The sequence below is a fragment of the Nomascus leucogenys genome, chromosome 13, assembly GCF_006542625.1.
Source record: "Nomascus leucogenys isolate Asia chromosome 13, Asia_NLE_v1, whole genome shotgun sequence".
NCBI lineage: Eukaryota > Metazoa > Chordata > Mammalia > Primates > Hylobatidae > Nomascus > Nomascus leucogenys.
This window is the reverse complement of record NC_044393.1, coordinates 13,057,462-13,118,409: the sequence shown is the minus strand read 5'-3', so window position 1 is coordinate 13,118,409 and position 60,948 is coordinate 13,057,462. Positions and strand designations below refer to the sequence as shown.

Genomic DNA, 60,948 nt, shown 5'->3' with positions numbered 1-60,948 from the left:
AGATCCAGCAATCACATCTACGTTCCAGTAACAGGAAGAAAAAAAAGGGCCGTCTCCTCTCTTTTAAGTAGGCTTCTCAAAGCTCCCTACGAGACTTTGCTTACAAATTCCTGGCCAGGACTTATTCATCTGTCCCACACCTTGTTGTAAAGGAGACTGGAAAGTACAGTCTTTATTCCCAGTGGCAGTGTGCCTGGATAAAACCGGGGCTCTGTTACTAAGGAGGAAGGGGAAAGTGGATGGTTGGATGGGCCACTGGAGTTTCCGTCACAGTGGCCATCACCAGATACTCAGGGAATGGACGCTGGGGAGAGCAATTACAGCACCCACTAAAGTTGGTAGTCAGTGTTGTGCCTGGGCCTAATAGCTCCTCCTTCATGAAATGAGTGTTGTGCAAAGAGCCCTGGATTGGTCAAAAGATTGGATTATGAATTCCAGCCTCTAACTGGCTATGTAGTTGCATAACAACACTTTGCTTCTTTTTTTTTTTTTTTTTTTTTTTTGAGACAGTGTCTCACTCTTGCCCAGGCTAGAGTGCAGTGGTGCAATAAGGCTCACTGCAGCCTCGACCTCCCTGGGCTCAGGTGATCCTCCCGCCTCAGCCTCCCCAAGAGCTGGGACTACAGGTGCGCACCACCACACCTGGCTCCTTTTTATATTTTTTGTAGAGACAGGGTTTTGCCTTGTTGCCCAGGCTGGTCTCAAACTCCAGGCCACAAGCGATCCGCCTGCCTCCACCTCCTAAAGTGCTGGGATTATGGGTGGGAGCCACCGCAATCCTTGGTGCTCAGCTCACTTGGCTTTTTGTGTCTGCCTTTCTCCAGCTATAAAATGGGGGTCATACTCACATCATCTGGCGCCTCTGGCTACAAGCAGAGAATGCCTGACTATCAGTAGGGTGAGCAACTCATCCTGGTTTTCCTATGCCTTTTCTAATTTTCGCGTGAAATATTAAATGTGAGATGAAGCATCCTGGGAAACTCTCTTAGTCCTGGGCAAACTAAGATAGTTGGTCTCCCTCATTAGCAGTAGCTGAAATCCTAGAGACAAGCATTGTCTGGAGGTGGGCAGTATCTAGGTGAGTTCAGCAGCTCAACGCTATCTTCATGGACCCAGTAGGCTCTTTGCATCCTCAGATCCACCACCCTTAGCAGGTTAGGTTTCCTTCCTCCCACTGGCTGTCTCCAGTCACAAGTGTGACTATCCAGATACAGCTCCTGTCATCTTGGGTGAGACTCTCTGCAAATCCCCTAGTTGGGGATTTGGGTGGGGTGGGGTTTCATGTGCATGTTAGGTGAGGATTCAAGTGAATGCTATGAATTGAGGGAGTGCTCTTAGGAGAATCCTGTAAACAAGGAGGGAGGCAGGATGGGGCAGGGAAAGAAGTTAAGTAAAGATGTGGTCTCAGAGGGAGCTTCGCTGCAGCCTGATCCCCAGGGAGCGCTGAGTGTCAACAGACTTGCAGACTAAGCTCCACCTTGAGGCGGGGTCTGAAGACTTGCCCCGCTGTGGCCATCAGTCATTGCCATGAGCTGCCCTGGTGGGGTGGGGGCGTGACTTCCCAGGCATCTCTGCATGCTTTGGTTCCTGTCAGAGAAGAGGCTGCTGGGAGTTATGACAACACAGAAGGGGGCTGCTGGGTGCACTGGGCAGGGTCCCCATAGCTTCTTCAACCCTGTCCTCTCTCAACAGCACCCAAGGCAGAAAGGGGTGCAAAGGCTTGCTCTTTACAGAGGGAAAGTTTCCTCAGCACCTAGTGATCTCAGGGCAACTTCGTCTAAGGTCTTACTGGCCAAGACTGGGTCACTTCTCATCCCTGATGACTCACTGGTAAAGGGAATGGGATTACCTTGGTTGGCATAAACGCTGGGACTGGGCACACTGAAACCTGGGACAAACGAAGGGCCTGTTGGTGGAGAAGAAGGGTGAACAACTTTCTTGCAGTCAGCCAGCAGAGTCTGCCCTCCAAACACCAGGGTTATCTAGAAGTCCCAGTGCAGATAACAATTCTGCGGACACAGGGGTTTTACTCGTTTCCCCTCTAGATCTTGCCCTGGTCCCTGCAGGTGAGTATGTGAGAAATGCGTAGGAGAGATTGGGCGGGTCCTCCTGCAAAGACACTCTCATCGCTCTCCCAGATCCTGCCCCGAGATTCTGGGCAAACACCAGCTGTTGCTTTGGGCTTGTGGAGGAGGCTGATAGGTCTACTCCAAGTCTTTCCTGGAAGACTATCAATCAGAGATTTGCTTTCAGCTGAACCTCCCAATTTAGTCTCTGTTGAAAACCAACCACAGCCCAGCAGCTTAGATGGGATGAGATTCAACAGCAGAGGGCAACAGAACAAAGGTGTCGCTTTATTTCCACTGCTTCCCCTCCCTTCCCCACGGCAGTCTCCAGACAGGTTGGTTGAGTGCCACTGCTGAGTAATTTTTATGGCAATTGCAAAAGACCCCTGAGCTTCTAAGGTGAGGCATTTCCCATTTAATCATCTTGATGGAGAAGCAGCCTCTGTACATTTAGCAGCCATTCTGGCCCCCTGTTAAATGGACTTGTTACTACTTTGTTGAGTCTCAAGCCTATACAATTACAAATGTGGTAGAATAACGACAGCTACACAATAACACAGACCTAGGAGATAGTCCTGCCATTTTTGCTTTTTTTTTTTTTTTAAACAAGACCAGTTGGTGGTTTTACATTTATTTCAACAAATTGAGCTTGGACTTTTATAGGTCATTTGGGTGAACGGCACACTCCTTTCTGAAAAGAAATAAAAAATCTTTCAGGCTGTGTTTTGTGGTTGCAAACACAAGTCCCACTGTGTCTTTTCATACATTTGATTCAAAATACAAGGATGTTGATGGAGGACTAACCTCACACGTTGGAGGCTGTTTCCCAGCAGAAATCATTAGGTGATCTGTTGGGGGAGGAGTTGTTTGCCTGCCATAATTGTAGCGTCTGTAAATAGGCATGGATCTTAATAAAATTCATGCCACCGTATATGTGAACAAATATGGCTGACGCATGTAAGTATTTTGGAGTGCTCTGGACAGAAGTAAGGGATTCACAGAGTCATTTATCCTGCAAATATTTATTGAGCACCTACTATGTGCCGCCCATGGAGCTGATCATCAATTGAGGAGAGGAAACCAAGAACAAACAGGTATTTATTTATTTATTTTATGTATTTAATTTTTGAGATAGAGTCTCGCTCTGTCACCCAGGCTGGAGTGTAGTGGTGCAATCTCTGCTCACTACAACCTCTGCCTCCCAGGTTCAAGCAATTCTCCTGCCTCCGCCTCCCGAGTAGCTGGGACTACAGATGTGCCTCACCATGCCGGCTAATTTTTGTATTTTTAGTAGAGATGGGGTTTCACCATATTGGCCAGGCTGGTCTTGAACTCCTGGCTTCAAGTGATCTGCCCACCTTGGACTCCCAAAGTGCTGGGATTACAGGCGTGAGCCACTGACCCTGGTCGCAAATATGTATTTAATGTGTCAGTTGATAATACAGATTTTAGAAATGGATAAAGTAGGGTAAGGGGGCTGGGTGTTTTAAAATATAGGTTTGATTTTATTCAGGTTTGGTGAGGCTAACATATCTGGTGAGGACTGCTATTGAAAAGATAGTTTGCTACTCACAGTTCCCAAGAGGAGGGTGGCATGCCACACCATGAAGCCAAGACACACAGGGACACACCCAGGCCAGTTAGGAGTTGGGGAGAGTATGGGCAAGAGTGTTTACAGTGGTTTCTGTGGAGAGGAATGGGCATGGGACAGGGTGAGCAGGTTTAGGGTTGGCTGATTTGACTAATTTCAGCAGGTTCTGGGCATGAGGTCTTCCTTTAGCTGTCTGGTACCTGGCCCTGGAGTGCTTAGGTCAGGTGGACAGTGGCCTGGAGTCTGAGAGCTCAGTAAAGGGTAAAGGAGGTTGGCTGGGGTGTGCGGCTTGCATAGGAAAGGTGCATTCCAGGTGAGTTGTTTACTATCTCTAGGAATTGGCCAACTCTGGGAGGGGCAGTCCCTCCAGGGTCAGCAAGGTCCCAGATGACAGAGCATGAGAATACAGAAAAAAAGACATGTTTAATACACTGGGGACATGGTGGGAGTGTGGCCTTTTATACAGAGCTGGGAGAAGGAGCCAGATAAGGCCTCACTGTTTAGGTGACATTGGCGCAGAGACCTGAGTGAGGAGAGTGAGTGAGTGATGCATGTCTATCTTTGGGAAGGGTCCTCCAGACAGAGGGAACAGCAAGTGCAAAGGCCTCGAGGCAGGATAGTGCTTGGTTTGTTCAATGCATAGAGAAGAGGTCAGTGTAGCCAGAAAGGAGAGGCGAAGGGGAGGCAAGGAGACCAGGTCGGGGGCTGGGGCTGAGAGAGACTCTGGCTTGGACTGTGAGCAAGATAGACTGTCTGGGTTGGGGTTGGGGAGGCGCAGGGGTGGGACTCTGAGCAGAGGTGGAGTGTGATCAGACTGGGGTTCTAACAGGGTCCTCCTGCTGCTGTAGGGGAGAGGCAGGGGAGCAGGGAGACCAGGAGGTGCTCCTGCCACCATCCAGGAGGGAGAGGACAGGAGGAGGAGAGCGGTTAGGATTCCGGATATAGGCTAACAGGACTGGATGGGGAGGGGGTGAGGGAAGAGAGTGAGAGAGAAGTATTAGTGGGAATCCTATTTCTTTTTTCAGAATGAAAACAGATGTGAGGCCATTTTAGCAAATGGTAGAATCTGAGTGAAAATCCTGCTTTCTTTAGCTGATGTCTTTCTAGGCTTCTGTGGCCTCATCCCTCTGTCATCCCACATGTGCGGAAATATTTTATTCACTCAGTTTTCTCCCTCCACCAAATTACCAGCAACTCCAGGGCAGGGACTGAGTCCAGTTCTGGCTCCAGAACTGGAGTCCAGTTTTGTCCCGGCTGCTGTGACAGGGCCTGGTTCACAGTAGGGACTCTGGAAATGCACCTCTGAGACCTCTCCCTGGGCGCGTCCCAGCAGGCTGCTGTGTCTCTGCCCACGTGTTCCCTCGACAGCTGGTGGAATGTCCCGGTCTTCTCCACCTCTGGGCCTTTGCACTGTCTGTCTCCTCTGCCTGGACTGCTGCCTCTCCCTCTCCTCCAGGTCTCCATTTAAATGCCACCTCCTCAGCAGGTCCTTCCCTCATTGCACCATCTGAAGTGGCTGTGCCCCACCTGGTTACTCTTTGCCAGGTCACCCTTGTGTTCACCAACATCAGAAATTGTTTTCTTCTGGTCACAGGTTCACTGTCTCTCTCTCTCGTCACCCCTGTGTAGACCCCATGAAGGCAAGGGCCTGGTCTCCAATGCAGCATTGGAGGGGGTGTCACCGGTACCCACCCTGATGCCTATCAATGGGATGAGACGCCTGTGCCCCAGCAGCTGTGGTATTCAGCGCCAAAGACCCCCACCTGTACTTCTTTGGAGACCGGCTGATTAGAGCTGTCTTGCTAGAACATACGAAGGGTGTCAGGACAAGACCAGAACAAAGGTAAGTGGAAAGACAGATCCTTTGCAATTTTGAAATGTTATGCATTGTGAATTTTTTGGCAGTAATTTTGATTTTTAAAAATATTACATTGAAGTATGATTGATCTCCACTACTGATTTCTTGGGCTTTCCCTTGCATTTTGGGGCAAAGGCAAGCACCTCACTATTCCCGGCCCTGCTCAGAGGTGGGACCTGAGAATCTGTATTGTTAAATCAGCCTTTCCGACCTCAACTGTGAGTCCCAGAGAAGCACTGAGCTAATCAGACATGGGGGATAAACCATATGACCTACAAAATAAAACACATTTAGAAAGGTCTGTTTTGCTGTTTCCCCCAGAGGAGTGATGGTCCCCTGCGTGTATGGAATTAGTTGTCTGTACCAGGGTCAAAAGGGAGTCCCATTAGGGACCTCCCATAAGGAACTGTGTCCCCACACTTTGATCAGAACTGCTCTCATTCCGTATGATTTATATCTGGGCTTTCTGCATCAGATTCCATGCAAAAGATAGGTTCCATTGCTAAAAAGAGGTAGAAAAGTCACAATCTTAGAGTCGCAGTGCTGGAAGCAGATTGTTAGGTGTCCAGAAGCCTCCTAGCTTCGGATTTAGGGCCGAGAGCCTCTAAAAGCCACGCTCCAGGCATGAGGGTCAGGATCGGGAGTACCTTTGTCCCTCTCTCAAGTGAGGTCTTGAGAGGTGCCTAAGTCCGTGCCTCTGCCTCAGCCACCAGGACAGGTCAGAACCTCCAGGATGATGCCACAAACCTTGAACACTCAGGGGCCCCGGCTTCCCTGCACAACCCCAGCCTCTGTTCCTCCTCCCTCCCAGTGCTGTTCCGTTCAGGGATCCCTCCCCGACCCCACATGACTTTACTTCCCCGCTCCCCTGAATTTTAAAGGGCTCCGTTTTATACTTCTTTCGGTACCATATTTCTGTCTGTTTAGCATTTTCAGTGGCCTCCTGCCTCTCATAGCCCCTTTCGAGGGGAAAAAAAGGTCATTCCATAAATCTCAGGCATTATTAAAGATGACGGCAATGCACGATTGCTTGACACCCACCGGGCTGGGGAAGGTAGCGCTAATTAGTCAGAAAACTTACTTTTCAGGCGTGAGTCATTGGAAGCAGGTGTCAAGGGGGCCTTTAACGAGGCCCTCGTGACTCAGTTGATATTTCCACTCTGCATCACCGCGTGTATATTGTACTGAGATCGCGGTGGCCTCGCCACCAGAGACAGAGGGCAGAGGAGAGAGAGAGGGGGAGAGAGAGGAGAGGAGAAAGAGAGGGAGAGAGAGGAGAAGAGAAAGAGAGGGAGGAGAGGAGAGAGAAAGAGAGGGAGAGAGAGGAGGAGAAGAGAAAGAGAGGGAGAGAGAGGAGGACGAAGAGGAGTGAGAGGGGAGAGAAAGAGAGAGAGAGAGAGAGAGGTGCTTGGAGAACCCAGTATCCAATGTTAAAAATAAATGCCTTCTGCTTTTTGGCCCTCTTTCCTATTTCCCTTCATTCTTTTTTTAATTAACTTACTTACTTTACTTAAAGTCAGGGTCTTGCTCTGTCGCTGAGGCTGGAATGTAGTGGCTATTCTCAGGTGCAATCGTGGCTCACTGCAGCCTCCAACTCCTGGATTCAAGGGATTCTCCTGGCTCAGCCTCCCAAGTAGCTGGGACTACACCGCACCTGGCTAACATTCCGCCAATAAATGTTTATTGAGCACCTACTACGTGCAGGCCCTGTGCGAGGTGCTGGGAGTCAATGGTGAGCCATGTTGCTGAGTCCTGTAGCTAAGAAGAGGAATAAATGAGTCAATTTCAGAGGTTGATGACTGGATATAGAAGACCAAGCTGGCTAAGAGGAGAGTGGTGGTGGTGGTGCTGATGTGGATTCTTTGAGAGGTGGTCAGGGAAGGCCCCTCTGGGAAGGAGCCAGCCATGCAGTGTTCTGCAGGAAGGGCATCCCTGGCAGAGGGATGGGTGGGTGTGAAGGTGGTGGGATGGGAATGATGTGGCTGTGTCCTCGAGGGTTAGGACAAGCTTGTGACTGTGACCTGAGTGGGAAGCCCCCTCCCCACGCCTGGCACTGAGGGGCTCTATGTCCTGCCAGCTGGAGTAGAATCTGCTCGACTGGCCTGGGCGCTCTCTCTACTGTGGGTCACATATGCTATATGAAGTCGGGGACCTGTTGCAGGTGGGGTGTGTACTCTGCAGGTCGCAGGTTGGGTGGGTGCTCTGCAGGTCTTTGGGGGCACAGGGAGGCCTGTGGGGGCTGCAGATTGTGCTTCTCAGTCTGCCCAGGGAACTGTAAATCCCCTTTCAAAAACATCTGTCCCCACTCTAGGTTTAGATTTATATGCAGGTATATGATGTAAAGTATTTTTTTTTCACAGATTAAAATAAATGCAGAGTAGAATAAAAACCCCACATGATTTTTTAAAGATAAAATGAACTGATTTCACCTCATAGTCAACAACGCTGACAGGCCCCCTGATGACCTGTCAACTGTCAGGGGTGCCTTTGTGTGAAAGTTTGAAAAACCAGCCCTAAGGGGTGAAAGAGGTGAACAGAGGATGGAAGAGAAGGAAAAAAGGATAAAAGGGAAAAGGGAGAAAGAAAGGCGCGGAGGTGGGGAGAGTCAAAGAGAAACGAGAGAGGGAGTACAGTATTCACAGGTCATTTTCCTAAAAGTGGCTGTTCTCTTTTTCTACAACCCCAGTAGGCCCCCACTGGGCCTGAACAACCCAAGCACACAGGGCCCTTTACTTCCAGTCCCCACACGCTGGCTTTGCTGGGAAACCCAGCTCCCTCTTTTAAGAGAGCCCCATGGAAGGCATTCTCTCTTTTTCATCAATTTCTTTTCCCTGGACATGATCCACATTAGAGATAGACATGCTGTTGCTGCTGTTTGTATTTTTTTTTTTCTCCAGGCAGACCCATAAAGCAAGTTTTTGCTGGGCATGTTATTTGCATGGTGAAAAGAACAAGGCATCTCCTTATTGAGGGAAACACACATAGGGGCTGGGGTGGGCGGGGCTGGGCTGATGACCCAGCTTCCTTTCACGGCTGCAGGCAGAGGGGCAGGGCCCCTCTGCTGATGTGCGGGTGTCCTTCCCGGGGTGTGGGAGTGAGGGTGTCCTTCCCCGGGTGCGTGGGAGTCGGTGCTGCGCCAGGACTGCACTCAGAAGCGGCCTGTCCCTCTCCAGGCGTCTGCAGTGGATGGCAATGGCTTCGGGCCACAGATGGCAGGCAGGGCAGGCGTGTCCTCCGCGCTCAGTTATTGTCTCTGGTGTCCGAGGAGGCACTTCCGAACAAGATGTCACTGTCCTGGGACACGCTCAGCTGCGACTTGGTTTTGATGAGGAACTGCGCCCTCCGGAACATCACCCTCTCCTGCTCCTGCTTGAGCTCCAGGTAGGAGCGGGAGAAGGTGTGGAAGATGGAGGTGACGGGGAAGGCCATGAGCAGGATGCCGCTCAGGATGCTGCTCAGGGCCACTACCTGGCCCGGGGTGCTCCTGGGGACCATGTCGCCATAGCCCACCGTCGTCATGGTGATGACGGCCCACCAGTAGCAGGCAGGGATGCTGGTGAACTCGGGGCTGTCGGCCATCTCGTTCTCGATGACGTAGAGCAGGGGCGCGAAGAGGGCGATGGCCACGCAGAGGAACAGCAGCAGGAGCCCGAACTCGCGGGTGCAGCGGCGGGCGGTGAGCCCCAGGGTCTGCAGCCCCAGGGAGTGGCGCGCCAGGCGCATCACGTACAGGATGCGCAGCGCCCGCAGCACGCGCAGCACCAGCCCCACCTTGTCCAGGTAGCTGTTGCCGGCGCCGGGCTTGCGGCGGCCCGCGGCGGCGCCGTCCACCAGCAGCGTGATGTAGTAGGGCAGGATGGCCACCAGGTCGATCAGCGTCAGCGGGCTCCGCAGGAAGGCGAACTTGCTGGGCGCCTGAATGAGCCGCAGGAGGAACTCCAGGGAGAACCAGCCCACGCACACCGACTCCACGATGAAGACGTTGTGGCACATCTGGGAACAGTGGCCCTGGGAGAGAGGGGAAGGGACGCCGGAGGGGTCAGCGGGCCCACCAGGGAAGGAGCGCAGAAGCTCTGCCCTGTGCCCTGCTAGGCTTCCCAGGCGGAAGGTGACCTCTCCAGGTTGAGTGGCCCCGGGTCCTCTCCCTAGTTGTGCCCACTCTGAGGCCTGGGGCACTAAGCACCATCTCTGCACTGGCCGCTTCTCATCTCTCTCTGCAGCCCCCACCTCGGCCCTGAACTCCAGACCCCCAATAGGCTGCCTCCCTGACGCTCCCACCTGGGTGTCTGAGGGGCATCTCGAATTCGCCACGGGATCCTGGTTTCCTCTGCCCACTGGTGGTTTCCCTCCCTGGCTTTCAGCAATTCCATCTTTCCAATGGCTCAGCACAGGAGACCTGGCGTCATCCTTACCGCCTTGTGTATAACCCCCAGGAAGTCTCTTCATTTAAAACAGCATGAGAATCAAACCCACTGCCCACTGCTCCCACCTGGTCTGGCCACCATCCTTTCTAGCCTGGACGGTTGCAGTCACCTCCCCCCTGGGCTCCCTCATCCCTGCAGTCCATTTTCCACACATAGCCAGAGGGATCCTGTTCCTCCTCTGCTTAGCACCCCCCATGGCTCCCGATGGACTCTGAGGAATAGTCTTGTTCAGTGCCCCCATCACTGCCCCGGGCAAATTTAGGCTAAGGCTGCCTCACCGAAGCTTTCAAAAGAGGCTGGAAATGTGCAGTTTTACATGAACTCTCCTGGTGACACATGTTGGTGATAATGTTGGTTAAATAGATAAAATGTCGATTTAAGTCCTGGTGATAATTCAGTGCAAAGAAATACTCTATGGGTCACTAAAACACATATTTTTGTTGGGTTTGGCATGCGAGCTGCCAGCTTGCCTCTCTGGTCTGGAATATAACTGGGTGGTAAACAGTCCTTTAGTGGATTTGGGCCTCATCCTTGAAGGGGCCTTTGGCAGAGAGGAGAGGCCAGCGTGGTTCCAGCCTGGGGCATCTTGGAGGTTCTGGGGCACAGCTGAGTTCTACAAGTCCCACTTGAACAATTCTGTCTCTAGGAATATGTTAGAGGCTGGAGATATGAGCTAATACCTGGTGGGGCTTTAAGGTCTTAGACCTCTGGGATGGGAAGCCCCTTCCTCTGGGAAGCCTTCCTGGAGCGTGCCCCACTAAGCTCCAGCAGTGTCAGTGGGCCTCCCACACAGAGCCTCCTTGGCTTGTGTCTCACGCTTATGGTGATGCGGGGGGGGGTGGGTGGTGCCACTACTCCATCCCAACCCCAATAGACTTGAAGCTTCTTGAGGTCGGAAGACTTGTCCTGGTCACCCTGTCTCCCCTGTAGTGCCTGCATACAGTAGGCACTCAAATGTGTGCACAAGGAGCATGTGAAGCAGTGAATCCCACTGCACCCCAAAATGAAGTTGAAGAACAGCATTTTCACTGAATCCTTAAAAAGGCAAAGGTATTATTATTTTTTTTTCAAAAAGCAAGTATCAGAAGTTGAACAAAACAGTGGCTTTATTAGTATTTTCCTGATAAAATCACGATCAAAGATGTTGGAGCTGAGAAGAAATTTATACTAAGTACAGCAATTTCCAGACAGGTCTCAAATGGTGAGCATTTTCCCTTTCCTTTCTTTTTCTTCTTGACCCTAATCCTTAAGAGAGGACTTTCTGCACATTCACTATGCATCACTTCTAATCCCTTTATGCGGTGTGGACTCAGTCAGCCCAATCACTTCTTTTTTTTTGCTCTTGTTGCCCAGGCTGGAGTGCAATGGCGCAATCTCGGCTCACTGCAACCTCCACTTCCCAGGTTCAAGCGATTCTCCTGCCTCAGGTCCCGAGTAGCTGGGATTACAGGCATGTGCTACCATGTCCGGCTAATTTTGTATTTTTAGTAGAGATGGGGGTTTCTCCATGTTGGTCACGCTGGTCTCGAACTCCCGACCTCAAGTGATCTGCCTGCCTCGGCCTCCCAAAGTTCTGGGATTACAGGCGTGAGCCACCGCACCCGGCCCCAATCACTTCTAATCACTTCATGTGAACTCACTGAATCCTTAACACTGTGAAGTGGGCCTGTTCATACCCGCCCTGGACAGGTGAGAAATCAGAGGCTCAAGAGTTTAAATAGCTTGCCCACAGCTACTACACAGCTAGAGAGGAGAAAGCAGGATTTGAATTCAGGCCATCTGGCTCTAGCCCTGACCTCTTCATCACTACCCTTCATGCTTATTGAAAGTTAATTTTACCAGCTGGGTATGATGGCATGTGCCTTTAGTCCCAGCTATTCAGGAGGCTGAGGCAGGAGGAATGCTTGAGTCCAAGAGTTCGAGTCCAACCTGGGCAACATAGCAACACCCCATCTCTAAATATTTTTTTTTTTTGAGACAAGGTCTCACTCTGTTGCCCAGACTCGAGTACAGTGGTGTGATCTTGGCTCACTGCAACCTCTGCCTCCCAGATTGAAGAAATTCTCATGTCTCAGCCTCCCAAGTAGCTAGGATTACAAGCGAGTGCCAACACGCCCAGCTAATTTTTGTATTTTTAGCAGAGATGGGGTTTTGCCATGTTGGCCAGGCTAGTCTTGAACTCCTGACCTGAAGTGATCCACCTGCCTCAGCCTCCCAAAGTGCTGGGATTACAGGCGTGAGCCACCACACGTGGCCTAAAATTGTTTTTTTAATTTAAAAAAGTTTAAAAAGTTAACCTTACTAGTTGAATGCTATTTTCTTAATACCCATTTGAAAATTCAACTTATAAGCCAGGCATGGGGGCCCACTTCCTCCACATACATAAGTGGAAAAATCCTGACACGGTGAGTACTTCTAATGTTAAATTTGAGAGTGCATGTACATGAGACATAAGAATCGCTTCAATCTGGGAGGTGGAGGTTGCAGTGAGCCAATATCGCACCACTGTACTCCAGTACAGTGTAATCTTAGCACTTTGGGAGGCAGAGGTGGGAGGATCGCTTGAAGCCAGGACTTTGAGGCCAGCCTGGGCAGCAAAGCAAGACCCCATCTCTTAAAAAGAAATAAATAAATTCAATGTGTACAAAAAGTACCTGCAAGCCTCTGTGGATTATTAACGCAACAGCTATTGCTACTTCCTCCACATACATAAGTGGAAAAATCCTGACATGGTGAGTACTTCTAATGTTAAATTCAAGAGTGCACATAAAGCACTTAGCACATGCAGGGTATACAGTCAGTGCTCAATAAATATTGGCTGGCATGATATTTACGTTCAGTTCACACCGCCATACCTATTTCTCCACTGCCTATACAATTTGTACCTCTGAGACCTTTTGGTCTTTCTTGAAGCTTCCAGAATCCCCATATATAGGGAAGGAGTCACCAACTCAAAGGCCCATGGTCTCATACACAAGGAGACTGAACTGGGCCCCTGTGGACTTGGCTCTCCCCAGGAGCTGCCGTGTAGGGCTGCAGGCTGGTGTGTATGTTGGTGGCGGGGCAGGGGGAGGGGAGGAACCCAACCTTACAATTTTTTTAAAAATTTTGTTTTTTAGAGATGGAGTCTCACTCTGTTGCCCAGACAGGACTGCAGTGGCGTGATCATGGCTCACTGCAGCCTCACTTCCGAGGCTCAAGCAATCCTCCTGCCTCAGCCTCCCAAGTAGCTAGGACTACAGGTGCAAGCCACCACACCTGGCTAATTAAATTTTTTTTTTTTTTCCGTAAAGACAGGGTCTCATTACATTGCCCAGGCTGATTTTGAACTCCTGGGCTCAAGCGATCCTTCTGCCTCCAGCTCCCAGTGTTGGAATTATAGGCGTGAGCCACCACACCTGGCCTGATCTTATGAATTTTTAAAAGAAGCTGAGATTTTGAATTTTTATATGAAAAAACTTCACTTTTAATGTTGGCAACCAAGTCAAATTTTTGGGAAACCTTGGGAAACTCCTCAATCTTCTGCAGGTAGCGGCGCTTGCAGCAGGGGCTATATTAGGTCCCCAAGCTGCCACGTGGGAACCATCTTTCCATGCTTACAAACACAGACTAGACTTAGACCTGGGGTTGGGCAGTGTCCTCAAATACTGAGTGGGTGTGAAAACACTTCCCCCACAGGGTTGCTGGAGCATTCCCTGGGGAGATAAGACGTAGGTGGCACATGCAGCCCAGCTCCGGTTCCTGTGAACTCCCAGATGAGTGAGAGCCCTTCGACTGTAGCACACACCCCGTGTCAGGCCCTGGAGTAAATAAACTTTCCATTCATTCTCTTATGTAACAAAAAGAAATGCTCACCATTTGTAGACACACATGTACCCATCAATAAAAATTATCTTCAGGACCCAGAAAATGTGTCTGGGCTACTATGATGCAAATGATTAGGAAGGTTGAGAAAGGGCCGAGTGGTTGAGATAAATTTGATGATATATGTAATGTGCTTCGCTCAGGGCCAGGCACGTCAAAAATCACACCATCCATTTATTCACTCATTTGTTCATTCAACAAATAGTGGTTGAGTGCCTGTTTGTGCTGGACCCTGTTCCAGACACCGGCAAGGGGGAGGGCAGTGGCGGGCACAGTGGAGGCCAGGACAGGCACAGGCGTGGACCCCCATGATGCTCACATATTAACAGGGAGGCAGACCATGCACACAAACATTCCTGATGTCAGGAGGGACCAGAGATGCTATTCAGCCAGTGGAGGAGGTGACAATGCTCAGAGTCCCTTCCCTCGTGGTGGCACGTTTCCCCGCGGGGCGTGGGCTCTTACCTGCTCCTCCTCCTCCCTCAGGCTGGGCAAGGTGCTGACGGAGAGGTTGACGGCGGTGACGGTCACGAAGAGCACCGACAGGCAGGCGAACACCTTGCCAGGCAGCCCCGAGTGCGGCCTCTCCACCATGTCGCGCAGTCGCCGCATGCAGCGCCCCAGGCGGCCCTCCCCCTCGGCCGGGCCCTCGCTGTCGCGGCCCTCGCTGTCCAGCGCGTCGTCCTCTTCCTCCCGCTCCACCATCTCCGCGAACTCCTCAATCTTCTGCAGGTAGCGGCGCTTGCAGCAGCCGTCCAGGTGGTCCTCCGCGATGCCCCAGTACAGCAGCTCCTCCTGGAAGGACAGCGCGCACATCTCGCGCAGCAGCCGCAGCTTCCCCGCGCGCAGGAAGGTCAGGATAGTGCCGAAGGCCCCCGGGTTGCGGTCGAAGAAGAACTCGTTGCAGGTGACGTCGTAGTCATCGCACACGTTGAGGATGTCGTCGAAGTTGGTGCAGGCCTTGAGCTGGCCCAGGCGCGTCAGCGGGAACTCGTCCAGCGTGGTCCAGGGCAGCGAGTACTTGATGCCGCCCACGTTGATGATGATCCGACGGCGGCGGTCCTCGGGCTGACAGCCCTGGCGGGGCTCATCCTGCGGCCGCAGCCGCTGCGCCCGGCGGTAGAACGCGCCCTTGATGGCCTGGCGCTGCGGAAGGAAGGCCGGGTGGAAGGAGGCGTCAGAGGTGCAGCTCAGCGCGCTGTAGTCGTAGTCAGAATTGTCTCCCGGTAAGAGGGTCATTTTGGGCCTTCACATCCCTCTCGGGCCTGTGGGGAGAAGGGAGGAAAGACCCTCAGTGACCACCCCTAGCTTCACCTTGCTGAGAATGCAGATTCTGCAGATATGCACCGTTAGGGATGGAATCTTTACCCCCACACCCATAGGGTGCAGGCCCTAGCCCTCAATGGGATGGTATTAGGAGGTGGGGCCTTTGAGATGTGATTTGGTTCAGATGTGGTTATAAGAGCAAAGCCCCCACGATGGGATTCGTGTTCTTATAAGAGGAGGAAGACAGGCTGGGCGCAGTGGCTCACGCCTGTAATCCCAGCACTTTGGGAGGCCGAGGTGGGTGCATCACCTGAGGTCAGGAGTTTGAGACCCGCCTGGCCAACATGGTGAAACCCTGTCTGTCTCTACTAAAAATACAAAAACTAGCCGGGCATGGTGGCGTGCACCTGTAATCCTAGCTACTAGGGAGGCTGAGGCGCAAGAATCACTTGAACGTGGGACGTGAAGGTTGCAGTGAGCCGAGATCGTGCCACTGCACTCCATCCTGGGTGACAGAGTAAGACTCCATCTCAAAAAATAAAAACAAAACAAAACAAAAAAAAAAAAAAAAGAAGAGGAAGAGACACTAGGGCTATCTCTCTGCCATGTGAGCACTCAGGGAGGCATCTAAGTGTGAAACCCGGAGAAGAGTGCTGCTGGCGCCCTACTCTCAGACTTGCAGCTGACAGAACTGGGAGAAATAAGTGTTGCTGAAGCCACCCAGTCTGTGGTATTAATATTTGGTTACATCAGCCTGAGATGACAAAGACATTCACCTAATAGTGAAATAGCAACAACATTGTTCAGCATCTCCCAGCCTTCACAATTCTCCCATATCCATCTATGCACTGGGGATGCAGCCGTGCGCAGAATGTGAAGGGGTCTCTGATCCCAGGCGGCTGACATCCTAGTGGATTTTCAGGTGACACATGTACTGTTATTTACTTAACATTTTATTTTAAATTAACCTTTTTTTTGGTATTTATTTGGCTTGGAAAAACAATTTGGTGTAGACCTACAGTTCTCATAGGGCTGATTTAGTCTCCCAAAAGACACGTGGCAATGCCTGGAAGCATTTTTGCTGGTCATGACTGGGGTTGCTATTGGCATTTAGTAGGTAGAGGCCAGGGAATACTGTCGCATGTCCTACAATGCACAGGACAGTCCCCACAACAGACACCTATCTGGTCCCAAGTGTCCTTAATGCTGAGGTGGAGAGGCTTGGTTAATGGTTATGAACGCAGACTTCGGAGCCACACAGCCTGGGCAAGTGACTCAACCTTGATGTGTCTTAATTTCCTTGTCTGTAAAATGGGTACAGCCATGTGACCTATTTGATAAGATTACTGGGAGGCCTAAGTGAATTATGTACATAAGAGCATTTAATGCAGTACCTGGCACATAGTAGGTATTCAGTAATTATTGTCTATTATTATTATTATTATTATTATTTTTGAGACAGAGTCTCGCTCTTTTGCCTAGGCTGGAGTGCAGTGGCATGATCTTGTCTCATTGCAACCTCCGCGCCGTGGGTTCAAGCAATTCTTGTGCCTCAGCCTCCCGAATAGCTGGGACTACAGGTGTGCCACCACACCTGGTTAATTTTTTGTATTTTTAGTAGACGTGGTTTTGCCATGTTGGCCAGGCTGGTCTTGAACTCTTGATCTCAGGTGATCTGCCCACCTTGGCCTCCCAAAGTGCTGGGATTACAGGTGTGAGCTGCCACGCCCGGCCTATTATTATTTATCTTAAAGGGACAACTTATATTGTTTCCATTAATGGAAAACAGATACCATTGCCATAAATCAGAAGCAATGGACAAAGAAATGCACAACTATGAAAGCAATGCCATGTTTGCTCAGGGGTCGGCAAACATCACCTTGAGGATGCAGGGGTGAACTGGACAGCCATGTTCATCCAGGAAGCCTTCCTTGGCTCTTCCAGCTAAATTGAGCACCCCTCCCCTTACAACTGGTGCATCCGTCTTCACAGCACTTACCACCAGTTCTAGAATTGTCTGTGCACAAGCCTGGCTCCTTCATTAGGCAGCCTGCTCCCTGGGGGAAGAAACGTGCTTTAGTCATCTCTGAATCCCTATGCTCAGCACTGTAAAGGCTCAAAGAAGTGCTTGCTAAATGAGTACATTTCCTGTTGATGAGACCAACATGATAAGGTGACTTCTGGGGAACTGAGGTCAAAATATCAACTTGCATGGACTCCTTCCTTCCCAACCCTCAAAGCTAAGGGTTTGTGCTACTGGAACAAGATTGCTTATTCATTACTAGCTCATGGGCTGAATTTGGTTCACAAATATTTTACTTGGCTTGGAGAGGTTTTTGAAAGTTGAGAAATTTCATGTAAAAATCCATATCCTTGGCTTCTCTTAAAAAATCAGGATATCTGGCAACACTTGGCCCAAACACCAACTGAGAAATGGCTACCCCTTTAGGCAGCACATGCTCCAATCCACCACAGTCCCCACCCCCAACTATTGTCTTCCTAACACCCACTGTATTCCACTCAAATGTGTTTCCTTCCCGGCCCTATAGGCATTTGAGTTTGAGACCCTTAGATTATAGCTATAGAGCTCTCTGGAATTAAGCCGATGCATAGAAAAGTTAGTAGGAGTCAAATAGTCTGCTTTTAAAAATCACCAGCCCTCAGCCAGGTGCGGTGGCTCAGGCCTGTAATCCCAGCACTTTGGGAGGCCGAGATGGGTGCATCATGAGGTCATAAGATCGAGATCATCCTGGCCAACAAGGTGAAACCCCATCTCTACTAAAAATACAAAAATTAGCCAGGTGTGGTGGCACGTGCCTGAAATCCCAGCTACTCGGGAGGCTGAGGCAGGAGAATCCCTTGAACCTGAGAGGTGGAGGTTGCAGTGAGCTGAGATGGTGCCACTGCACTCCAGCCTGGTGACAGAGCAAGCCTCTGTCTAAAACAAAAACAAAAACAAAACAAAACAAAACAAAACAAACCAAAAAAAACAAAATCACCAGCCCTCTCCCTAGACAAATCCCCGATGGAATCGAGTGGTAAAAGTCTATCAGTTCCAAATGGAAACCCATTTCCAATACTTAAATATGGGTCAGTGCTGTGGGACATGTTCAGGGAAACACCCACTCACGAACACACACATACACAAACACATGTACGTATGAATGAGAAAGTGTTTTAACAGGTGCTGGAAGGGGAGGGAGGGTGTTTCACACTTAAAAGGGGCTCCTTCCTAAGAGGAATTGCTTTACAAAAGCAGATCATCCCTCTACTACTCACTGATCTTTGGGGAAGGCTACAATTGCATAGATCAGGGTTTGGAAAACTAGGGTACACCTGTGTTTGAAAGAAAAATGATTTGATTTTAGACGGTTAGAGTGTTTTTAACTTCACCTAAAATTGGAACCCATCTCCTCAGGCACAGCCTGCCAGGATCCTTTGGAGGCGTGGGAATAATCCCTTTCAGGCACTTTCCTTGGTGATCTCTCTTTTCAGCTCTGCTGTTTCATCTTTGCTACCACAGAAAAGAGAAAAAGTGACATTCTGTTTGGCAAGAATGGTGATGGAGGTAAAGGGAAAATGCTTCACACAAGCCCTGGAGGGCTCTTGTGAATCCCCATGGCTGTAATCACCTCTTCTTTTTAGGAATTTCTTCTTTCAACCCTCCCAGCTTTCCCTCCAGCAGAAAACTCCCCCAATTAGTGATTTATTTCCTTCACACCCTGCCCCCACGTGAGTTTCTTGTGTGGAAAGTGATCCTGTCTCGGCAGCACGGTGAGTATGGAGAGGCTGATGCTACTCGGAGGGTAATAAACACAGTAACGACCTTGTTCTCAAAGCCAGAGTCCCCTGGGGAAATGCTGAGGCCAGAACTTGCTAAAGGAAGAACAGGCATATTTCTCCATGGCCTTTGGTCTTGCGGATACCCGATCTGATGTGAGATGGACGGCTCAGCACCTCTAGACCCTACACTAAAGTTCATAAATCAAAGAAGCCCCAAAGCCTGGGCTTCTGAAAAATAATACTGCTTTTCACGCAGCCTGATATCCTCACAAGAAATTTTTTATTTCTCCATGGTGTTAGTTCTGTTAGTTCTACAGCATGGTGGGTTTAAGTGATTTTGCCTCCGAGGGTCTATGGATGCTTGGGGAGAGGAAGCTGTTTGAGGCAGAGGCTGCGATGGGGGAGATGAGGTGAAGTCCGGAGGCAGGTGTCATTCATTCATTTATTTGTTCGTTTATTCAGTAGTTACTGAACACTCACCATGTGTCAGACTCTGTATTAGAGCTGGAGACATGGCAGAGAACAAGACAGACCCAGTCCCTGTCCTCATGGAGGTGACCTTCTGGTGGGGAAGACTGTTTCCAAATGAGCACACAAATCATTTCAGGCTGCAGTGACTGCAGTGTTGTTGACAGAGCAAGGTGAGAGATGGAGAATGACTATTGTGGGGTGTGGGGCAACACTGGCTGGAGGGGTGAAGGAGGGCTTCTTAGAGGAAGGGACATAGGGTTGAGCCGCACGGATGGATCCAGCCCTGTGAGGACCTGGCAGAGGGAGTGGCAAGAATTTGCTCCCTGACTTGGGGGTGGGCTTGGATGATCAAAGACCAGAGAATGCCGAGCACAGAGCGAGGGGAAACTGGGAGAAGAGGAGGGGGGCAGGGGGCAGGTGCAGCAGGGCCCAGGGGCTGACAATAAGGAGCTGGGGCTTATTCTGCAAAGGACAAGGAGTCCATGTGTGCCTGCCAGGTCAGTGGACAGCGGGTGGGCTGGGGAGCCCAGGCTGGAGGCTATGGAAGTCATTCTGGAAATGACTAAGGTTTGCAGCGGTGGAAGTCCTGGAGAACAGGAGGGATTTGGGATGAACTTTGGAGGAAGAGCCCTCAGGACTGGCTGAGGAATGGGGCCTGGGGGAGGGGGAAAGAGAAGAACCAGGTTTCCAGGGGTGCCATTTACCGAGGCGACGGATAGGTGGCGCTATGGTGAGCTGAGCCAGACGAAGCCGTTCCTGGCTGTGGGATTAGGGACAGAAGAAGATGCCGGCAAAATCAAGGAGAGAGGGCGGAGATGGGTGTCTCCCAAGGATGGTGCCAGACCATCAATGCTGAGCTGATGGGTGTGTGTTTGCAGGGGGTGAGGGTGTCACCTGGCAGCTTTGACCTGGCTAGGCTGGCAAGGGCAGGAGGGCCAGGGTAGTAGAGCTATGGTGAAGCCAGAGGCAGGGGCCTCACCTGTGCCCTGTGCCCGGTACCCACTGAAGCTGCATCACATCAGGCCAGAGTGGTCAGTGTAGGGCATATGGTAGGCAGAAAAATGTCCCCACATTCCCCTAGATGCCCATGTCCTAATCCTAATCACTGGAACCTGTGACTATGTTAGACTGCATGGCAAGGAGGAATGAAGGTTACAGATGGAATTAAGGCTGCTACAGCTGACCTGAGATAGGAAATTACCTTGGATGATCTGGGTGGGCCCAATGTAATCAACGGGGTCCTTATTTGTGGAAAAAGAAAGCAGCAGATGGAGCGGTAGAGGGCTGTGGCATGAGAATGACTCCACTGGCCACTGCTGGCTGTGAAGATGGAGGAAGGGGCCATGAGTCAAGGAATGCAGGTGGCCTCCAAAGGCTGGAGACCAGGAAATGAGCTCCCTGGAGCCTGCAGAAAGGAGCACAGCCCTGCTAACACTCGATATTAGCCCAGCCAGACCCATTTCCAACCTCTGACCTCCAGACCTGTAAGATAATACAATTGGGCTGTCTTAAGCCACTCAGTTTGTGGTAATTTGTGACAGTTGCAATAGGAAATGGGATGCTGAGGCCGGGCATGGTGGCTCACGCCTGTAATCCCAGCACTTTGGGAGGCCGAGGCGGGTGGATCACCTGAGGCCAGGAGTTTGAGTCCAGCCTGGCCAACATGGTGAAACTCCATCTCTACTAAAAATACAAAATTAAGCCGGGCATGGTGGTGGGTGCCTGTAATCCCAGCTACTGGGAAGATTGAGGCAGGAGAATCACTTGAACCTGGGAGGCAGAGGTTGCAGTGAGCGGAGGTGGTGCCACTGCGCTCCAGCCTGGGTGACAGAGTGAGATTCTGTCTTGAAAAAAAAAAGGAGATGTTCAAAAAAAGCTGGTGCTGGTTCTGGTTCTGGTTCTCCTCCAGCTTGGGGGACAATGTGCCAACCACCCTAAGCTGAGGAGGCAGAAGGGGACACAGGCTTTAAAATCAGGAGACCTGGGTTCAAGGCCAGTTGCTCTGTGACTTTAGGCAAGTCGTGCCCTACCCCTGAGACTCAGTTTCTTTATCTGTGTAATGAGGCTACAAACAACTCCTGCCCCCTTGAGTTATGGTGAGGACAAAAGCAGATGGCATAGGTGATGCACTTGGCTCCACGCCTGACGCTCAGTGAACCCTCAATGGTCGTCTTGGAATTTTCACAAGCTATGATTAGAGTCGGCTGCCCCCCTCCCTGCTTCCCAAGAGAATCTTCTTTTCTGACCTGACCCACTGGGATTTGGATCCAGCATCATCTGACCCCTGGATCCAATTGCTGGAGGGTATGTGGGCTGGCCTAACACTGGGAAAGCCACTGGGCAGTAATGAGGGAAATGAAGATGCTGCTGCCCTGTGACCCAGGAAACCCACTTCTGGGTATATTTCCCAGACCTGGGACCACGAAGGGTTGTGGCAGACATTGTCAGTAATAAATTATTTGCACTCAAATCCTTCACTCAGGGTTTGCTTCTGGGGAACCAGATGGAAGAGAGTAACAAACAAGGTATAAGAATGCATGTTCTGTGTTGTTTACGGTACCAGGAGGTCCCCTAGCATCCATCCCCAGGGGAGTGGACAGGCAAGTCTTCATAAAGGCAGATTTTGGAATCCTGCAGATTGCCCAGGAATCAGAAGCAATGGACTGGGTGGAGACTTAGCAACACATTTAGGTTTTAAAAACAGTGTGCCGAGTGGAAAAAGAAACAGAAGTTTCTAGCACTGTGCTATTTATGTAAATGAACACACACACATTACATATTTTACAAGGTCTCAAGCACATGCGAGGATCTATATCAACCACATGGAGGGTGCCTGGAAGGGCAAAGGAAGAGGAAGAAGCACGGGGATTGGAACAAAGAAAAATGAGTAAGATGAGACAGCCTGGCACAGGCCAATGAGGAGGCGTGCTGGGAAGCGGTGTGGTTTGTACAACTCCGGGTTTTAACCCAGGTTTAAAAAGACAAATGAAGAGCACAAGAACAACAGAACCTTCTGAATTGCTCGGGGTGCTCGGTGGAGATACAGATTCCCGGCACCCTCCCTTCCCAGTCGGAATGCCTGAAGGGGAGGCCCAGCAATGAGCATTTTCACAGGCTCTCCGGGAGATTGTGTGCGAGGGAGGGGACCAGGAATGCCTGGAGTTCTCCCAGGGGCTGGAGGCACAGGAGCTGCTCTGGGCTTTCACCGGGACTGCCCTGCCCAATGTGTCAATCTCCTAGAGGCTCTGGAAAGCTCTGTGAGTCCCGCTTCATTGGAGAAATGGAATCCCTTCTGGTTTGTGAGAAAAATCTTCTGCATTGGGGCTGCCTTGATCAAATTTCCATTCAGGAGCCCAGAGATCCACTGACACTCTCCTTGCAATTTTTCTATCCTTCCTTTGAGGAAAAAGGTGATGCTTATAAGCTATGGCTGAGGGCTGAGAACATAATTCCAAAGATAAATGATCATTGAGACCATAAGGCGTTCTGAGTGGCAGTTCTCATGTGACCACCCTGAGGTCAGCACATGACTGAGGGTACAGGTGCAGGACCTGTGGGGTGGGACTTGGGAGGGCAGAATGGGATGGAATGAAGGTCCAAGCCAGGTGTGACTAGTCGTCCCTGCTGCTCCTGCTAATAACCCTGTGGCCTGAGCAGGCCATCACACCCACTGAGCCGCTGGCCTCTCTGAGCCTGCCTCCTCCCCTAGAAGATGGGGATAAGATTGCCGACCTCACAGGGCTATTATGGGGATCTGGTGAACGGCGGTTTGCTGCAGGGATGAGCAGTGTCACCGGGCCTCCTGTGCCCATGGCTACATTCTATCAGGGGCACTAAATGGTTCTACAAATGGTCCTGGGCTGACCCCAACTTCTTTCAGGTCTCTCTCCAGGGTTCCAACAAGCTGCAGGCCTCTCTGGACCCTGTTCTTTCTGTCTTATGCTCTCCATCCCTCTTCCGAGTGGCAGCGGGGAATGCAGAGAGAGTGCTAACTGCACAAAGTGTTATAAATAGCAGCAACCACAGCCTCCCTCCACTGCAAACTCACTAAGTGCCAGGTGCTGTGCTAGGAGCCTTAATTGCCTGAGTCTCCATCCTTTCCTAAAAAGGCAGGTATTATCACTAATACCCCCATTTTACAAATGAAGAAACTGAGGCCCTGAGAAGTGAAAACTTATGTCTGGCAATAAGTGATTAAGCCAGAATTAAGCTAGATCTGTGGGACTCCAGGCCAAACCTCTTTGACCCCTGCCTTTTACTGCCTCCTTGAACCACTTGTTCCTTTCGGGGAGCTGGTGTGGTGTCTCCACCCCTTGCAGTGAGTCAGGGATTGGGTTTCTAGTCTCTATTTCATATGGACAAGATTTTGGAATGTTTCTGAGGATGGGGAGAAGCAGGCAATTGTCCATGGCTGGGGAAACATATTTATCACTATTTTATATTTGCAAGAGAGCAGAGTTAAAAAAAATCGACAAAACCCCTAGTTTTGCCAAACTCAGCATTGCCATTTTGGCCTCTGGGAAGGAGATGTTGACGATGGAGGCAGAGGGTGGAGTCATCTCCATAAGCCCTGCTGATACCTTGATTTTGGCCCAATGAGTCTCATTTGGTCTTCTAATCTCCAAAAACTATGAGATAATAAATTCAGGCTGGGCGCAGTGGCTTACGCCTGGAATCCTAGCACTTTGGGAGGCCAAGGTGAGAGAACTGCTTGAGTTCCAGAGTTCAAGGCCAGCCTGGGCAACATAGTGAGACCCTGTTTCTATGATTAAAAAAAAAATCAGCTGAGCATGGTGGTGTGTACCTCTAGTCCCAGTGACTCAGGAGGCTGAGGTGGGAGGATCACTTGAGCCCAGGAGGTCAAGGCTGTGGTGGGCCATGATAGTGACACTACACTCCAGCTGGGTGATAGAGCAAGACTCTGTCTTTAATAATAATAATAATAATAATAATAATAATACAAAATTTATATTGCTTTAAGCCACTAAATGTGTGCAAGTATGTGAAAGGAGGAAATTAACACAGCTTCCACGGCAACTTTCCAGAAGGAAAGCATTTCTCTCCTGCACTCTGCAGGCTTTGGTTTCTCTGTCTCGTACCATGTCTCTCAACCTGTGCCATTCCCTCACTCCCAGTGGATGTCTCGAGGACCCGTCCATCTCTCTCCATGCCACTCTTTCCCAGGCCCTGCGGCATTTCATGCCAGTATAGCTTCATCTGTCAGGATTAGGGCTCCTGGCCGAGCTGACTCAGAGGCGGGTCAGGCTGCATTAATCCCCAATTAAAACGTTAATCAAAATGGATCCAACCATTAGCCTGGCCCGGGTCCTGGCATGTTAGATTTCCAAGAGCTGCTGTGCCCTGGTGGAGAATATATCTTTCTTAGCCACCTGCCGTCTGTTCTCGCCACAGTCCCACCACCCTGGGCCTTGGCCCAGCCTCCTGAAAGCTGGGGCCCAAGTTCCTGGGGATATTATGCGCTGGGAGCTGGGCTTTCCCCTCCATCCCTCACTTGCCCCCAAATGAGAAAAAGTGCCAGTGTCCTTCCCCGCTATAAAAAAGACAGGCTGCCTCCGGAGCCTCCCTGCTGTGCTGCAGGCAAGCAAAATAACACCAAATGCACGTTTGCGTTTGCCTTCTTCTACGGGGAGGTGTTTGGGGACTTGAGCCAGAAGATCCTTTTTTCTTTGCCTCCTTGTAGCTCAAAATTAAGCAGAGAAGCAGGCTTGGGGGAGCAGTGGGGACCTCGGGACGGCAGGAAGGGAGACACCTGCTTACCAGAGTCCTCTGGAGGGAGAGCATGATCAGACTTGCCCGGGGAGGTGTGGGTGTGAGACTGAAGACTCACCTCAGGGCAAGGGACAGTCTTAGGCACAATTCAGATCCTATTTGTAGCAAAGTCACTTCATTTCTGATTTTGTTAATCAAATACAGTCTGCTGGATGATAAAAATGGTCCACAGCGATGGAGTGCTTCAGCTAGGTTCTTCGCCTCTCCCTTTTTATTAATTCTATTTAGAGGGGCTTTACCAGCTGCCATTTTTCACCCACGGGCTCCATTTCTGGGCTTAATGCATCAACCAAGAGTAGATTCCTGTACCCCTAGACCTCTGGCAACAGGCAATGTTGACTCTTCAGCAACATTGGAAAGCAGGGTGGAGAAAGGACAGCCGAGCCAAGGTACCTACTGAGGCTCCAGGAGGTGAGTTCCTTGGAGCTGGTTTGCGTCACTTAGCCCTGTACCCAGCACACATCTCTTTGTTCTTCTGTTTCCTGAGGCATCTCCCTCACCTCTTGCCAGAGCCCAGCTGTGCATCTGGTGCAGAGAATTCAAAGTGGTGCTCAGATCTGCCCCAATCAGGCTCCAGGACAAGCTTCAGGAAAGTCTTTGGGGATGGGGAGAAGCAAGTAACCTCTGCCTCCACTGTCACATCTCCCTCCCAGTGGCCAAAAAGGCAACCCAGAGTTTGGCAAAACTAGGGGTTTTGTTGATTTTTTTACTCCCAAGGCTTGAGAACCCAGGCTGTAGGCTGTGGGCCTGGGCTCTCAAGTCTCAGGAGAAGAACCTAGGTTGCCTCGTTTCCAGTGCGCTTGCAGTTCCCTGCAGGTCAGGAGTGTGTCCCACGACAGATATCTTTCCACTGGAACGGGCTGGCTTCGAGAATGACTGAGGAGGGTGATCCCCAGGGGCCAGCACTTGCCTGTTTTTCAAACACACCTTCCCTCCTTCCCCTCCTATCAGGCGACTCTGCAGGGCTCCCAAAGCCGGGGGAGGCACAAGTAGAGCTCAGGTCTGGCAGAGCCTGAAAAATCCCCCAAGGAAGGACAGCATGCCCTAGCCACAGTGCCCACCACATGGCCCCAATCAGCAGTGCCAAACTTTTCTTGGAGATGTGCTGCCGGTGAGGCTCTCCATAGGAACTCTGCCGTCATGGGTGTGGGGGTATCAAACACACACTAATGAATAAACCTCTGCTCAGATTCATAGGGCAGGAACTTCCCCCACCCCACAATCAATCAGACCAGTTCCTGCTCCCTCCTCTCACTTCCCCCTGTACTTATCTCAGGGAGTCAGCAAAGGGGGTGGGGGCGTATGTGTCTGTCTCCCTCTTCTATGTGTCTGTCATTTACCTGGGTAACTGTGGTGCCTGGCACCCTTTAAGTGCTTAATAACAGCAAGTGTTAAGAAAATGCCTGCTGAATGGACAACTTAACTCATAAACCCCATTGGTGGGAACCTGCATTCCTCAGTAATGTCAGATCAGTGTTTCTCAACTCCTCCCCACCCTACCCAATCACCCGCCCCTAAGGAGCTTTGAAAAGATCTTTTCTTCCTATTCTAGAACCAATTCCAGCTTCCACGCCTCCCACCTTGAGAAGGAATGCATTAGATGAACGAAGACTTCTGCCTATATACATGGGCTGCTATAGTTGGCCCCCCCGGGGCAGTCTGCGGCCTCCCAAGGGGGGGCCTGGATCTTAATCCTTACTTCTCTCTAAGCTGCATGAAGGGTGCCCCCATTCTATCCCGCCCCCATCCCATCCCTCTTCACTTCTCCCCAGCATAGGGCCTCCATAAATGTTTGTGAACTGGATGAATGACTGTTGAGCGCTTGGTATGATGAGCTGCGTATAACAGGTGCTCAACCAATCTTTGTCCAATCTATGAATGAATGAATGAACTTCACCCTTTTCCTTCCATACCTCCAGGCCGAGCCTCTCTCCCACATGGAAACCCTAAGGCTGAGACTACCACTTTCCTACCAGTTCCTGGGGTGCCCAGTGAACTGTCTCAGTATCCCCAGCGCCTAGCACACAGTAGGCGCTCAATAAACGCTTGCTGTGTTCATAACGAATGACTCAATCATGCTCACGGTGGGGGTGAAGGGGGGCTCCATACTGTGCCTAAGGATACAGTGAATGAGCAAGTGACACACACTCCCCCACCCCAATCCCTAACTCTCCTTCCTCCCCGGGATCCGGGGAGAAACCTCGGCCCACAGCCGGGATGCGCCCCCGCCGGGGTCACCGCGGCGGCGAACGTCCCGGACTTCGCATCCCGGGGACCCCTTGGGATGAACCGAAGCTGGACCCGCACCTTGGCCGTAGCAAGCGCGCTCCACGCCGCCACGCACCAGCGGTGGCTCCCGAGTTCTCTGTCGCCCTGGCCTCCCCGCAGGCGGGTTTCGAGGCCCCCGCAGGGAGTTCAGGGCCACGGCCACGTGCAGCCGCCCCCGAGCCCGAGTTTGCAGGCTCGGGGTCCGGTTCGCGCTTCGGTGGGGCCCGGCGAGGCTGCAGCGCGCAAAGTTCCCACCTCAAGTTCCCGTCGCGGCGTCCCCGCCTCGGAGTTGGCCCGGCCGCGGCTTCCGCCCCCCCGGCTGCCCACAGGTCCGGGGCGAGGACGCGAGAGGGGCCTGGAAGCCGCCCGGGGCGCCCGCTCTGCCTCCTGGAGCCGCCGCCAAACTTCGGTCCCGGGGCCCGGCTCAGCTCCCGCCCTCGGAGCCACGGCCGCCCCGTCTCTGCCTCCCGGTCCCCGCCGGGCTCCGAGTGCGCCGGGAGCGCGGCGCAGCAGCCGCCGAGGGAGGGAGCGAGGCAGGAGGCGGGACGGAGGGAGGGGACTGAGCGCGGGGCGGGGAGAAGGGACGGGCAGCCGAGAGCGCAGCGCTTGGCCTCGCCCCGCTTCGGGACAGTGGCAGCGGCGCCACCGTCACGGGGCGTCCAGGCGCCCAATCGGGACCCCGCACCTTGGATCCGGGGGCCCTGGCGCGCCTGCTGGATTGCGCTCCTCGCTGCCAGTTCCTGAGCCCGCGTCCGGGACTGCTCGCGCTACGCCCTCCCTCCCGTTGCCTTCTTCCCCGTCTGCTCTCCCAGGAGCGACCACCCTGCGGCCCCTTCGCCTGCACGCGCCAGCCTTCAAGGTCCCCGCGCTCCGCTGCCCTGGAGCTTCACGCACTAGGCGGCGCGGCAGCCTCCTAGGGTCGCGCTCCCTGTCAGCTTTCCCCGCGGTCCAAGTGCGCCGGTGGTCCCGAGTCCGGGCCCCTAGCAACACCGCCCCAGGGTCTACATGTGCCAGATATTAAAACCCCACTCTCCGCTGCCCCGGGGCCGCGCTCCACGCGTTTCCACATCCTGGGAACCACACGTGCCATGTCTCCTGCCTTTCCCTGGAAGTCCAAGTGCACCGCTGCCTCTGGGTCCCTCGCCCCCTACCCCGGGCAAGTACTGCATCCTTAAGGCCCTCCACGCGCTGCTGCCCTGGAGCCGCAAGCTTCCACATCCGGGGGGCCACATATCGCGCGCCTTTTCTCTACCTCCTAGACCAATGTTGCCCTTGGGCCCTTCCTGCCACCGCCACCCAGGGACTGCCAGCACCTTGCTGTGCCAACTTCCTAGGGCCAGTATGTACCGTGCCAGGTGTTTTCCCTTCCAGTCCCGCGGGGCCACGGCCCCAGAGCCCTCCTGGGCGAGCAGACCGGCACTTCGTCGTCCACTCCCCTGGCCGGTGCAGGGCACTTGGACCAGGTCCTGGGGTCTTGGGGTCTTGGGGTCTTGCGCCCAGTGTGGCCGCCTAGCCTCGCAGTTGGTAGGATGCTGCACAGATGCTGGAGGTTGGATTGGAGGGAGCTCTTGGGTTGGAGGGATCTCTTGGGTTGGAGGGATCTCTTGGGTTGGAGGGATCTACTGGGTTGGAGGGATCTATGGGGTTGGAGGGATCTACGGGGTTGGAGGGATCTGTGCTGCTGGCAGGGCTGGCCTCTTAGGGTCGCTTCCTTGCACTCCGTTCCTCTATTCCTTTCTGTCTCTACTGCCTTTGCCTATCATCAGAGAACCAAGAAAGGACACGAAGAAACCCTGCTGCCGACCAGCCTGAGGCCTTCTGCTTAAGAGTGGGGCGCGGGTTGGGGAGTCGTGGCTGCTCATTAAGTGGGTTAGGGTTAACCCTAAGAAATGAGCGCAGGGAATACTAGCCCGCGCGGCAGTCCCAGCCACTTGGGAGGCTGAGGTGGGAGGAGCATAGGAGTTGCAGGTTATAGTGCGCTGTGATGGCACCACTGCACTCCAGCCTGAGTGACTGAGCGAGATATAGCCTCTAAAACAACAAGAATAAAAACACTGGCTTATTGGTGAGGTGGAGGCCTGGACAGACGAGGATTTGCCTAAGGACCTGTTTCCAAGAGCTCACCTTCTACTCGGGGCTTGGCAGAACTGGGAAACTGCTGAAATACGTGATTGCAGAATGAAGCCAGAGAGGCCACTTTAGATAGAATAATGGGTGAGGGCTCCTGTGGAGGTGATGGTTACATGGAGCCCTGAGCCAGGAGAAGGAGCCCATCTCGAAAGATGGGAAAAGAGCTTTCTAGGTGGACAGAACATCAAAGGCACTGGCCTTCAAGCAGGAGAGAGGGAGGCATGTCTGAGAAACAGCAAAGAGGCCAACCAGCAGTGTGGGGGAAGGGCCCGAGTAGGGTGGGGTGGGCTTTTGTGGTCAGAGGGTCCCTGGATTACATATTGAGAAACACTCCTCTTGTGGTGGATCAGGTTTCTGCCTTCCTTTCCCATCTGAAAATTGTCTTTTTTTTTTTTTTTTTTGAGACATAGTCTCTCTCTGTCTCCCCGGCTGGAGTGCAGTGGCGTGATCTCAGCTCACTGCAACTTCCATCCCCCTGGGTTCAAGCGATTCTCCTGCCTCAGCCTCCTGAGTAGCTGGGACTATAGGTGTGTGCCACCATGCCCAGTTAATTTTTGTATTTTTAGTAGAGACGGAGTTTCACCATGTTAGCCAGGCTAGTTTTGAACTCGCAACCTCAAGTGGTCCGCCAACCTCAGCCTCCCAAAATGCTGGAATTACAGGCGTGAGCCATTGCACCCAGCCAGAAAATTGCTGTCTATCTTGTTTTTGAGACAGGGTCTGGCTCTGTCACCCGCTGGAATGCAGTGGTGCAATCATAGCTCACTGTAACCTCTAACTCCTGGGCTCTAGGGATCCTCCTGCCTCAGACTTCCGAGTAGCTGGGACTACCACGCACCACCATGCACCACTAATTTAAAACAAAATATATTTTTTGCAGAGACAGGCTGGTCTGGAACTCCTAGGCTCAAGACATCCACCCACCTCGGCCTCCAAAAGTGCTGAGATTACCGATGTGAGCCACTGCACCTGGCCATGTTTCTATCTTTTTTACTTGCGTATTATCTGTGTCCCCACTGGGGATCAAGCTCCATCAGGGCAAGGACTGTGTGCTGTCTCTCCCCTCTCCAGCAGCTCCCACTCTGCTAGGCACATACAGAGCAGGCTTCTTAAATGATTCCTGGAAATGATTCCTGGGGGAATTCAGGACAGTTTTCTGGAATAGATGTGACTGCCTCAGAGAGTCAGACTCCTCACTGATGATCACAGGGTAAGGATGCAGAGCAGGGGCTCTCAGACTTTACTGTGCATCTGAATCCCCCTGAGGGCTTGTTAAAACCCAGACAGCTGGCCCCCACCCTGGAGTGGCTGATTCAGTGGATCTGGCATAGGGTCCTTCTGAGGAGTTCCCTGCTGATGCTCATGCATCAGGTCTGGGGATCCCACTTTGAGAACCACTGATATTGAAGACTTGAACCCCTGCCCAGCTGGGTCTGATTTCAGAGCCCTCATGAGGTCCCGGGACAGACTCAAGCCAGCTTCTTCTTATGTAGGATCCATAGGAACTAATGGCCACCTCTAGAGATGGGGCTGGGCTTATTAGAACACTATGCACCTGAGTCAAATTTCCCAGTGACCTGCAGACAGAAGACCTGGTACATTGTGTGGAGACAGTCAGTGAGAACAATGACTTCCGCCTGGTCCTGCCTACCCGCAACATACACACTCACTTGCTGTACCCAGGAGTTAAAGTACTGCCTGATCTTATCCCTGACTGTGCTAAACAATGTCCAATAAAATCCTTTTAAGTCCTTTTAAGGAATTCCCTCTTTGCAGTTCCTCCCTCCCTTAGAGCCTTCCAGATTTTTCACTCTTCTCCTCATATCTTCATTTTCCTCTTGAAAAGCATCCTTCCTCAAGCTGTTGTGTGGAAAGAGATGTTGATGATGCCCATGGAAGCTTCCTGAGAAGATGGGAACCGTCAATGCTTGCTGGGCACCTACGAGGTGCCAGGTGGTTGCTGGGTGATTTGAAGACATCAGAGCTACAACTGGGCCAGGAGGTGGACTCTGGCATGCAGACGTGTTTTATTTGTCCCTACTGAGTTAAAATTTTTAAAAATTAATTTAAAATTAGTTGCTGACCTTTAAAAACTGGGAGATTTCATGTAAAATTTTTTCTTTTGAAACACTGGGAGATCTGGCCAACATCCTTTACCCACGCAGTGTGCTGGCGCTGGGCAGTGGCTTCTGCTCCCTGCGGTGTGCCCCTCTACCCACATCATGCCATCTCGGTTACTGCCAGGCCCCTGGAAGAAAGAGTTGGTGACTTTTCATCTTGGCAGATTGTCTAGGGTTGCGCGGTAAATGGCAGAGTCAGATCCGAACCCAGGCCTGCCTAACCCAAAAGCCCAAGCTTGTCACTGAAATAAAAACTGCTGTTAATTTTTTGGGCAGGAGGAGAATGTGACATTGCTGGCCCTGAGGAAATACCTTAAAAGGGAGTTACTGTCAGCAGTTTAAGAATATGCCTTCCTTCCCATTCATAACTAGCTGTCAGTAAGCCATAAAGTTCTGGGCTGTTTTTCCAAGGCAGGAAAAGTTATCCAGAGCTGTCCTTTTTTTTTTTTTTTAACCCATCTCTTCCTTGAGATGAAAAGGCTTGGATTTGGTTGGAGTTGGGAGGAATCTGTTGAGAGTGGTGGATGGGGTGGGGTTTTCTTGGTTTGGAGTTAGCTCTTCGGACAGGGGATCCCACTGGGTGTCTGTGGGGTGAAGGCTGGTCTTTGAGTCAAGGCAGGGATTGGGATGGGGGCATTCTCCTGCTCTCTCTCCACAGACAGTCTGCCGCAGGCACTTTCCCTTTCTGTTCCTCTGATTCCCCAAATCTCATCACCTTCCCGCAGATTTCCATATAGCCACTTCCTGCAGGTCTCAGCCCATTGTCACCTTGGGATTCCTGGTCTGGGCTGGGGTTAGGTTGCAGCAGGTGAGGTTGAGGCATGCAAGGGCATGACTTTATTGAAATCCTTCTTTTAAAATGTGATATTTTGCTTCTTGTGGATTTTTGTGGACTAATTTTGATTTTTAAAAAATATTGTTTCAAAATGTTATTTACCTTGATGACTGAGCTTTTGGGCGCCCCCTTACTTTTTTTTTCTTTTCTTTTTTTATTTTTTTTGAGATGGAGTTTCGCTCTTGTTGCCCAGGCTGAAGTGCAGTGGCACGATCTTGGCTCACTGCAACCTCTGCCTCCCGGGTTCAAGTGATTCTCTTGCCTCAGCCTCCTGAGTAGCTGGGATTACCAGCACCCTGCCACCTCACCTGGCTGATTTTTCTATTTTTAGTAGAGACGAGATTTGACCATGTTGGCCAGGCTGGTCTTGAACTCCTGACCTCAGGTGATCTGCCCTCCTCAGCCTCCCAAAGTGCTGGGATTACAGGTGTGAGCCACCACATCTGGCTCCCTCTTACATTTTGCACCCTGCCTGCCTCATCCCAGCTCCTGCCCTGCTCCTAGTCTAGGGTTCTTTGGCAAAAGCCCTGGGCTGAGAGTCAGGGGACCTGGGTTCTGGTCCAGCTTGTGTCACTAGACTAGCGGTGTGGTTGGACACAATCCCCTGCATCCTGAGCCTCAGCTGTACCATCTATTCAGGGAAAGGGTTGCACCTAACTCTATTCCAGAATGATCTAAGACATCTGCTAGAACTCTGACTGGTGGTACATTGTGTCTGTCTCCTGGGGGCTTTGGAGCCATTTGAGACCTTGCTGACCCTGGCCATTATGGGGTGTCACTCACTGTTTCTTTCTTGGCTCTACACTCGAGGTGTTCCTCTGTGCAAACACAAAATCTTCACAGCAGCTGTATGCAATGAGCCTCAGTGCCTTCATGCCTTTTTCCCATCCTGGAGGAAATTTCTGTTCTGGAAATGTGGTTCTGTACCTTATTCTTTGATGTCCTGCTTTTTTGTTTTTTGGTTTCATTCCCCGGATCATTGGATAAACATTGTTTAAGGAACTTCTATATGCCAAGCACTGAGCAAGCACTTGGGATGCAAAAGACACATTTGCAGCCCTGGGGAGCTTACCTTCCACTGCAGAAGACTGCCCATGAGCAGATCCGGGGCCGCGAGAAGCCTGCAGCGGTGGAGGACTTCCAGGGAGAATGAGGCCACTTCAAGGGAACTGTGCACCGTCTTTTCTCCTGGGAGGAGGCCTGCATCCTCGGTGCTGTCTCCAGATGCCATCAGCCCCGAGCAGCGTATAGCACCTTCCTAATAGAATCCTCCTCAAGAGAGTGCTGCAGTGTTACATTTTGGATCCACACTCGAAGGGATGAAGCTCCAAGTTAAAGCTTCCAGTTGTCTCTAACCCCATCTCCCTCCATCCCTCCTCTGGGTTGTGGTTTGTCCCTCAGTTTTTCCGCCTCTTGATAACTTTCAAAGCCCATTTCCAAGTCCACCTCCTGCGTTCAGCTTTCCTCCACTGCTCCAGCCCTCAGGAGACTCTTCCCCCTACGCTCATCCTAAGCCTTTATCAACTAATAGGCACTCTCCCTGGCACTTAATTAAGATCTGTCTAGAGTTCAGCCCAGCCACGAGATTATGGTTCTTGCAGGGAGAGGGCACTGCCTGATAGTTGGTAATAGCTGGAGGGCTCATTCCCCTCTACTCAGAGGGTGCAAACTGATGTATCTTCCCAGGACTTCCATGTTTTAAAAATAATGCAGTATGTGCCAATATTTGAAAATTAGGAGATTTTCACATACGAATCCAGATTTCTGGCTTCCCTTGAAAACTTAGAAGATGTGCCAATTCTGAACCTGCTTTCCTGCCTGGCAAAAATTGACTAGAGCTGGTAGCAACATTTTCCTTTAGCTGGGGCATGGGTTCTCCAGTTTGTCACACTCCTCACCACTTCTTAAAGTCTAGAACCCTTTACCTGTCTACCTGTCCGGTCCCCATAGGCATCTGAGATTTTAAGTCCTGGTTCAACTTTTCTCTTTCTTAGGAAGAGAGACAGCTCATCAGAGCACTGCACACTGGCAGATGCTTAGATAGCTCAAAGGGAGGGTGGGCGTGGAAAAGGGGGTGTGTGAGCACCCGAGACTGTTGAGTGGTTGGGGGTTGGGGCGAGTCAGGCAGGAGGGTGCTTACTATGAATCCAGTCCATGGATATTTAGTATCAATGAACTCAGATGGGTGTTTGAACCTGGCTGGTATGATGTGGGTTATGTGTACAGGTAGAGTATATTTCATGTGAATACAAAACAATAGTTATAAAAACCAAAATGAATCTAACTTCTTAAGAGCATGTGCCATGTGCCAGATACTATTCTAAAGTTTTTGTATTTCGTTCTCACAATAACCCCACATAGTGGGTAACATGATTTGCCTTGTTTCTGGGATGGGGGAAATGAGACACGGGTGAATAACTTGCTCAGGATTACACAGCCAGAACACGAGAAGCTGTGATGGCCACACACAGAAAGACCCTGAGGCTGGATTTTATAGCGGGATCCGAGGTGCTGGTAGATGCTGGATTTTGTTGTTGTTGTCATCTTTCCTCCCCCAGATTAGAGAGCTATTGCTGTGTTGTCCCATCTCTTGGGATTGTAATTTGTCTGCCTGCTGCTAGGAGTCTGTCAGGCTTGAGGCTTTCTTCCTTAGCAGGGGGTTGAAGCTAGCCAGCCCTTCAGGTGTATTACTAGGCTGTTTGATCTGGACACATGCAGAAGTACGTGGCTTTCGCAAGAGGAGGGAAGAGTGGGGGTGGGGAAGAGAAGAAAGCAGTGGTCCTGCCAGCCAGAACCAGGTCTCCTCAGACAGACCCTGGATCCCAGAAGCACAGGGCCCACCAGCCAGGTCCCCCAGGATGAGCTCATTCCCCATGTCCCTGGATCTGAGGTCAGCGTCCCATTGCACCATTCTAGTGTCCGTCTTGCTGCAGTGGAAGATTTTTCGTCCCCTTGCCGTTACTTTGCATTGCTTCTGGGCTGTGTTCCCTCTTATTTCATTTTCATCTGAAATCCTGAGCTCACCCTCCCTAGCAGCTGACGGGACCATTTATTTCCACGGCTGCAGGCAGTCGCAGGGCTGCCGACAGCTGAGTGGAATGCTCTGGGATTTTGCCACCCTGTTTCGTTCCTGCAGACAGGAAGGGAGACAGGAGAACATCTTCATTTTGCAGCAGCAAAGGCTGTCAGAGCCTTGGAGCCTCAGCTGTCATCCCCTTTGGCCTGAGATGCAATTTGTTTTGTCCAGAACACTGCTTGGGTGGACTTGGTCCATCGGTCATTTGTCCTTTTGTTCTCAAAACCTTGAGAGACTGTGGTCTGTGCTTTGCAATTGTCTTGTCATGTGCCCCTGGATCATCATAGCTGGAACAGCTCCTAGAGGTTGTTTGGTCAGAGGTTCTCTGTGTTCAGAGAGGGTGAGGAACCTGTGGGGGTTGCACAGCAAGTGACTGGAAGAGGCAGTACTGACAGGTTCCTGGGTCCTAGGCCCATCCCTTTTGCGTTATATTAGGTTGCCTCTTTAGAATCTCAGAAGGCCAAGCCTCAGGGGACCCTCCCTATGCCCCAACTTCCTGGAATGCTCTTCCTCTAGCCCTTTTCAGGGTTCCTCCTTTCCCTCCTTTGGGGCTCAGCTCAAGTGTTGCTTCCTCAGAGAACACGTGGGCAAGTGCACTCATTTCCCTTGGATAAATTCTTAGGAGTGAATTCACTGGGTGAAAATCACATGTCGGCTGGGCACAGTGGCTCACGCCTGCAATCCCCACAGTCACTCATGCCTGTAATCCTAACAGTGGTTCATGCCTGTAATCCCAACAGTGGTTCATGCCTGTAATCCCAACAGTGGTTCACGCCTGCAATCCCAACAGTCACTCACACCTGTAATCCCAACAGTGGCTCATGCCTGTAATCCCAACAGTGGTTCACGCCTGCAATCCCAACAGTCACTCACACCTGTAATCCCAACAGTGGCTCATGCCTGTAATCCCAAGAGTGGCTCACGCCTGCAATCCCAACAGTGGCTCACACCTGTAATCCCAACAGTGGTTCATGCCTGCAATCCCAACAGTCACTCACACCTGTAATCCCAACAGTGGCTCATGCCTGTAATCCCAACAGTGGCTCACTCTTGTAATCCCAACAGTGGCTCATGCCTGTAATCCCAACAGTGGCTCACACCTGTAATCCCAACAGTGGCTCATGCCTGTAATCCCAACAGTGGCTCACACCTGTAATCCCAACAGTGGTTCATGCCTGCAATCCCAACAGTCACTCACGCTTCAATCCCAACAGTGGCTCACACCTGTTAATCCCAACAGTCACTCACGCCTGTAATCCCAAGGTGGCTCACGCCTGCAATCCCAACGTGGCTCACACCTGCAATCCCAACAGTGGCTCACTCCTGTAATCCCAACAGTGGCTCACACCTGTAATCCCAACAGTGGCTCACTCCTGTAATCCCAACAGTGGCTCATGCCTGTAATCCCAACAGTGGCTCACGCCTGTAATCCCAACAGTGGCTCAGCCTGTAATCCCAACAGTGGCTCACCTGTATCCAACAGTGGCTCATGCCTGTAATCCCAACAGTGGCTCACGCCTGTAATCCCAACAGTGGTTCACGCCTGCAATCCCAACAGTGGCTCACCCTGAATCCCAACAGTGGCTCACCCTGTAATGTAATCCCAACAGTGGCTCACTCTTGTAATCCCAACAGTGGCTCATGCCTGTAATCCCAACAGTGGCTCACACCTGTAATCCCAACAGTGGCTCATGCCTGTAATCCCAAGAGTGGCTCACGCCTGTAATCCCAACAGTGGTTCACGCCTGCAATCCCAACAGTCACTCACACCTGTAATCCCAACAGTGGCTCGTGCCTGTAATCCCAACAGTGGTTCACGCCTGCAATCCCAACAGTGGCTCACACCTGTAATCCCAACAGTGTCACGCCTGCATCCCACAGTCACTCACACCTGTAATCCCAACAGTGGCTCATGCCTGTAATCCCAACAGTGGCTCACTCTTGTAATCCCAACAGTGGCTCACGCCTGTAATCCCAACAGTGGCTCACACCTGTAATCCCAACAGTGGCTCACGCCTGTAATCCCAACAGTGGCTCACACCTGTAATCCCAACAGTGGTTCATGCCTGCAATCCCAACAGTCACTCACGCCTTCAATCCCAACAGTGGCTCACACCTGTTAATCCCAACAGTCACTCACGCCTGTAATCCCAACGGTGGCTCACGCCTGCAATCCCAACGGTGGCTCACGCCTGTAATCCCAACGGTGGCTCACGCCTGCAATCCCACGGTGGCTCACACCTGTAATCCCAATGGTGGCTCACACCTGTAATCCCAACGGTGGCTCACTCCTGTAATCCCAACGTGGCTCACGCCTGTAATCCCAACAGTGGCTCACGCCTGTAATCCCAACAGTGGCTCACGCCTGTAATCCCAACAGTGGCTCATGCCTGTAATCCCAACAGTGGCTCACTCTTGTAATCCCAACAGTGGCTCACGCCTGTAATCCCAACAGTGGTTCACGCCTGCAATCCCAACAGTGGCTCACGCCTGCAATCCCAACAGTGGCTCACGCCTGTAATCCCAACAGTGGCTCAAGCCTGAAATCCCAACAGTGGCTCACGCCTGTAATCCCAACAGTGGCTCATGCCTGCAACCCCAACAGTCACTCACGCCTGTAATCCCAACAGTGGCTCACACCTGTAATCCCAATAGTTGTTCATGCCTGCAATCCCAACAGTCACTCATGCCTGTAATCCCAACAGTGACTCATGCCTGTAATCCCAACAGTGGCTCATGCCTATAATCCCAACAGTGGCTCACGCCTATAATCCCAACAGTGGCTCACGCCTGTAATCCCCAAGGCGGGAGGATTGTTTGAGCTCAGGAGTTTGAGACCAGCCTGGGCAATATAGTGAGACCTGGTTTCTATTCAAAAATAAAAAAATTAGCCAGGCATGGTAGTGCACACCTGTAGTCCCAGTTACTCAGGAGGCTGAGGCAGGAAGATGGCTTGAGCCTGGGAGCTCGAGGCTTCAGTGAGCCATAATTGTGCCACTGCACTCCAGCCTGGGTGACAGAGTGAGACCCTGTCTCCAAAAAAAGAAAAATTACATGTCTTCAGTCACAGTGTTATGCTACCTGCTTGTACTGGAGTCTTCTGTCTGTAAACTATGTGAAGACAAAGCCCATTATTATTTGTAGCACTGTGTTTCACTGCTGTCCTGTTCTCAGCACAGATGAATGTGAATTGAATGAATGGATGAGTGGAGGAACGAGTCTCTTTTGGATTGATAGCTGTTGGGAGATAATTCTCCACGGGTGTCTTGTGTTTCTGCATGTCTTGCAAGCAAACATCCTGACTGCCTTTGTTCTAGATTACATTTTAGAGAATGTTCACATAGTAAACAGCCTTGAAAGATAGAGATGGTGTCTTTCTTCAGAGCAAAGAGCAGGTATGTTTACTATCTGTTATAAAAGATTTGGGTTTCTTAATGATTCAACCTTAAAAAGAAAGGAAATTTTGGCACATACTACCACATAGATGAAAATTGAGGTCATAATGGTAAGTGACAGAGCCAGACACAAAAAGACAAATACTATATGATTCCACTTACATGAGTACCTAGAGTTTTCAAATTCATAGACACAGAAAGTATAATAGTGGTTGCCAGGGGTTCGGGGAGGGGAAAATGGGGAGTTGTTCAGTAGACACGGAGTTTCTGTTATGCAAGATGAAAATATTCTGGAGATCTGTTACTCAACAAGGTGAATACTTAAGACTACTGAACTGTCCATTTAGAAATGGTTAAGGTGGTAATTTTATGTTTTGTGTGTGTGTGTGTGTGTGTTTGCCACAGACACAAATGCAGTTTTGGGTTTCCTAAGTTCATGGTTCCTCTCCTATAATGCAGCTCTCCGCATGGCTTTGCACTGCCCTGTGGGAATTGGGACTTGAGGAAGTGATGCAAGTAGCAGTAATGCTGTGAGTAATCAACTGTCCTTTCTCTTTGACCCAGGAGTCTTGCATCTTCTGCCAGCATCCACGAAACTTGCTAACTTGCAAGTAGGGTAAATCTCAGACTCTTCGCAGTAGACAGTCGTGATTTCTGTACATTTTCCTTGGAGCACTTTTGACAACCGTAGGTAAACACTTATCTTTAAGTATCTTTAAATACTTGTTTGCTTCATGAAACCCTAAGTTTTTTTTTTTTTTTTTTTTTTTTTTTTTTTTTTTTTTTTGAGACAGAGTCTCACTCTGTCGCCCAGGTTGGAGTGCAGTGGAGCGATCTCAGCTCACTGCAACCTCCCCCTCCCTGGTTCAAGCAATTCTCCCTGCCTCAGCCTCCTGAGTACCTGGGATTACTGCCATGCCCAGCTAATTTTTGTATTTTTAGTAGAGATGGGATTTCATCATGTTGGCCAGGCTCGTCTTGAACTGCTGGCCTCAGGTGATCTGCCCGCCTCAGCCTCCTAAAGTGCTGGGATTACAGGCATGAGCCACCATGCCCGGCCAACCCTGAACTTTCTTGTTTGCAGTTTTATTCCCAGTGCCTGGCACATAGAAAATGCTCAATAAATCTTTGTAGAATGAATGACTGGGTAGATGGATGGATGGATGAATGACTGCTTGTTGTCTTGATCCCACCATTGCTTCCTCAAGAAGAGAACTTCTGGAACAGATGGTCTGGCTTGCCGTCACAGCTATTTGGAAGCAAGCTCCCGAGGAGTCATCTCTTTTTTGTGCCAGGCTGGTTCTAGTCTTCCTCACCACCCCTTCCCCCATGCTTCTCCTACACAAATGCTGCTGAGAGCACTTCAAGGGGGAGGAAAGTCCCACTTCTCTCCATCTGCCAGCTGTTTGCTTGTGATGATCAAGGGTCACTCTAGTCATCTTACAGAAGAGGACAGGGAGGCTCATAGAGGTCAAGGCTTCACAAAACAGGCCTGGGTTTGGTCACTCGCTGTCTGGTCTCAGACGGGTCCAGGTTCTAGGGCTTCTGCCCCATACACTACCAGCAACCCTCTGGACACCAGGAGATGGAACTTAGAAGGATCTCAGGCTGTTGACAAGAGGGTTGGCCTACAGTGGTTTGGTTCAGTGAGTGCTTAATCCAGTCCTGGCTTTAGGTGGGCACTGTCCCACTGGGTGATCCTTGAAGACCTCTGAGCAGCTGCCTATAGAAGGCCCTTGTCTGGCTCTGAAAAGCTCAGGGGGATACTTAATTGGCAGTGGGTGGTCTGCAGGGCTTGGCTTAAACCCTAAGCTTTTTTTTTTTTTTTGAGACGGAGTCTCACTCTGTCTCCCAGGCTAGAGTGCAGTGGAGCGATCTCGGCTCACTGCAACCTCTGCCTCTGGCTTCTGGGGCTCTCTGGATGCTGACTCAGATCCCATCCACTTTGTCCCTTCAAGTCTGGTCCCCTCCTAGCTGAGTCTCCTCCAGCGCCCTGGGAACGGGGGTCTCTGGCAATTTCTATGTTCTCTTTTCATATCCTCATTACGGCATAAACTGCATGCCTTGCTCCCCTTGAGGCTGTCCCTGTTTGTTTTCAAGAACTGCCTTTTGAAGTGGGAAAAAGATAAAAAAAGAACCTAATCAATTTCTCCTTTCATTTCTGCTGAAACAATTTTAATTCTTTTGTACACAACGTAGATCCCTCTGACTTATCAGGACAGAGTGACACGGGAAGGCTAGGGAGAGAAGACAACGAAAGCATAAAGCCTCACATTTCAAGACAGCTCGTTGTGGCATTTAGAAATGGCAGGTTGGAGGGGGGCAGAATTTGGACTCCCAGGCTAATGCTTTTCTCAGCATGTCAAGTTATAGCCCTAGTCCGTCCAGTGAGTATTTATTCAGCACCTACTGTGTGCCAAATGCTTTCTTGACTCATGAACCCTAACTGATTAAAAGATATGCTTTACTCTTAGTGGTAACACTGGTAGCTCTTGCGTTTCCTTTCATGTAGATTGTAATAAATAATCTTTTGGAGAAAAATATAGTTATCAGCAATAGTAGTCTTTTGTACATTCGTTGATCTACTCATTTATTCATCTTTAAACAAACATTAACTGAGCACCTACTATGTGCCACGCTTTCTAGCTGGGCCTTGGGATCTTGGGGCTGTGACTTTGACCAGGACAGGTAAAGTCTCTGCTTTCATATGCCATAAGTATTTGTGTGTGAGAGAGGCAATAAACAAGAGAACAAGTGTGCATGTAATGACAGACGATGATAAACAAAGGAAAAGTGAAGTAGGTGAGGGTTAGAGAGTGACAGGGGCAGCTATTTCATGCTCATGTGGGAAAATGATGTCCCTGGCTAAGGACACTCAACTCACTCAATGGTTACTTCTTGAAGGCACAGAGTTGAGTTACGGATCTTTTCTCTATGCAGCATGTCCCTCATGTTCTTTTTCCACTAGTCAGGGATTTGCTGTGCTGAGCCATCCTCATCCTCACCCTGTTCCTTTGGCTCCTGCCCCACTCGCATTCCTGGGAGTCTAGTCCATCCTCGGGGCCTTCCATCCACCCGTGACCTGGGCTACCCCTTGCTGCTGTTCCAACACACCAGGCTCCCTCTCAGATCAGGGCTTCGCATGTGCCATTTCCTCTGTCTGGAAAGTTATTCCCCAAGATACCTGCATGGCTCTGTCATTCACTTATTTATGGGTTTTTGCTCAGATGTTTCCTTCGTGGTGAGTCTTTCCTGGTCACCCTATTTAAAATTGCGACAAACCCACCACTGCATGTAGACATCTGCATATTCCATCCCCGTTTTCTTTATCTCCTTGGCTTTTTATTATCACTTGCTGTACGGCATGTTTTAATTAGTGGCCACTACCCTTAGGCCAGATGGGATGAGAAGATCTTCAAGGGCAGGTATCTAGGGAGAACACTGTGAGACAGAGCTGTCTTGAGAGGACCAATGACCTTCAGGTGAGGGCCCCACGCAGCCTGATGCAACCCCATTCTCCTCCCTCTCTCTGATCTTGCTAAGCCTCCACATTGGCCAACCCCAATGAAGAAATGAGTCATGTACAAGTCAGCGTCCAAGGGCACAGAGAAGAATGGAGAAAGGGCTATGGAGGGGATGGTCTCCAAACAGTATTCTTTGGAGCCCTAGGGATTTATTAAAGAGTTTTGCACAGTCTTGCAAGGATGCACTGGGCTGGACTTTGATCACTCCACCAACATTTCCACAATGTGCAAGGCCTGACTTTGAATTTCAACTCTGCTGCTTACCAGCTGTATGACTTTGGACAAGTCACCGTGCCCTCTGAGCCCAGATACTCATCTGTTCCGTGAAGCTAAAAATCCCTGCTCTGCCTCCCTCTCCAGATGGTTGTGAAGAGTCGATGAGGTTCAGGATGTAGAAGTGCTGTGTAAACAGCTGAGTCTTGGACAAAATTGGTTTTTTTAATCAGCTGCCAGCTCCCATTTCCATTGTTGATTTAGAAATTCCAAGTCTAGATGCAAAATAGGTTACTGGTCGCCATGAGGACCTGGGAATGAAAGCTGTTTTCAGCCCAACCCATCCACTTAAATTGGTCCTCGATGGAAAAATCCATAAACTCCTTTAAGATCCCAGGTGTGGGTAGCAGTTCTGTTAGCCATCCATATGTAAGACACCCAGTGTCTGCTGGGGGGGCTGTAGACAAGATCTTGATTCCAGCTTATTAAATGCTTCAAGTGGCGATTGGTTCTCCTTCCTCCTCCCTTCCTTACTCCAGCCAAAGGGAGCACCTCTCCTGGGGTGAGGGAGGACAGATGGGTGGGTGGTGGGCAGGGCTGAATGCTTCCTGAGAAGCTGTAGGAAGAGTGTGGGGGAAACTGCAGGCCCTCTTTTTTTTTGTTGGGAGCTCATACGCCATTCTATAGCAGGTACGCGATACCCCGCAGCCAGAGCCCCGTGGTCCCGGCTCCAAGGAGAGCAGAGAACACTGCCTGTGGTTGCCAAGGCATTTAGCTGCAGCGGGCATGTCTCTTTAGCAACTGGGCCACTAGCCCAGCGTGAAGTTGGCTGGTGGGCACAACGCGTGGCTAATTGCTGTGATTTGGCACTCATATGCGGAGTACAGCGCATTGTACCAAGCTCAGGGGTTAGAGGCGGTTCTCAGCCAGCCGCCTTTGCCTGCTGTCTCTCTCTGGCTTTGATACCAAGTCAAGAATCCTGTTTGTTATTGGGGGTGGGGAAAGAGGCCCTCTTTTTCTCCACCGGGCAGTTTTGAATCCATCCTCATTTCTGGCCTGGGGGGTCCCGTGCTCAGCGGCCAGCACTCCAGCCTGGGCAAAGGAGGCCTGAGTCTTCGTCTCCGCTCCCACAATCCCCTGTTCCATATCTTTGGACAAGTTCCTTCCTTGTCTCTACCTTGGCGTATGCGTTACTAAAATGAGTTGTGCTGCCGTACTTGAGGCTTCTTTCAATTCAAACACCTTGTGTTTTTAGGACAGGGTTTTCTCATCCTCAGTGCTTTGAACATTTGAGGGAGAATAATTCTCTTGAGGGGCTGTCCTATGCATTGCAGGGGTTTAGCAACAATCCCTGGTCTCTACCTATTAGATGTCTATGGCACTCACCTCACAAGTAGTGACAAACAAAAATGACTCCAATAAAAAATAAGACTGGGTGCGGTGGCTCACGCCTGTAATCCCAGCACATTGGGAGGCTAAGGTGAGAGGATTGCTTGAAGCCAGGAGTTCGAGACCAGCCTAGGCAACATAGTGTGGCCTTATATCTATAAAAAATAAAAAAAATTAGCCAGGAGTGGTGGTGTGCACCTGTAGTCCCAGCTACTCGGGAGGCTGAGGCGGGAGGATTGCTTAGGCCCAGGAGGTTGAGGCTGTAGTGAGCTGAGATCGTGTTACTGCACTCCAGCCTGGTGTCAGTGAGACCTTGTCTCAAAAAAAAAAAAAAAAAAAAAAAAAAAGAAAATTTCCTGGGGGAGCAAAATTGCCCCTGGTTAGGAGCTATTGTTCTAGGGTATAGGCTGAAGATTTTGCAGGCTATGGGTAACATTTCCTTTGAATATTACTCTGGAGTGTAAATTACTGCCTTTATCGTCATGGTTCTTAGTTATTCGACGCACGTATTGACCATCTACTATGTGCCAGACCCTGGGAATACACAATTAAACAAGACAGACATGTCCCTGCCCACACAAAGCTCTAAGTCTAGAGGGGGCAGGGGGAGAGGGGGACAATATTCACATAACCACAGAAAGGAATAAGATAATTTCACATATCACCTTTAAAAAGACAACATGATAGAGTTACTTCACAGTGGCTAATGAATTGTCCTATTTAAGAATTTTGAAAGTTCATGCAGGCTGGGCATGGTGGCTCACGCCTGTAATCACAGCACTTTGGGAGGCCGAGGCAGGCGGATTACGAGGTCAGGAGATCGAGACCATCCTGGCTAACACGGTGAAACCCCATCTCTACTAAAAATACAAAAAAAAAAAAAAATTAGCTGGGCGTGGTGGCGGGCGCCTGTAGTCCCAGCTACTCCAGAGGCTGAGGCAGGAGAATGGTGTGAACCCGGGAGGTGGAGCTTGCAGTGAGCCAAGATGGAGCCACTGCACTCCAGCCTGGGCAATAGAGCGAGACTCTGTCTCAAAAAAAAAAAAAAAAAAAAAAAAGAAAGTTCATGCAGGCTGGGCATGGTGGCTCATGCCTGTAATCCCAGCACTTTGGGAGGTCAAGGCAGGAGGGTTCCTTGAGTCCAGGAGTTTGAGACCAGCCTGGGCAACACAGTAAGACCCTGTCTCTATCCTTAAAAATAAAAATAAAAGTAAAAATAAAGAAAGCTAATGCGCCAACTATTAAGTAATGTACCCAGAGCATATTAAGGATTAAGTAACGTATCTAGAGATATGACTAGAATGATTTTTCCTTTGGCCTCAGAATAGATGCCATGCAGGAAAAAATCTTTTGAATTCCTAGACTTGTTGGATTTATTGAGTAACAGATAATCTTGTTAGAAGGCTGTATTAATTTCTTGTGGCTACAGTAACAAAAGCACCACAAATTGGGTGGCGTAAAACAATAGATATACAGGGCGGGGCACGGTGGCTCATGCTTGTAATCCCAGCACTTTGGGAGGCGGAAGCAGGCGGATCATGAGGTTAGGAGTTCCAGACCAGCCTGGCCGACACAATGAAACCCTGTCTCTACTAAAAAATACAAAAATTAGCCGGGGGTGGTGGCGTGTGCCTATAATACCAGCTACTCGGGAGGCTGCGGCAGGAGAATCTCTTGAACCCAGGAGGCGGAGGTTGCAGTGAACCGAGATCACACCACTGCACTCCAGCCTGGGTGACAGAGCGAGACTCCGTCTCAAAAATCAAAAACAAAAAAAAATAGACATACATTCTCTCATAGCCCTGGGGGCCAGAGGTTCAAAACTGAGGGGTCAGCAGGGCTGTGCTCCCTCCCAGGTCTCTAGCAGAGAATCCTGCCTCGCTTTTTCCAGCTCCTGGGGGCTCCTGGGACTCCTTGGCTTGCGTTAGCACCGCTCCCATCTCTGTGTCCTTCTTCACATGGCCTCCCCTCTGTGTCTGTATCTCTGTGTCCAAATCTCCCTCCCCTTTCTCTCACAAAGACACTAGAGTTAGGGGCCACCCTAATCCTTCTCTTACCTTGGTTAAATCTGCAAAGACCTTGTTTCCAATAAGGTCACATTCAAAGGCATTGAAATCTATCTCTTTGGGGGACTCTGTTCAATCCAGTACACAGGCCAGGTCTGATGAACTAGTCCCAGCCAGGGGAAGTGAGATCAAGTCCTTCTGCTTTCATGAGTCTTTGAAATAAGTAAGCCCAGCTTCTGATGTAACAACCCCAGGGCAGAGATGCCTGTACCAAGCGGGCCCATCTTCAACGCTAGTTCCATACCCACAGCCATGCCCCTGTGTGCACCAACTCTCCTGCCCCCTTCTCCTTTTTCTGAGTTCTTCCAGCAAAACCCAAACCTTGATGAAATCCAGCTGTTCATAACTGTGCCTAAGCTGACAGTGTCTGCAGAACACACAACCGTGCCGATGGGTCTCTTTTTAAATTTAGGCCCGCACAATTCAAGTGGACCCTCCGCACTGCTGACAGTCCCCCTCCACTTCCTCCTTCCCCCAATTTTCCTTCCACCCAGGGATTGCTATCTTGCATTTTCTCCTCTTTCATCGATCTTCAATACACTCTCTCCCTCCTTACTCTCAGCTGATGACTTGCTCCTTATTTCGCTGAGAAAATAGGAGCAGTCGGAAGAGAAGTCCCTGCCCCTCCTCAGCAGAACTGCATCTGTGCCACAGACTCCACCTTTCCTCCCTCCTCCACCTAAGTCCAACTTCCCTGTGCACTGGCGTTCATCCCTTCTCCTTGGGGACTTTATTCCTGCATTTGTCTCTTCTCCACTTCCTGTATTGTGTATTTTCCCCCTTCAACATTAAAAGGAAAACCTCTGCCAGCATCCCTTTCCCCTCTAACCACCACGCTAGTTCTGTGCTTCTCCTGACTACCCCGTCTCTTGAGTTGCACACATCTGTGTTTCTGGTTCCTTCGCAGCTGTCTTTTGAACCACACCACCGAATCTGCCCAAAACAATCATCACAATCTCCATCTTGCTAAATCCAGTGGTCCATCTTCACTCATCCACGTATCCAAACTCTCGGCAGCATTTGAGACCATCGATCATGTCACTGGAGTGCATCCTTCTTGATTCTAGGGATGGCACACGCTCCTGGCTTTCCACCTACTTCCCTGCCCACTCATCCGTCAGCCGTCGTTGCTGGCCCCTCCTCTTCCTCCTGACTTCTGAATGTTGGAGTAAACCAGGGTTCAGTCCTTGGCCCTCACCTCTCCCCTATCCACATAGAGCCTGTGCTTGATCATATTCAGTCCCAAGTCTTAGAAATACCATCTATATTTGGGTGAATCCTAAATTTACACCTATGACATCAACTCTCCTTTGTAGGAACTCTGTAGTACACGCTGTACTAACTACCTATTCGAGAACTCCATGCAGATATCACAAAGTGCCACTGACTCCCCACTGCCCTCGCCAGACCACACTTGCCTCACCTTCCTCACCTCTTTCTCACCCTAATATTTTCAGCCTAAAATTCTAGGACTCATCCTTCAATTCTCCTGTGCCCCCTGCCCCGTTCCATCCAGTCCATCAGCCAGTCATTGGGGCTCCCTTCAGAATAAATCCTGAATCCGACTTCTCACCATGCCACTGCTCTCTCTCCCTGATCCAGGCACCATCATGTCCTGCCTGGAGGAATGTAGCAGCCTTTCACCTGGGCTCCCTGCTGTCATTCTTGTCTCTTACAAGTCATTCTCCTCCCTGCAGCTGAAAGGGATCTTTTGAAAGCCTGAGTCAGACCGTGTCATCTGCCGGCTTAAAAATCATTCAGTGGAGCCAGGTGCTTATGCCTGTAATCCCAGCTACTCATCCTGCCCGTGGAGCATTTCCTGATCTCACCTGAGCTCTTTGGGGATTGCTTGAGCCCAGGAGTTTGAGACCAGCCTGAGCAACATAGCAAGACCCCATCTCTATAAAAAAATTAAAAAATTAGCTGAGCGTAGTGGCACATTTGTGTAGTCCCAGCTACTCAGGAGGCTGAGATGGGAGGATAAGGCCAGGGGGGTCAAGGCTGCAGTGAGCTATGATCATAACACTGCACTGCTTGAGCAACAGAGTGAGACTTTCTTTCTCTCCAAAAAAAAAAAAAAAAGAGAAGGAAACTGAGGCACAGAGAGTAGGTAACGGCTTAAAGCCACGGAACTTCGGAGTGGCAGAGGCAGAAAATAAGCCCAGGCAAATTGCCTCTCAAGCCAGATGCTCACCTGCCTTGCTGTCTGCTGGTGACTCTGGAGACCACATCCCTGATTTCACCTGGAGGCCAGTGAACAGGACCTTGCCTCTCAAAGGACATTGCCCATTGTGGTGAGTCGTGGTCAGGACCAGCTGTGTAGTTTGCAGGGCCCCGTGCAAAATGAAAATGTGGGGCCCCTTGTTCCAAAAATATTAAGAATTTCAAGGTGGCAACAGCAGAGCATTCAAGCAAGCACAGGGCCCTTCTAAGCCCGGGGATCCGTGTGACTGCACAGGCTGCCTGCCCCTGAAGCTGGCCCTGGTGGTCTGGACTGGGCTCCACCTCTCAGCAGACTCAGGGCTGGCTGGTGCCCTGGGCTTGCTCCTGGGCTTCCTCTGAATGCTTTGCCACCGTCCTAACTCCTCTGAAGATCCAAGGGAGACCCTGAGATCTGCTAAGAGGCCCCGATAATGAAGCTGGAAATTTTCCTGGCTGCACTTATCTCCACAAAGAACATAACTGGATACATCTGGAATAATTCCATGTGGCTCAGGCTGGCCCGAAACCCCAACCAGCCCAGGCAAGATCAAGGAAATGCTCCATAAACCAGGATCCTCATGTTCCTTTTCTAGTATTACAACATCATAAATAATAATAATAGGCCAGGCACAGTGGCTCACACCTATAATCCTAGCACTTTGAGAGGTCGAGGCGGGTGGATCACCTGAGGTCAGGAGTTCAAGACCAGCTGACCAACATGGTGAAACCCCATCTCTACTAAAAATACAAAATTAGCCAGGTGTGGTGGTGGCATATGCCTGTAATCCCAGCTACTTGGGAGGCTGAGGCAGGAGAATCACTTGAACCCGGGAGGCAGAGGTTACAGCGAGCCATGATTGCATCATTGCACTCCAGCCTGGGCAACAAGAGTGAAACTCCATCTCAAAAAAAATGACATTAGTTATATGTCATATATAATAATAATGCCTTTCAGCCATCATATACTGTACTTTTGGCATTTATATTTATAGTCATGTGCTGCCTAGGGATGTTTCTGTCAGTGATGGACCACATATAAAATGGTGGTCCCAGAAGATTATAATAGAGCTGAAAAATTCCTATCACCCAGTGACATCATAGCTGTTCTAATGTCATAGCACAAAAACTTCATATAAATTTAAAGTAGCCTAAATGTGCAGCATTTATGAAGTCTACAGTAGAGTACAGTCATGTCCTAGGCCTTCACATTCACTCACCACTCACTCATTGACTCATCCAGAGCAACTTCCAGTTCTGCAAACTCCATTCATGGTTAAGTGTCCCACACAGATTAACTTTTTTTTTTTTTTTTTTTTTTTGAGATGGAGTCTCGCTCCGTCACCCAGGCTGGAGTGCAGTGGCGCCATCTCAGCTCATTGCAACCTCTGCCTCCCAGGTTCAAGCAATTCTCCTGCCTCAGCCTCCTGAATAGCTGGGACTACAGGCACCTGCCACCACACCCAGCTAATTTTTGTATTTTTAGTAGAGACTGGGTTTCATCATGTTGGCCAGCTGGTCTCGAACTCCTGACCTCTTGATCCACCCGCCTCGGCCTCCCTAAGTGCTGGGATTAGATTACAGGTGTAAGCCACCGTGCCCGGCCCAGATTAACAATTTTAAAAATCTTTTATACCATATTTTTACTGTAATTTGTGTTTATATAAACAAATACCTACCATTGTGCTGCAATTGCCTATGGTATTCAGTACAGTAACATGCTGTATAGGTTTGTAGCCTAGGAGCATTGAGCTATACCATATAGCCTAGGTGTGTGGTAGGCTATGCCATGCAGGTTTGTGAAAGTACATTATGATGTTCACACAATGATAAATTGCCTAATGACACGTGTCTCAAAATGTGTCCCCTTTGTTAAGCGACATATAATTGTACTTAATGTTGTGCATTTCCTGAAAATAAATGCTCCTGAACTAACCTGTTTGTATCCAAAGTTATAAATTGTTTTCGCCTTCTTCTTCTGTTTTTTTTTTTTTTCCCTCCTATTTGAGGCAGGGTCTTGCTCTGTCACCCAGGCTGAAGTGCAGTGGCACGATCACAATTCACTGTAGCCTCAAACTCCTGGGGTCAAGTAATTCTCCCGCCCCTGCCTCCCCAGTAGCTGGGACTACGGGTGTGCATCACCATGCCTGGCTAATTTTTGTACAGACAAGGTATTGCCAAGTTGCCCAGGCTGGTCTCGAACTCCTAGGCTCAAGCGAGCCTCCCACCTCAGCCTCCCAAAGTGCTGGGCATACAGGTATGAGCCACTGTGCCTGGCCTCCTTCTTGTTCTGGAAAACTCTTACTGCTGTAGTTTCCTGCAAAATTCAGCTCAAGACTTTAATGCTTCTCAAATCATTGACAAAAAGGAAGAACTCAACCCACTCCCCCATCCAATACACAAATGCAACATTAATTACTTACATTATTATAAATGTCATGCTGCAATGTGATGGGCCCAGCCCAAACTTGTCCTCACAGCGTTCTGTGTCCAGCCATACTGCTTGAACCCAGATTCATAATTTGGTTCCTGGACACTGGTCCTTGTAATCCAAGTGAGCAGAGCTGCTTGGGCCAATCTGACAGGCAGGCAGAGGAACCATGCGCTGAAGTGACCAGCCTTGCGCATGGGACATCTGTGGTTGTCAAAGACTGTAAACAGCCTGGCTGGGAAACAACAAGCCATCGAGTGGTATATTGTGGTGTCCCTGCAATTGGCTTAGTGAATGTTCATCTCACATTGACTTCTCAGGGGTCTCTGTAGCAGGTATAAATCTTAGTCTATATAAGTTAGTGTGTTAGTATGTTCTCATGCTGCTAATAAAGACATACCCGAGAGTGGGTAATTTATAAAGGAAAAAGGTTTAATGAACTCACAGTTCCACGTGGCTAGGGAGGCCTCACAATTATGGCAGAAGGAAGAGCAAAGGGACTTCTCACATGGCAGTGGGCAAGAAAGTTTGTGCAGGGGAACTCCCATTTATAAAACCATCAGATCTCGTAAGACTTATTTACGACCATGAGAACAGTATGGGGCAAACAACCCCCATTATTCAATGATCTCCACCTGGCCCCGCCCTTGACCCATGGGGATTATTACAATTCAAGGTGAGATTTGGGTGGGGACACAGCTAAACTGTATCAGCTGGGCATGCCAGAAAAAAGAAGGAGCACACTTCTTTACTTTCTTCCATTTCACAATAGTGGCCAGTTCAATCTCAGTCATTAACAAGGCTCTCTATTTCCTCCACAACTGCCAGGGATGTGCCAGGGTCCCAGCAATACCAAAGCACCAGGAAAGCCCTGGCTCCTGTTCTATGTTCAGGGTACAGGGTGTTCTCTGAGGCTGGGCATCCCACAGCATCACCCAAGGCCAGTCTTCCTCAACTGGGGGCGATTTTGTCCCCCAGGACATTTTTCCAGAGATATTTTTGGTTGTCACAACTGGATAGAGGTGCTCCTGACACCTAGTGGGTGGAGGTCAGGGATGCTGCTCAACATCCTGTAATGCATAGGACAGCCCCCGATAAAACAAAGAATTATCCTGCTCCAAATGTCAAGAGTGCCAAGGCTGGGAAGCCCTGCCCTTAGCAATTCCCAAGCCTCTATTTTCCCAGCCTTTTGACTTCTGACCGCTTTATAGTCTGGGAACCTCTCTCTTCACGTTTTCCTGTATGTAATGTCCTCTTTCCATTCTTGTGATGAAGGGTGAGGCACCCTTCAAAGGGGTTGGTCTTTCACCAACCTCAGAGATGATTGGTCTAAGCCAATCATGCCACACCCTTGTGCTAGACACTGGCTCCGCCAGCTTCCTTTGCAGCTAGGAGTTGCCACGTGATCCAGCTCTGGCGAGTGAGATGTCGGGAAATGTTTCAGGGTCTTCTAGGAAAGAGACTGTTCCCTGGCTGATGCGTTCTGGAGAGGAGAGCTGGCTGGTGTCAAGTCCTATAGCCTTCTTACCAGAGGCACTTATGTGAGGATGTGGTGTGTGGGGTTGTGGCAGCCACCTTGAGACCAAGAGGTAAATCAGAAGAATTGCAGTTGTAGACATGCCTGACCTCGATGAGCCACTGAATGAGCCCTGTAACCATCCACCTCCAGGCCTCTCGTTAAATAAATAAGCCACACATGTCTTTAGACCATTACTTAATACACCTAGGCATGTGACTTAATCTCTCTTTGTCTTACTCTTGCATAAAGTTGTGGACATTTAATGATATGATATATGAAAAACATTTGACCAAGAGCCTGGCATATAAGAAATACTCAATGATGTATTGTAGATGCTTTTGTACTGCCCCTATGAACTGAATTAATCAGGAAAGATAATGTGGGTCTTATGGTAAGTTTCTTCTACTGATTGATTATTCACTCAATTATCCAACAAGTATGTATTAGAGCCTGCCATGCTAAGATACTGGAAATGATAGGGAATTATTTTAAAAGAATAAAATTAGAGGGAAACAATACCCTTTAATTTTAACAGGAAGTTGTCTATCAGGTCCCATAAAATTTTTCTTCTATTTATGAGAAGTATTTTTGCAATTTTTAGTTGTCTACATCTGTCTTTATATTTATGGTAGTTATTTACCAAGTCCAAGCCATTGTACAGTACTGTTTTACAGTGACAGGCCTATGCAAACCTATCTCAAAGTCTGAAGAAGCTGGGAGGCCGAAGAAAGAGGGTGACAAATCCAGTTACTTAGAAAGAAACATTTAATAAGGACCTACAACAGAAGCCATGCTGGTGTGCTGGGCAGCAGCGAAACAAGATGGTGGATCCCCACACCATTACTCCCCACACCCAGGGCTTCTTATGCCACAGAGGAGGGGTGGTTCAGAAGGAATGTGTGGGATAGTTGAAGTAAGATAACATCAAGATTGTCTGACTTAAGGGCAGGATTTAGGGTAAGTACCTGCTCTTATACAAGGAATAATAAATCAACTGGAAATCTTAGAGGCCTTCTCAGAACTGGAGTTCATCAGAAGCCAACATGGTGGATTAGCTTCCAAGATGGTGCTACTTTTGTCCTACAAATACCTGTACTATTCTTTTTTGTTTGTTTGTTTGTTTGTTTGTTTTTGAGGTATAGTTTTGCTCTTGTCGCCCAGGCTGAAGTGCAATGGCGCAATCTCGGCTCACTGTAACCTCCACCTCCTGGGTTCAAGTGATTCTCCTGACTAAGCCTCCCAAATAGCTGGGACTGTAGGCGTGGGCCACCAGGCCTGGCTAATTTTTGTATTTTTAGTAGAGATGGGGTTTTACCATGTTGGCCAGGCTGGTCGTGAACTCCTGACCTCAGGTGATCCGCCTGCCTCGACCTCCAAACGTGCTAGGATTATAGGCGTGAGCCACTGCGCCCGGCCCACCTGTACTATTCTTGACTTAGTTTTTCTTTAAACCAACTTACTTTCTTTGGTTAATAGATTTACTTCAAAAAGAAAGTTGGTATCATTATGGTAAACAGAAAAGCAATATCACTTGGCATAAGTAAAAATAGCCAAAACATAAATGCAATCAAAGACTTGAATGTCATTAGATTAAAACAAAATATTCATCGTGTACAATCTAAAATCATCTTGCACATCACAGGTTGTATCTATACTGCACTTACAGAAACTCTAAAGAGAATAATAATACTTAGTAAAAAAATTTAAAGTCGGAAAACCTGCTAAGATTCATAAATGCTGCAATGGGTCTAAAGAGAGAGAAGTTTGACATAAATAATGTGTAAATTATACCCAATTATTCCTCAATATTTCATCATATTTAGAGGAAAATTACTATGAAATATAGCATGGGTTTCTGGTTAACAATATTTTTCCCCTCCTTAAGTTTATGAAACATTTCTCTATCATAATCCCCAAGATATTTCACTGTGAGCGTAGGAATCCAATAATGCCTTTCAACAGTGATTTACTCTGCAATTGGCATTCATATTTACTTAACTTTTGTAGGTTGTGGACTTACTGAAAAATAAATGTGACTGAAACAACCTGTTTATGTCCAAAGTTATAAACTGTTTCTGGAGTGCAGTGGCGCAATCTTGGCTCACTGCAACCTCCACCTCCTGGGCTCAAGTGATTCTCGTGCCTCAGCCTCCTGAGTAGCTAGGACTACAGGTGTGTGTCACCACACCTGGCTAATTTTTGTTTTTTAGTAGAGGCGAGGTTTTGCCATGTTGGTCAGGCTGGTCTTGAACTCCTGACTGAGGTGTTCTGCCTGCCTCTGCCTCCCAAAGTATTGGGATTACAGGCGTGAGCCACCGCATCCAGCCGTAAACTGTTTTCTTTTTCTTGTTCTGGAAAACTCTTAATGGTCACTTTCTTGCAAAAATCGGTGAAGATTTCAACACTTTTAAATCACTGACAAAAGGTTCACCCTCCTTGCTTCATATCCAACACATAGTTACAGTTTCAAGAACAGATGTGTAATAACTTGCCCTTGAATAAATGTAAACCTGAATTACTCAGACTTTGGGAAGCATATCAAGTTTCATTATTTTGTGACTGTCAGTTGAAGCCGTGATGGGTAGGAGTAAGTTCTGAAGAAATAGACATTCTCATTGTCAGTTGTCCTGGGAAGAGAGGTGAAATGAGTTAGGGGGCTGAATCCGGGATGACATTGTTTAGAAAAGGGTAGTTTGATGATAGGTAAGATTTACGAGTCAATATAAACAATTTGGAAGTGGTAGTCCTCAAGAATGTGAGGGGTCAGGCAACTATAGAATGGAAGACAATATTTGCAAATCATCTGATAAGGGGTTAGAAGCCAGACTATATAAATAACTTATACCATTCAGCAACAAACGAACAACCAACCTGGTTTAAATAATGGACAAAGGACTTGAATAGACATTTCTGCAAAGAAGATACACGAATGGCCAACAAGCACATAAAAAGATGCTCTATGTCACTAATCCTCAGGGAAATGAAAATAAAAACCACAATGAGATACCACTACTATCCATTAGGCTGGCTACTATTAAAAAATAATAATAACAAGTGTTGGTGAGGATGTGGAGAAATTGGAACCCTTGTGCAATGTTGGTGGAAATTTAAAATGGTGGAACTACCTTGGTGGTTCCTCAAAAAATTACACATAGAATTATATGACCCAACATTCCCACTTCTGGATATACACCCAAAAAAAATAAAATCAGGAATTTGAACAGATATTGCTACACTAATGTTCATAGCAGCATTATTCTCAATAGTCAAAGGGTGGAAGCAACTCAAATGTCCATTAATCAATGAATGAATAAACAAAATGTGACATATACATACAATGGAATATTATTCAGCCTTAAGAAAGAAAGAAATCCTGACACACGCCACAATGTGGATGAAGCTTGAGGATATTATGTTAAGTGAAATAAGCAAAAGACAACAAATATTGTATGATTCTACTTATATAAGCACCCAGAGTAGTCAAATTCATAGACACAGTAAGTAGAAAGGTGGTTGCCAGGGGTTGGGTGGAGGGAGGTATGGGGAGTTGTTTAATGGCTATAGAGTTCCAATTTTGCAAGATGAAAAGAATTTTAGACATAGATGGTGGTGACAACAATGTGACTATGCTTAGCAGTAGTGAACTGTACACTTACAAATGGGTCAGATGGTAAATTTTATGTTATATGTATTTATCACAAGGGAAAAGAAAATAATATGGAAAGGGTCCCCTGGGAAATTACTGAACTCCCTCCTAATATGGGCAGCTGATGGCTTAGGGCCACTGCACTTCAAATATTGAAGAAAATATGACTTTGCTTTATGGTTATAGACTAGAAACATGTTGGTTACCATAAAGGAAAGAGTCTTCCCAGGGAAGTTTTGATGGAAGGGCTCTCGTTGGACCTGTGGGGGCCAGGGCTGGTGCAGATGTGTTCATCCAGCAGTGGGCTAGCTGTTTCTCCAATGCCTGCAGGAGCTAGATAATTGGATTTCAGAAGACTTTGAAGTTAGAAGGCTCCTTCGCCCATGGAATCAGGGCTGGAGGCACCATCTCCTTTGGAGTGTGAGGAGGGCCTCCCTATTCATTGTTGGCTGACTTTGGCACGGTGGCCCGGTTTAGAAGATGTGCCTGGGATTTGGGGGTTGTTTCTCTCTATTACTATGGCTTCCCCTGAATGTGCTGCCTGGATTATTGCAATTGCTTCCCAGACGGTGCCTCCCACCCTGAACCAAATGCATTCTGCACAATGTTGTCAGATCCTTCTCCTTAAATTGCAACACAGACTCTGTCGCTAGTATTTCCTTTTGAAAAAAAGTCTGAGCTCAGTTTTGTAGTTGAGGTTATCCACAATATGTTTCTGACTTTCTTTCCTCATACGTTTTGCACCTGGCTGCTGATTGAACATGGACACTGTTCCCTGAACACAGCCCCACTTTCTTATTTTTTGCCTTTGTCCTTGTCATTTCTTCCCCCGGGATACTCCTCTGTCAATCTTACTGGTCCTTCAAGGTTGAGCTTAATAGTCATGTCCTGCAGGAAGACTCCTGGACTCCTCATTCTTGTCCTGTTTTTGATGAATCTTTTCACCTGTTACACTGTGCGATTATCATTAGTGAATCTCTGAGAGTTTCTCCAGCTAGCCTCCAAGCTTCCCGGGTATAGACAGCACTTATGATTTACTTCTGCATATCTTGTTGTGATCACAGGGGTGATTAGTTGGAATGATGATAGAGAAAAAGAGCAGGAAAGGGGTCTGGCTGAGATACAGTAGGGAGCTATGGGTAGCTAGAGAGGTCATGCTTCCACTGAACGAAAGGGGAGGGAAGAAGCTGCCACTAGGCTCAGCCAATTGTTGCCAGGAGAGAATTCTGCATTGCCGCAGCCCATGTTTCTCCAAGAGAAGCCTGAGATCTGGAGTTTTGTGGGAGACCTCACTGAATGGGCATCTGGTCTCCAGTTTGATGCTGTTGACACCTGGCCTGATACCTACTCCCAAAATCCATTGTTGAATGAACAGCTGTCATGCTGGCTGGGGACTGAGACAGGATGTGAAGCCATATTGTTCCATCCTGTTTCCTATTTGTGTTGATTTAGCCCCACCTTGGCCTCTTTTTCAGAGAGTGCCTTAGTCCAGCTGGATTCATCAGGCTTGTTTATACATTCAGGGAAGCAAGGAGCCTTGCAGATAAGAAGCTGGGGAAAGGCAAGGTAAACAAAATTAAGCCCCATTAGAGGGTCCTGGGGGTGAATGAAGTGCCAGTGTGTGAGGATGATGAATTAGGTTGGAGAGAAGGAACTCAAGAATATATATATAATAACTTGCCCTTGAATAAACATAAACCTGAATTACTCAGACTTTGGGAAACGTATCAACTTTGGATTATTTTGTGACTGTCAGTTGAAGCCGAGGTGGGTAGGAGTAAGATCTGAAGAAATAGACGTTCTCTTTGTCAGTTGTCCTGGGAAGAGAGGTGAAATGAGTTAGGGATCTGAATCCAGGATGACACTGTTTAGAAAAGGGTCTTCCTGCTACCCCAGAGGCATAAGCCCCCCAGTCACAATTCACTTGGACTCCCTCTGCAAGCCTGGCATTTGGGGACCTACATTGCCTGCCTCTGTTCCAAGCAAACCCCATCTCCTGAAACATCTTTTCAAAATTCTTCCAATTATTTAGGACTCAGGCTAATAATAACAATAATAGCTAATATTTACTAAGGGATTATGTGCCTGGCACAGTTTTAAAGCCTTTATGGGTTTGAACTCATTTAACATTCCCAGCAGCTCATGAGATAGCTGTGTTATTGTTCCCTTTTTACAGATGAGGAAAGGGGTTCTCCCGCCTTGGCCTCCCAAAGCACTGGCATTACAGGTGTGAGCTGCTGTGCCCAGCCCTCTTTTTAAAAAAACTATGTTAATACATGCAGACCCATATATTCTTTTTGTTGTTGTTGTGGTGGTGAACTATACATAACACAACATTTACCATTTTGATCTTCTTTGTTTTTTTTTCGACTTGCTCTGTCACCCAGGCTGGAGTGCAATGGTGCAATCTCGTCTCACTGCAACTTTTGCCACCCAGGTTCAAGCAATTCTCCTGTCTCAGCCTCCCGAGTAGCTGGGGCTACAGGCACCAGCCACCACGCCCAGCTAATTTTTGCATGTTTAGTAGGGACGAGGTTTCACCATGTTGCCCATGCTGGTCTCAAACTTCTGACCTCAGGTGATCCGCCCCACTAGGCCTCCCAAAGTGCTGGGATTACAGGCGTGAGCCACCGTGCCTGGCGCATTTTGATCATTTTTAAGTGCACAGTTCACTGGCATTAAGAACATTCACATTGTTATGCAACCATTTCACCATCCATATCCAGAGCTTTTTCATCTCCCTAAATTGAAACTTCATACCAATTAATCAACAACTTTCTATCTTCCCTCTCCCCAGGCCCTGGCAACCATGCTTCTACTTTCTGTCTCTGATGTTGACTACTCTAGAAACCTCGTAGAAGTGGAATCGTACCATATTTGTCTTTTTATGACTGGCTTATTCCACTTAGCATAATGTCCTCAAGGTTCAACCATGTCATAGCATGTGTCGGAATTCCCTTCCTTTTCGAGGCTGACTAATATTCCATTCTAAGTATTTTCCACAGTTTGTTTATCCGTTCGGTCACTGGCAGGTTGCTTCCACTTTTTAGCTTTGTGAATAATACTGCTGTGAACATGTGTACAAATATCTGAGACCCTGCTTCCGAATATTTTGGGTATAGACACACAAGTGGGGTTGCTGGAACATATAGTAATTCTACGTTTAGTCTGCTGGGCAGATGCCGTATTGTTTTCCTCACCTCATTCATTTTATATTGCTGTCTGATACCGTACAGTATTTCATTTCACTTGGCTTCACTTACAACCAATGCTGCAGTGACGGTCTTTGGACTTGTCTCCATGTGCACACAGGTGAGTATTTCTCTAAGGTAAACGCTGACCACATCAATGCTATTGGGTCAACGATAGTCTGGATTACCATGTTTAATTTCACTTTACAAGGGGTTTAGTCTTCGGTGCCAAGTCCACCGTCTCCCACGATCTCAGTCTTCCATTGCTTTTGGTGCGCCCCAGTGGCTCTCCCCAGAACAGGGGCGAACCACTTCCCCTCACATTCCCACTTCCTACCCATCGAGAGGCAGGAACACGAACCCCACAGCTGAGCTGGGCTCCAGCTTTCTTTGTCTGTCCCGAGCTGTCTTGCGAGAATAACACTCAAGCTCCACTGTTCCCTCCTTGAGTCGTTAGTATCGGCAACCTGATGCTCATTCTTCTATTCAAACAGTTTGTGCGGTTTCTGCCACCAGAGGCATCACCCTCGATAGTGTCTGCTTAATCGATGCCACCCATCCAGTTATTCTTGCCTCAGTTCCACCTCTTCCAGGATGCCTTCCCTGCTTACTATCACCAATTCTTTTCTCTATCTTTTCTGGACTTAATAATGACAATAATAATAAATAATAGTTACTCTTTATTGAGTCCTATTTGAGAGATGCACATGTGCTCCTTTTTGAAACCTCACAGAAGCGCTGAGATGTACAGGCTACGGTTTTTCATATTTTACAGCAGAAGAAACAGACACAGAGAGGTTGAGTAACTTTCCCCAGGTTACCTTGCTGTCAAGTGGCAGCGCTGGTTCCAAGCTCACGCAGTCAGGCTTCGAGCGTCCTGCGTTTGCCTTGCTGGCCGTCTGAACCGTTCGCTTTGTCACACCATCATAAACCACCTGGCAGTGCCTGTAACTCCCAGCGAGGTCGATACCCTTTGCAAGAGCTGCGCTCTTTCCCTTGCTGGTGTTCTAGGCATGCAGCTGGTGCCCAGCAAATGCTCTTGACCTCTTGGTCTCATTACTCTCTGTGAGGAAACCTGCAGGCTGTTTTCCAGGAACGAAAGGTAAGTAATTTCCTGTCATCAGAAGCGGCGATGGAAAAGGGGTGTTGTAAAGGCAATCTCTCTGTGAAAAAGAGGCAAGGAGACACAGCCAACCCAAGAGGCAGAACGAGTCCTCGATCCTCATTTCTAAAGGAGAGCCTGATGAATGTTCATGTATTGAAAATGTTTTGATACCTGTAAGGATCAGGTATCCAATGATGTGGACAATGACATGGTCCCCAACCTCAAGGAATCACAGTGGGGAGACCGGGAGGTGAAATGCAGCGATGAGAAAGTGTGATTCTTTCCAAGGTCAAGTCATCACAGAGTGAGGGTGCTTGATGCTTGTGTGTGTGTGTATACATGTGAGTGCGTGTATGTGAGCATATGTGTTTAGATGAATGTGTACTTGCCTCTGTGTGTCTGTACCTAAATGGTTTTATCAGGAGGGTCTTCCTAAAGAAGCCGATTGTATTATCTGTTGCTGTGTAATGAATTACTCAAAACTTAGCAACTTAAAACAACACATATTTGTCATTTCACAGTTTCTGTGGGTCAAGATTCCAGGCTTCCTTGAGTACCCTACCTCACCCCTCAAAAGTCTGCAGTGAAGGCTGAGGTTTCATCTGAAAGCCTGGCTGGCAGAGGAGGATCCCCTTCCAAACTTTCTCGTGGTTATTGTCAGGATTCAGTTCCTTGTGGGCACCAGCCTCCAACAAACCAAGTGAGATAGAGAGAGCAAGATGGGGTGA

The 60,948-nt window shown here is 49.3% G+C and overlaps 1 protein-coding gene across 4 annotated transcripts; it reads right to left on the bottom strand.

Moving 5' to 3' along the window:
* Window positions 1-8,158: 8,158 nt before the first annotated feature.
* KCNG1 (potassium voltage-gated channel modifier subfamily G member 1) lies at window positions 8,159-27,904 on the bottom strand. Of its 4 annotated transcripts, none has more exons than XM_030826556.1 (4): window positions 27,637-27,904; window positions 17,069-17,126; window positions 14,269-15,068; window positions 8,159-9,523 (listed from the first exon to the last, which is right to left on the bottom strand). In XM_030826556.1, the coding sequence occupies exons 3-4, from the start codon at window positions 15,040-15,042 to the stop codon at window positions 8,756-8,758; spliced, it is 1,542 nt and encodes a 513-aa protein (XP_030682416.1). In that variant the 5' UTR covers window positions 15,043-15,068; window positions 17,069-17,126; window positions 27,637-27,904; the 3' UTR covers window positions 8,159-8,755. The 4 variants fall into 4 exon arrangements, with proteins under 4 accessions (XP_030682416.1, XP_030682417.1, XP_003252984.1 ...); XM_030826557.1 differs by lacking the exon at window positions 27,637-27,904 and adding an exon at window positions 18,463-18,584; XM_003252936.2 differs by lacking the exon at window positions 17,069-17,126.
* Window positions 27,905-60,948: the final 33,044 nt, after the last annotated feature.

What these genes read in the sequence shown, in the direction of transcription:
- KCNG1 (XM_030826556.1), bottom strand. Translation starts at nt 15,042, where the DNA reads ATGACCCTCTTACCGGGAGACAATTCTGACTACGACTACAGCGCGCTG. An exon ending in TGAGGGAGGAGGAGGAGCAG is followed by an intron (nt 9,524 to 14,268) that starts GTAAGAGCCCAC and finishes CCTCTCTCCCAG; the next exon opens with GGCCACTGTTCCCAGATGTG.